Genomic DNA, 72,089 nt, shown 5'->3' with positions numbered 1-72,089 from the left:
CGAGTTGTTGGTTTTAATGATAAAACTATTTTTGCCAGTTTTGGTCAATATGAGGATTTATCGACCATGAGAAAATAATATCAACCTCTGCCTCCCCCTCAGTCGATATCACTTTTTCCCATGTCGACCTCTCTAAAAGGCAACAATTGTATAATATCGGTCCGATATTGTTTTGGGAAATTTGCTATCGACTGAATGTCGGACCAGTGTCATCAACATTATATCGGTTTGCCTATATTGGTCCGATATGCCAGTTTCAGCTGAAATACCTGAATTTGCAAAAATGAACCCTGTATATTTTATGTACAGTAGGAATATAAAACATTTATATACATACACTTTCTGAATCCAAATATTTCGTTATAAATGTATTTGTTATTTAATTAATTTGGTGTGGAAAATGAATGACATTGAATAATTTTAGTCTGCCACATTAAAGCGTGAAAGTATTTGAAACTACTGCGGTTACATGTCGCACATACGTATTTGATATATTTAGTTACAAGTGTAATGAATTTTCTAATATAAAAGTATTTTTTCACAATGGAATCGCGAGGAATGTTCAATTTCAGACTGAAAATGTTATGATATGCAAAATGAATTTACAGATATAGAAAAGAAACTGAAAAGGAACAAATCCCTTGATATACAAGTCGGAGATGCAACATGTGAATTCGGGGTAAATGATTTTATAATTGTAATACTCTATATAGTATTAAAGGAAATTTGAGTTCGCAAGGTTTTCACCAATCCTTTTTCGTTAACACATAGTCTTTGAAAAACTGTTTGATAAAATAACGACAGGAATCCTCCAGTTAGTAAATGAAATTCCTCGTAATGGACATTTAGTCATGTTTCTTCAAGGCATCTAATACGTCTGTCAGCATGAATAACCTACTTCCTTGTGTGAAAACAAGAATCCAATTTAAGAATAAAAACCTTTACCATTGCAGGTGCTGTCTATAGCTCGTGTGAAAACGGTTAACATGTAGAATTTGTTCAGAGTTGTTAAGATTACCAGCATAAGAAAACAATGTGAGTGATATCTGAATTCAGCGAAGGCACTGTACTTTACCTGTGAAGCATGATGTATACAATGTACTATAGATTTGATATGTTGAATACTTCAATCCTTTTCTGTTTCCGCTTATTCATATGAAATGATTCGATTTTAATAGGAAAGTGTGAATCATTTAGAAATGATACAAAAATAAGTTCAAAAGTCTTACACTTCAGGCAACACGCGGCAGCAGCACGGGAGTCTCATGCTGATTCTGATATAGAAACCTCTTATGAAACGCAGGAAGAAATCAATGAAAGCGAGCCTTCACTACAAGCGGTATATGTTACTTGTTATTGAATTGTTTCCATTAATTTGATAATTTGAATTTGCATTTAATTGTATTATAATCCGTATCAGTCATAAATGGTATTTTATTCTTCAAGAACCAGATAGTGGCCGAGTCAAATATGAAAGATTTCTAACCTTGCACTTGCACACCGGACTGGCGTTTCTGGTGGTTTTACCAACGCCGGCAAAACCCTATTGGCTCTCAATGCCAAATGAATCTCGTGTTGTTAATGACAGCTAACGATTCGTGCACTGATTATATAATATTTAAGTAAAATGCGCTAAAAATATACTGCGCCTTGTTTAAATACGCTACTATATAAAAGAGTGCTACAAATAATTGCTTTATTTATTCTATAATTTGTAGAATATGGTATGAAAGATATAAAATGCTGACACCACTGGTTGTAGATGCTCAGTGGAATATCGGGCTGTTGGATAACTATTTTTGCGGTAACCCGACAGAACCGGATATTCTCATCTGCATCTACAACTACTGACAGATTATCATATTCCAACCTGGTACCTATTATTAACAAGAGCTAAGTCTCTGTGTAACAGAAATATTGTCCTACCCGTGTATTATTATGGTATTTTCTAAGTGCAAAAGGGGCCATAATTCTTGCTAAAAGCAAGATGGAGTTATGTGTTTTGTTGTACAGGGTCAGCTGTTGATAGTAAACAAGTGTTGCAAATTTTAAAGCAATAGCTTTGATAGTTTAGGAGAATAGCTGACCTAAACACAAAACCAAGAAATATATCCAAAAGGGGACATAATTCTTGCAAAAAAGCAATGTAGAGTTACGGTACTTGCTGTGCAGAGTCAGCTTTTAATGGCAAATAACTGCTCCAAGTTTTAAAGAAATAACTTTGATCGTTAAGGAGAAAAGTTGACTCAAACGCAAAACTTAACCAAGGGATAAGAAATTTTCTAAGTCCAAAAGGGGCCATAATTCTTGCAAAAAGCAGGATGGAGTTATGTTTCTTGCTGTACAGAGTCAGCTATTGATAGTGAAAAAGTGTTGCCAGTTTTTAAGCAATAGTTTAAGAGCTGACCTAAACATAAAACTTAACCAGGCAACGCCGACGCCGATCAAGTGATAACAATAATTCATCTTTTTTTTTCAAAAATTCAGACGAGCTAAAAATGATGTGTAAAAGACAAAGGTCTCATTAGTCCATATGGCCCTTCTAGAAGATATGACACTTTAATAAACAAACTCTTTACCTTTACTTTTAGATTTATATTGAATTAAGTATGAACTCTTATCTAAAAAGTCCTAATGTCTATCCCTTTTGAATGTATATGCAGGTAGGGAGTTCTCGTAAACGAGGATTGAAAGAAAATGATAATGCAGTTGAGACTGCAAGGATCAAGAAGAAGAAAAAGAAACCTACCCCCTAACCAGGTAACATCATACTAGTATTCAATTTAGAAAAATCAAGAGAAAAGTTTAGATGGATAGGGGATAATTATACCTGTTAATTCAGTCACGTTTTATTTTAAACATGGTGAAGAACTAATGTATGATTTAATGTTAATGAGAACATTCGGTTTTGATACATTAAATGTAATTTAAGACAGCGTATAATGCTTTGTGTAATTTACTCTAATAAAATCTAATTTTCGTTCTAAGACAATGGTCTATTTCAAGATATTACAAGAACGTATTAACCTTTGCCCCGCTAAATTTCTAACAAAAAATGACTGGTCCATCATTCAATTTGGGAAGTGCCACTTATTATTCAAAAGGGGTGTTTTTCACTAATCTTGGTCTGCACTGGTCGCAAAGGCATAATAACTTGCCACCAACAGGCTAAATATTAATAAGTTAGTAGTAAACTCAGCTTAATATAATTGTCTAGATTCAATGAGATATTTCTTTTGACTCGAATCAAATTGTATTTAGTTTCAAAATAAGTAGCCATTCGAACAAACGATTAAATGTCTGTAACGTCAATAGTTACAAGAACTTTAAAAGGAAGTATAAACATAAAATTATAAAGTAGTCTAAAATATGTTAATCAGTCTTAAAAGTAAATGAGATCCTATAAATGTTCATTTAATAAACGTCTGAAAAGTGTGCTATTGTAGTTCTCTAAATTACTGATGGGTATATATACGCGTACTTAAATATACTGATCAACATATACTGACAAACCCTGAGAATCTTACAGGCAAAAAAGTTTTGTAAAAGCAATAATATGCCCTTAATTTATTGTCTAGAATAAATACAAAAGTGTAATACAATTTAACTAGATCTAAAGCCAGTGAACTTTAAAGAGAAGTAATTCTGATATTAACTAACAGTTTCGTTTCTTTGTCTATACAGTAAATTGGGTAATTATATATTTGTGATTTTCATATATAAAACGTTTGATTGATCATGTCATGACCTGAAATCTTTGACTTCTTAGTGCGACAGTGAACTTTAAGATAAAAATATTTGTATTTCACGCGACACCTAGTCTTTTTATGGTTAATGTTTGTATCACGTTATATGAAAATCTACCCAAGCTTGGCAATTTTTAAATGGACAAGAAAAATGACCTATAATCTTTTGCCTCCAAATGTGACAATGACTCCTAGCTTTGCGAACAACACATTGTTTTGTTATGATGTATGGATTTGCTGAACTGTTTGAAAATACATACCTGCATAGTAAAATTATTGACCGGACAATGATAAGACGGCGAGAACTGATACTCCTCGGAATTAGTTTTACCAACTACTACCAATAATAATGATTCAGAAAATAGTTAAAGGGCAATGAATGCCTGACAATACCTTAATTTTATATGACAGCCGTTCTCAAGCCTTTCATAACGCTGAAAAATTAAAATCGGACCACTATTGAAGAAGGCAGTTTGAAATTTTAGAAAATGGCTGATCATGGAGGCAGCTATTTAGTGTGTTATGACGTCATTTACACACTGCTGAATTATTCATTTAGCAAATGACCTTTTAAGTAAATTTATTTCATATGTTTCTTGCGTGTATCATGTAAATCAGGGTAATTTCTTCAATTATAGCTGGAAAAAGGTAGAGAAATTATTTACGTATCTAGAAATTTAACAAATCTGCCATTTTTGTTACCATGGAAACAAAATGGCCGCCATTTCGATAAAATATTTGAGTGCTCATTACTCTCTCATTTTTAAGCCGAATTTGAAAATTCTTTCAATTCTTTAAATGATTAAAGAAATCCTTGCAGACGAAATTAACATAAGAACAATATCGCCTTTCCCTTTAAATGCGCAGGTCGGACATAGATGGAATTGAAGATTATCTTAAATGCAATCTTATTATTATGATATATTTTTAGCAGGTAAGATATCGACCACGAAGAAGGATCATAAAATAAGTCTTAAAGAGAAAGACTTCCACAAGATATCACAGATGATTGTTAGTAACTGGCAGAAGCTCGGAATAGAATTGGGTCTCGACCAAAAAGAAATATCTCGCGTGGAAATGAATCACAGCAACAAGTGTGTGACCTTTAAGATATACCGAATGCTGATGAGATGGAAAGAGATCATACCCGGTAATGTTACACTTGGACATTAAATTGAAGCGGTATATCAGTGTTCAGAACTTGAAATAGATCAAGAACAATTCAGGAACTTCATCAGTAAGAAGAGATCGACACCAAAAAGTGTAAAATAGCTCGCATAGAGACGAACAAGCGTCTTACCTCTCTAATGCTTATTTTTATTTTCCTAGACAACGAGATAACACGGTTTTGTCTTTTGTAATTTTCAAGAATGCAAATACAATTTTGATATTTTGTAAGATAATTTTGTTTCTTTAATATTACATTTTGTACAATTCATTTTGTTAATTTAACAGAAGGTTTGTTCAGGAAATTTTCTTATTAATCCCCCGCCGTGGCGGAGGGATTATAGGAATGGTCTGCGTCCGTCCGTCCGTCCGTCCTTCCGTCCGTAACAAAATCGTGTCCGGTCCATATCTCCTAAACCCCTTGAAGGATTTTCATGATGAAACTTGGGTCAAATGGTCACCTCATCAAGACGATGTGCAGAACCCATGAGTCAGCCTTGTCGGTTCAAGGTCAAGGTCACAACTCAAGGTCAAAAGTTTGAGCCTGCCATTTTGTGTCCGCTCTATATCTCATAAACCCCTTGAAGGAATTTTATAAAACTTGGGTCAAATGATCACCTCATCAAGACGATGCGCAGAACCCATAAGTCAGCCATGCCGGCTCAAGGTCACGGTCACAACTAAGGGTCAAAGGTTTTGAGCCTTCCATTTTGTGTCCGCTCTATATCTTCTAAACTCCTTTAAGGATTTTCATGAAACTTGGGTCAAATGATCACCTCATCAAGACGATGTGCAGAACCCATGGTCAGCCTTGTCGGCTCAAGGTCAAGGTCACAACTGAAGGTCAAAGGTTTGAGCCTGCCATTTTGTGTCCGCTCTATATCTCCTAAACCCCTTGAAGGAATTTTATCAAACTTGGGTCAAATGATTACCTCATCAAGACGATGTGCAGAACCCATGAGCCAGTCATGCCGGTTCAAGGTCAAGATCACAACTTAGGGTCAAAGTTTTGAGCCTTCCATTTTGTGTCCGCTCTATATCTCCTAAACTCCTTGAAGGATTTTCATCAAACTTGGGTCAAACGATCACCTCATCAAGGCGATGGCAGAACTTATGAGTCAGCCAAGTCGGCTCAAGGTCAAGGTCACAACTGAAGGTCAAAGGTTTGAGCCTTCCATTTCGTGTCCGCTCTATATCTCCTAAACCCCTTGAAGGAATTTTATAAAACTTGGGTAAAATGATTACCTCATCAAAACGATGTGCAGAAATTATGAGTCAACCATGCCAGCTCAAGGTCAAGGTCACAACTAAGGGTCGAAGGTTTGAGCCTTCCATTTTGTGTCCACTCTGTATCTCCTAAACCCCTTGAAGGGTTTTCATCAAACTTGGGTCAAATGATCACCTCATCAAGAACTCATGAGTCAGCCATGTCAACTCAAGGTCAAGGTCACAACTGAAGGTCAAAGGTTTCAGCTCTGTATCTCCTAAACCCCTTGAAGGATTTTCATGACACTTGTGTCAAATGATCACCTCATCAAGACGTTGTGCAGAATTCATGAGTCAGCCATGTCAGTTCAAGGTTAAGGTCACAGCTAAAATCAAAGGTTTACCCTTTCACTATCCATAGCAGTGGCGGGGGATTTAGCTGTCTTTCAGACTGCCTTGTTTTAACAGGTCTTGGTAAGAAAATTTTGTAATTTTAACACGAGGTTTTGTACAGATATCTTAAGGTTTTAACAGGCAGTTGTGTACAGGTCATTTTGTTCTTCCTTTACTTCATTTTCCATGACATTTTTCCACAAAATATTCATGAGGTATTACAGTTTCATGGGTTTCCACGGAGGGATTGTCATAATATTTACAAATAGGTAATGCATAAATAATAACTGCAGTGACTTTTTGTGATACACTTGTGTCTGTCGTTAGTCGTCAACAATTGTACTGTTCACACTCCAAAGGGTACAATATTCGCTCAATCAGAATGTTTGTCTCAACAAAATCTTGAACGACTTTGTAACAAAACTAGGACAAAGACGTCTTACAGATTTTATTAAGTATGGAAAAAATGAAGTGTTGTAGGGCTGCCTTACTAGATTAAGTGTTGTTATATTTTCTGGTCCTTTCAGATGATGGAGTCCATGTTAATGTTAATTTACCAGATTTTCAAAAAAAGAAACCTGTAATTTAAATTTGGTACGTCGATGTTCGGGCGGGCAGGCAGAAGGCGTAAAATTAATAGTCTCCGCTCAATAACTTTAGATAGGGTTGAGATATGAAAATGAAACTTGGCCCATAGATTGCTTATAGTAAGACCAAGATTGGGATTTAAACTGGATTCAGTGGGAACAAAGGCAATGTCACTGTTACTAAAATAGAAGTAAAACAACAAATTCCATTCAATAACTTTAGTTTGGATGGAACTTGGTATAAAGGTAAGTAATAGGAAAACCAAGAGTTGGATTGTATATGGGATCAGTTGGATCAAGTCCAACGTAAGCATAACTTAATTAACCTGCTTACATATAAATTTTCATGATGGCGCAGTCGGCTGAAGCGTTGGTCTATTGTACTTTGTATTAACAATGTTGAATATTTCGGTAGCGATTCAAATTCCGACCCGGGCCTTACTTTTGTGAAATAAAAAAGCCATGTAGATGCCATATGGTCAAGGTCACAGTTACTAAAAATAGAAAAAAGTATTGTCACTTCGAGCAAAAAGGTAGCTTCTTGTTATAACTTTAGGCCATACCAAACTTTTTAATAAGTCCTCGGAAATTTTTCCAAAACATTGGGCGAGTGTTTAAAGCCTGTTTACTGACCATTTTGCTATTATTGCTATTTGGAAGGTATTTTTCTATACACTCCAGCGGGCGAATTTTATTTTTTTCCTCGAAAATTAAATCTTTCATGCACCGTTCCGATAGAAACGATTTCTATTTACTATACCTTTTAGATTGGACAATCCTGTCATCAAACTGGTGTTTGAAATACTGGCTTTAGATTGTATTTGGGGTCACTGTTTCTTAAAATAGAAAAAAATGTTGTCCGCTCAATATCTTTAGTTTCTGTATACCTATTTTAGCAGACTTGGTTTGTAGATAGCTTTTATCGAGACAAAGTTTGAGATTGAGTTTGGGGTTACATAGGTCAAGGTCATTGATACTAAAAATAGAAAATGATTTCCATTCATTTCCACTCAATATCTTTAGTTTGGATAGATCCATTGTCACCAGACTTGGTTTGCTTTTTGAGTCAAAGGTTGGATTGTATTTTCGGTTACTCCGATCAAAGTTACTATTACTAATATGGAAATAACCGTTTCCGAAAACATTGAAAAATTGGTTTCGCAGCATTGAGACGTTTCTTGTGAATGATCGAGTTTCACGTAAGCCGATGCTAGGGGAAATATTATAGTTGCAAGCAACCACATAGACAAACTGAAAACCAATACACAGAAAAGTAACAAAAGTTAATTTCAAAGGTTGAATTCTTCTTGTAAAGAATTTTACATTAAAGAAGTGCAAGATTCCTGCTAAACAGGAGTACTTCAGATCAGACTAGTGACCACAATGACCACAGATAATTAACCATGACCTTTTACTTAGAACCTACTTAGAGGTTAATTTATGGTGCTACTGAAATTTACAGGTTTTTTCTTTATTTTTTGATTTTCTGTTTTTGTTGTATTTAACGTCATAACGACACAAATATAGGTCATATGGCGACTTTCCAGCTTTGATGGTCGAGGAAGACCCAAGGTGCCCCATCATGCATTATTTTGTCACGGGCGGACACCTGAGTAGAACCACCGAACTTCCCCATTCCAGCTGGATGGCTTCCTCACATGAAGAACTCAAGGGGTTGACCACAAACTATTATAATTACAGGTGTGTTTCCAGTGTGTATGCAGTTAATTATCATAGTCTTTGTTATCAAACAAGTTATATGACTGTTTTGAAAACTACCCTCTAATTATATGCATGTGCCATGCACAGTCTCATGTTGAAAAGCTACTGAGTGTAAATGTATTTAAACAGCTCATGTTCACTGATAGATGAAATTCATTTTCCTGGTTAAAATAGTCGTTTTTCGACCAAGTTGCACCTAATTACGGACGACTTTCACTTTAAAAAAAACAAGCTTGAACGTAAGCATCATACACTCAACGTCAAAATGAATGATCAAATATAAAGTGATGGGTAATATCAGGATCGAATTGATTATTACTCTGCATATGCCTTTTCCAAGACGTCAAAAATCTGTAGGAAGTCATCTAGCCCGCCCGCTTAGCTCAATAGGGAGAGCGCAGATCCGCGAATCGCGGGGTTGTGATTTCAATCCACGTGACAGTTTGATAAAATGAAAAGACATTGTGTCTGAAATCATTCGTCCCCACCTTTGACTCATGTGGGGAAGTTGGCAGTTACTTGCAGAGAACAGGTTTTTACTGGTACAAAATCCAAGAACACTGTTTAGGTAAACTGCCCACTGTGATATAATTGAAATACTGTTGAAAATGGCGTCAAACCCAAAACAAACAAACAGTAATGATCTTGCTATTCCCTTTGAGTTATCCGCAAAGGAACTTGCACTGAATAGAATTTCAGCGACTTTTGTATCAATAAATCTGAAAACATACGGAATGCTATACACTTACACAAGACAAATCACTAAGATCAGATCGGTTAGACTCAAAATGTTATAGAACGTCATGTTAAAACAAACTGTTTTGTTGATTTGACTCATGCAACAGATGATGCAGACAAGACATTTTAAGAAATCCCTGGAGGAACTCTAAACATTAATAGCAAAATATATATTTTACACGATAGAGTTACCGTTCGTTATCTCGCGTGAAGTTGTTTGTGACGAGAACTTACTTGTTTACAAAAAATGGCCGATGAAAAACATAAAAAAGAACTGTTTTGACATTAGAACAGCGTGTTAAGGCACTTGAATTGCTCGATTGGGGAAAACCAGCGTATAAAGTTGCTGAAGAATTCGGAGTCGGTGCATAAATTGTTCCACAATGTTCCTGGTGAAACAAAAAGATGGCGGCATTTAACAGGAAACGACGAAGAAAACACGGATTAAAGATGCAGTCAATAAACGGATAAATGTCAATGAACCATTAACACACAAAAATATAAATATCATAAACCACAGTGTGTAAAAAAGTTCTTATGGAACATTTATATTTTACTGCTCCCATTTATTTTCTCGCCTGATCATGGGCTTAAATTTGTTTTATCAACATCATACGAATGATGCAAATTATTTGAAATTTATATTTTATCAATATGCAATTAAAGAAATAGTATTTAATCATTTTTCACTCCTACCTTAAAAGACGCCTATATATAAGTATCTGATATACATGTACTTTAACTGGAAAAATATATGAAACCAACGTCATCCAGTTAAGTGGGACTGTTTTAAGAGACTCCCTGTCATATGTGACCTTTTTTGCTGCTTCCTAAAGTCTGTCTCTTAAAACAGTCTCGACTGTTTTCCATTGATTTAGGTACTGTACCAAAGATATTTAAGAATGTGCAAATAAGATCTATGTTAAAGAAACCTAGGCTGGAATCAACAGCCACAAAACAACATGCTTGTATCACGTCTCCCACCCATTTTAAAGGTTTTGGAAACGGCAGTGGATATCCAGTAGGAGAATCATGAAGAAAAGAACAAACTCCTTGAGGGACTACAGTCTACATACAGAAAAAAATCATTCAACTAAATATGCGCTAATGAAAGACCAGATTGACCTAACGAAGTTCCAGAACGACATTATTCAGCCTGTTACAAGCTACTAAAACCATGATCACTGACAATCTGACGGTGTTGCACTGACTTGGGTCGGATGTCAATTATCTAAGGAATCGCTCTCAAATGGTGTGCATTGATGGGGAGTTGTCGACACCTATGTTGACGTAATATAGAATACCTACGGGTTACAAACTAAATCCCAAAAGTTAAATATATTTACCATTGGTCAAAAAAGGAGATGCTATGGAATGATTTCTTGTTACTACACCAACGCCTCTCAGTTGTTCTTTTCTTTTAAGCCTATAAAAGCTACAATTAGGTATTGTCCCATATTGTAACATGCTCAAACTCAATGCTGATAAAACAGAAATAATAATGTTGATATCAAAGCATAATTCCAGGTACAGTGTTAATATGTTCAGGAAGACCAGTGACTCTGCAATTATATATGTGAGGAATCGATGAATCTCAGGCAGTGTAAGTCTTTAACATGTTCAGCTCTGTATTCAGGGTTGTATATCCACAATTATACATAATAGGTCAGGCCAGACGGTAGCCTGGTTTCTCATGATACCGGTGTACTTAACGTGCGCAAAACGAACGAAACTAAAGAAAACAATTCACCTCAATTTTTTATTTCTTGAATTACATGAATTACTTTAGTCCGAATATTAAGTTGTATTCTCTACAGTATGCGTCAGAAAATGTTCGGATAATATCTTAATTACAATTTGTTTTCTCATTTGGATTCAGACTATTATTCTTATCGATCTTTTAGCATTTTTAACATTTTGCAAAGAATTTTAACAGATAAGCTGTCTGCGACTGCAACAAAGGGAAGTAACTCAATTTCTGTAATTATAAAGAATCTTAAAGGCAAAACGTTTTATAAAAACATTAATTTACCATCAATTTATTGTCTAGAATAAATACAAACATGTAATTCAAATGATCTGGTTCTAAAGCCAGTGAACTTTAAAGAGAAGTAATTCTGATCATAAAATCATTTTGGGAAGTAGCAGTTTCGTTTCTTTTTCTATATGTTTTATATATCATTTGTTATTTATATATATATAAGTTGTTTGATTGATAATGTCACCCACTAATCAAGAAGTCATTTATGACCTTATATCTTTGATTTCTAAGTATGACTGTGAACTTTAAGATAGAGATCTGGGTCTTTCACGCGACACATAGTCTTTTCATGGTTGATGTTTGTATCAAGTTATATGAAAATGTACCTAAGCTTGTCAAAGCTTTTAACTTGACAAGAAAAAATGACCTAAAATCTTTTGCCTCCAAGTGTGACAATGACTTCTAGCTTTGCGAACGACACATTGTATTGTTATGATGTATGGTTTTGTTTAACTGTTTGCATCCAGACGGGGACGGGCAGACGAGGCGAAACTGATAATCCCCGGAACTTGTTTTAATCAATTAATAATAATAATGATTCAAAAAATAGTTAAATGCACATTTCTGACATAGACGGAATTGAAGATAATCTTAATTACAATCTTATTATTATGTCCGATCTAGGATCATAACGATAACCCTGTCTATGCTAATGAATAGTATGTAGTGAAATGCAAGTCATCTGAAGTCAGGTACCCTCATATTGCCGCATTTCATAAAGCGGTCCGCAGAATTAACACCCTACTTTCGTTTTCAGGTAAACAACTAGAAAACATGCGAATATAAGCATAAAAAAATTGTCTTATCTTATTAAAAATACATTCCACGAGTGAAATAATGCCCACTTGGCTCCCGGTTTACGCGCAAATGCACGAAAAATGGAAATTAGGATTATCGACTTCGTAGACCTGAATAAGATAATTAGAGCGAAGGCAGTTTTTGCAGAGATAGTTACTGCAAGAAAAAGGAATCTGATGATTGAATAATTTGTAGCCCGACCCTTTTGCTCTTATTATGTATATATATATATATATATATAGTAGAGAGAATTTATACGAACTAAATCACCACCACAATATACCAGACCAATTACGGCAAAGCGCCTAGCAGTACAAACGAACACGCACATGCCACAGCAAGTCCACTAACCCAATAAGATTAGTTTCGATGCTGCTTTATATACGAGCCCGAATTGCACTACACATTCGTACTGGTTCAACATTTACATATATATATACTCAAATCTCTGTTTTCATGTTTCACAAATCAGTAGTGACATTTTAGTCTTTTTAACTGATTGGGACCAGAGAAGCTATATTTTTTCTCTACTGACCTAGTTTTGATGGCACGTGACCCACTTTCGAACTTGACCTAGATATCATCAAGATGAACATTCAGACCAACTTTCATACAGATCCCATGAAAAATATAGCCTCTAGAGAGGTCCCAAGGTTTTTCTATTATTTGACCTACTGACCTAGTTTTTGAAGGCACGTGACCCACTTTCAAACTTGACCTAGATATCATCAAGGTGAACATTCTGACCAATTTTCATGAAGATCTCATGAAATATGTGGCCTCTAGAGAGGTCCCAAGGTTTTTCTATTTTTAGACCTACTGACCTAGTTTTTGACGGCACGTGACCCAGTTTCGAACTTGACCTAGATATCATCAAGATGAACATTCAGACCAACTTTCATACAGATCCCATGAAAAATATGGCCTTTAGAGAGGTCACAAGGTTTTTCTATTATTTGACCTACTGACCTAGATTTGGCGGCACGTGACCCAGTTTCAAACTTGACCTAGGTATCATCAAGTTGAACGTTCTGACCAATTTTCATGAAGATCTTGTGAAATATATGGCCTCTAGAGAGGTCACAAGGTTTTTCTATTTTTAGACCTACTGACCTAGTTTTTGATGACACGTGATCCAGTTTCGAATCTGACCTAGATATCATCAAGGTAAACATTCTGACCAATTTTCATGAAGATCTTGTGAAATATATGGCCTCTAGAGAGGTCACAAGGTTTTTCTATTTTTAGACCTACTGACCTAGTTTTTGATGGCACGTGACCCAGTTTCGAACATAATCTAGATATCATCAAGATGAACATTCTGACCAATATTCATAAAGATCCCACAAAAAATGTGACCTCTAGAGATGTCACAAGGAAAAGTTTACGCACGGACGCACGGACGACGGACGACGGACGCTGCGTGATCACAAAAGCTCACCTTGTCACTATGTGACAGGTGAGCTAAAAACACAATAAAATATTTTTAAAGAGAAAAAAACTTAATCTAGAATTTTTGGGTGAAAATAACACACACTGTCAACATAAGAAACAACACGCGTATTTTAAATTTTTACCTTAAACTGGTAGCCTATTTCGTTCTTTAGTTCATTACAAAAGAACGCAAAGACAATATGTCACAGGCCAGCCACCATACATAGGTAAGACACCAAACAGACCATGCAATGTAGACATGCGCTGTCAGTAAGAAAAGCTTTTATGACTGCTTTGAAATATAAGTTTTACACTTGAGATGAAGTCCAAAGATTTTCATGGGATATTCTTCAAATATTGCGCTAAAATGGATAATTTTGCTTGCTTTAAGACGATAATGATACTTTGTACGTGTTGGATTTTACTAGCGATAATATCTATCGCTTTGACAGGTACTTTATTAAACATGTTTTATTTAAGCTTAAGAGAATAATGTTTCGTTTTGTTTTTACTTTTAAAGCCGGCTTTCATATATGTGCTTCATCACTTGCGGTTGTCCGCATCACAGCAATGTTCCGTGACTTCTTGTCAGTATTATTCATGCTAGTATTATTCATGCTCTAGCAACTCCGCAAGTAATTGACAACTTTACCACATGAATCAGAGGTGGAAAACAAACGACTCTTCATTCAGCTATCTAAGCTATTTTAATATTACACAGGGTATTCGTTACGGTATAGTTTGAAGTTTTATGTCTGTTCTTAAAGAAAAAACATAAATACAGGTAAAACTAACCGTAGATAATGATGCGTTCGTTTTTATGATATTATTATGAATTACAGTTTAGTTAACTAAATCCATACTAAAATGGTTCTTGGAGTTCTTCTTAATTATGTGAAAACAAAAATCGAGGTTACAGTCTCCCAAAAGGGCAGTAGTAACGGCCTGAGTTTTGATGATATCTGTAGATATTGTCTTTATTTTATTTTATTTTTTCATAGGAAAATAAGTGTCTACTGATTCTACTCCATCTACACGTTTAAATGTGTATGTAAATAAGTAAATAATTACTTATAACTGTAAGTAATGACGTTATTTTGAGAGTGTTCCTTAATATTCTTTGATTAACAAAAGAGTCATAAGGAGTCATAAAGAGTCAGGGTAGACTTCCATTGACCAGCTCATGTTTTTTTTTTTTTGCTTAGGTATTCTAAACTTTAGGTAAATATTACATGTAGATATCAAAATTAAAACCGATCTGTCGGTGTTTTGGTCTATGTATCCTAAACTTGACGTAAATATTAGATGTTAAATTTAAAAGCTCATTTACAATGTATCCTAAAGTTAAGGTGCATATAATATATCGAAATTGAAGACAGATACCATCAGTAGATGTATGCTTGGAATTTCTGTTGTAAAGTTTTTACATAGCTTCATCTTTGTTAAGCAATTAGCTGGATTATTTAAAACCGTTAAAAAAGTTTTGTTTCTAACCATATGAAACTAACGCAAACAAATTGTTACTAAATATAAGCATTGTAAAAATGAAGTATGAGATTGAGTTATTGAAGGTAATTATAAATAGGTAAATACTTTTTCTTGCAACCTGACTTATTTGAGTGTCTCATTTTAATGTTTCTACAATGAACACCCCAAACAACGTTTTACTGCATGTAATGTCAAGGCCTAAATCTTTATATTTTAGTGAAACTGAATCTTTAATCAAACGTCTGCTTTTTTTCGTTGTAATTAATACAACATTTTTGTTTCATGTTATCTATTTTAACTGACTTTACCTTAATGGTTGCATCATCAGCATAGTGATTAACTGATTAAATGGTGATTGATATTGTTTATGACATAATTAATGAATAAAAGAAAAGGTAGATGGCCTAGAGTAGATCATTGAAGGACACCCACATATAAGTTCTGTTTGTTTAATACATAGGCTTACTTGTCAACATTGATTGCCTGGCACCATAGCGCACTTTATTTGCTTCGTCTGCAGAACCATCTAGACCCAACACAACAGTCAATGATGAAAGTTAATGGTTGATGCAATCAGTTAAGATTGGTTCAATATTATCTTATAGCTTCTAAATTAATACTTATATCTCTGAGGAAACTGTACAATAACCCGCGGAGCATTAAAACTAATACCGGATGGAACATTTTTATTGATATGTTCATTCAAACTGGTGCTTTGAATTGGATGTTTCATTCCGGCTGCCACTGTAACAGAAGTCATTAGATATACAGTCAAACCTATGGTAAAACCAACCCCGACAAAAGACAATTAATAAACACTGCCAATACATGCCACTATCTTTTTTTCTTCACATCAGTAAAAATTGTGTAAATTTACCAGTTCAGTCAGTTACAAAGTTTTATAAATAAAAAGACAATCAGTTGTTTTCTTCCTCACATTTTTCGTACGAAAATAAATAACCTAGCGATAATCGTTTTATTACTGTTGGTTACTATTAAACAATGCATCAAAGGAACGCCATAACTTACATACTCAACTACACAGAGTAATGCTCAATAACAATGTCAAAATGTTTTCATATATAAATGACATATCTCATAACATTGTTGTATGTGACATATACATAATGATACATGATGATTCAGTGTCGTCACGTATGAATCGATCAAAATGGCAATAACAACACTGTTAATTAATCACAACAGATTGTATGTAGCAAATTATAGTGAAAACTGATTTAATTGACAAAAATAACTGCCGGTATCGTAATAATGAAAAATGTTATACTACTGGAAGTGCAGACTAGTTAGTGAATGTATACCAATCGTAGACAGAAACTCTAGCTATGAAAGGGCAAATGCATGTGGTCATAAATACCGAAAGGTTTATGTAAAGAGCACGGACTTGTTATAGCTAACGGACGTTTGGAGCCGCCGGGAGATTTTAAATATCATTATTTGAACAGGAACAATTGTTTATTGTCAATTATATAATCATCAGTTACCGCAATTGTGAGGCCATTTTTAGATATGAATGAATATTCTGTCCATTGTCCTACAACCTTTGATATTATGTCGTAATAATTTTTGCACACCGTTATATAATAAATGTGTTGTTCAAGGCACTAAATTTTATGGCCGCAAGATCAACTAATAAATGTATTAGAGACGAGCAGAGATGTATTTATAATAATGTAGATGACCTTACTCTAATACTGTGTTCGCTTGCAGAAACTATATATACATATACAAAAAGCATTTGGAAAATGTTAAAAGTTAACAAAATAAAAACGTAAAAATCATTGTTTGATGTTAGCTGTACCTATGCTAAAACAATTAATGCAAAGAGAAAATTCAAGTTAGACTGTACTTTAATAGAAAAGTTCATAAAAAGTCGAAAACATTTTGCTGATGTTAAAAGTAAAGCAAAGTCTAAATGTTGTTGTTTTTTTCAAAATGAAAAAGAAATTTCTATAATTTGTGCAGAAACTCCCCAATACAGTTTTAGGAGCAAAGTCACCACAAATTGGTGTAGCTCAGCTAAAGGATTTATAACTTTTACAAATAAGATGTTCAGTGATGCTGTTTATCCGCTATGGTGGACAAAGGGCATTATTGTGCCAGTTTATGAAAAGTCTGAGCCTAAGAATTATGAAGTAATTTATCTTACAAGTACAATGGCAAAAATATTTCCCCTTATATTGCGTGGCAGATTGAATAGCCGGTGTTAGAGTCAGTCTGTTTTCAGTGATGTCCAGTTTGGATTTCGTACTTACAATAGTTCTTCCGATCATATAGTGCATTATTCAGAAACTGTTGCCAAGTAATGAAACATTATGAAAATATGTTTGATACTGTAGACAGAGAAATTTTTTATAAACTACTTGAAATAAGAGTGAGTACTGAGATGGTTAAAATGTCAACATCTATTTATGAATATGTTTTGTTTGTTTGTTTGTTTTGGGTTTAACGCCGTTTTTCAACAGTATTTCAGTCATGTAACGGCGGGCAGTTAACCTAACAAATGTTCCTGGGTTCTGTACCAGTACAAACCTGTTCTCCGCAAGTAACTGCCAACTTCCCCACATGAATTATCAGAGGTGGAGGACTAATGATTTCAGACACAATGTCGTTTATCAAATAGTCACGGAGAACATACGCCCCGCCCGAGGATCGAACTCGCGACCCCGCGATCCGTAGACCAACGCTCTTACCTACTGAGCTAAGCGGGCGGGCTTTATGAATATGTATAAGCTTGTATGAAGGTGTTCTTAAACATTGTTCGAGGTGTCGCTAGGTTTGGAGCAGGGGGGACCGCTCTCTCCGGCACTTTTCGTTCTGTTCATATACGTTGTAACATCAAATCTTAATTTCAATTCCCTGACAGAAACTGATTTAAACCAGAAATGTATTTATCTGTTGTTGTTTGCAGACGACATGGTTATCTTTACTATGAACAAACAAAGCATTCAAGCTCCATTAGATATTCTGTTAAATTGGGGTTAAGATAAATATTAATAAAACAAAAAATATGTAATCTTATGAAAAGAAGAAAAGTAGAAAATTGTCAGTGGTTTATTCATAATCAACAGTTAGAGATAGAAGACTCATTTTTTACATGGGGTTGAAATTTAGCATTAATGAATCAATAACAGAATCAGTTAAATCTTTGTCTGACCAGTCCCTTAAGCTGAATGGCTGTTTTATTTTACTGCTCCGAGATATAGGATTTATATGATATCAAAACTATAGATAGGGTACACTTACAATTTCGCAAAAATAAAACCATTGGTATTAAAGCCCAGACACCTAATATGGATGTTCTTGGTGAGTAAGGAAGATATCTTTTGTCTATATTATGCATGATAAGATTGTTGAAGTACTAGCTAAAACCGATAATGAGATTTACAGATCGTGTTATTACTGTGCAGTAATATTATTGTATAGACATTTGTAAATATATCAATGAGTCATATGAATAAAGGGCAGAAACAGTATAAATAAGACCATTGCATGAATATGTTTTTCCATACATAGAAGTATGGTGGCTGATTTCTGCCATTTCGTGTTTTCGTGTTGGCAGGGCGAAAATACGACAACACGAAAACATGAAAACTAGACAAAAACCTAATTTGTCGAGTTTTCGTGTCGGCGGAGCGAAAACACGACACATTTTACGCGAAAACTCGACGTTTAAAGGGCGCCGACAGACAAATTTATTTGTCGAGTTTTCGTGTTGGCGGGTATAAATATGTCGTGTTTGCGCTCTTTATTTGTCGTGCTGTCGTGTTTTCGTAAATACCTTATTTGTCGAGTTTTCTTGTTTTTGTGTCGGCGGGGCGAATACACGAAAACTCGACAAGTAATGTATTTGTCGTGTTTCCGTGTTGGCAGGACGAAAATACGACAACACGAAAACTCGACAGATACCTAAAAATAAATACAAATACCTGTTTTCGTGTCGGCGGGGCGAAAACACGACAGCACGACAAATAAAGGGCGCCAACACGACATATTTATACCCGCCAACACGAAAATTCGACACATAAATTTGTCGTGTCAGTGTCCTCTTAGCATCGACTTTTCGCGTAAAATATGTCGTGTGTTCGCCCCGCCGACACGAAAATTCGAAAAATTAGGCTTTTTGTCGAGTTTTCATGTTGTCGTGTTTTCGCCCCGCCAACACGAAAACACGAAATGACAAAAATCAGCCACCATATAGAAGTGTAATGTTTACGATCAAAATATAGTTCCTGTTTTTTATTATTATTCCAGCGAAAAATCATATAGTCGTGTCGATTCAATTTTGATTTTTACCGTCAGAAAAAATAACTTTCAGCCAGAATGACTTTGACATTTTGATATCCAATTCTGTAAGAATTTTTCGAACGGCGCCATTTTGTTCATGTTTGTGTGAATGACGCAAGACTGAAGTTGCAGTCTCGCGGAAAAGGCAATCCCCCATATTATGACACCAATGATGTTTATACGAAAATCAACACGTTTTTCTTTCTATACAAATGATATAGTGGATGCAAATATATACGTCTCATCACCTGTCCGACATAATAATAGTCATCAAACAGATACGAATACACATCTTTTAACGCAATACTTGATAAATTGCAAATATCTTTATACTGGGTGATAACATGATTTTGACATTTGACAGACGTTTAGAATAAAACAAAATTATGAATCATATCATAACCATTTTATGACCACCGCCCATTTTGAAAGGCATAAATGTAGACATTCATTAACGAGTAAATTACGTAGCAAGAACATAAAATGATAACAAAAACAAAAACATATCATATTCTACAAAACGCAAGGATGTTAATAACAATGTGCAGGGGCATTAGAGAATATTTGTATAGAAAATGCTGTATCTGGCATGCTGGAGATAGAACTTGGGGGCGTATAAAGGCAGACTGTATTTTCAAATACGTTGACACATGCAGAATTGTTGTAAGCGGTGTCTTGTTCCAGCAGACCTCCTTTATTTCATAAAACATCCTACAAGTGCTTTTGCTATATCAGATTAAGATCCGTAGAACACGAGAGTCAGTCTTAAACGTTCAATAAATATGCTTGGTGTTATAGGTGTACCAACAGATATTAGTAGCATACTTCTGTTTGTTTGCATACAAGTTTTTGTTAACAGAAATAACACAGAATGGTTAATGGTTTGTTACTTAAACGGACTAACCTAAACATTTAAGGCGAATGATAAATTCTCTCAAAAATCCATAAAAAGTGAGTACTCTGAAAAAGTGATTAGTGGTACAAACTTATTGACAATATTTTTGCAAGATAATCTTATAGATAACCAAAAATAGTGTGCAGAAGGTAGAAAACCGTTGAAGTAATGCAAGAAATTTACATTCTTCTTGCATTTTTACCAATATCTAACATTCATTTTCACCCACTTTATCATTTTCAGTGTCATATATACATTCTATCCCAAACTTGGCGGAAATGAACATGTTGAAAAAATTTACCCAAACTGCGGGCGTGTAACTTTAAGCTGAGAATTATTAAAATTTCATGTTAAGACCCATCGTCGGCGATCGCTAATTGCTGGTTACCAAATATTCCGTATTTTAACTAATTATTTCCACAAGTTATATAAAACACAGAATATATCTAACACAGAACATATCTATCAAAATGACCACTGTTTGCCCATGACATGACCCAAGACGTGTTTTTTAAACTAAAAGTGTATCCATTTTACCAAATATTCCGTATTTTAACTAATAATTTCCACAAGATATATAAAACATAGAATATATCTATCAAAATGATCACTATTTGCCCATCATATGACCCAAGATGTGTTTTTTAAACTAAAAGTGTATCCATTTTGTGTCCTTTTACGTACATTCATACTGGCTTTAAAACTTCTGACTAAAAGTTGAAACATGCACAATTTGCTCGTGCGCACTACACGTTTTTCATACATGTGGACGGTCACACAGTACGTAATGACCTATAACGGATTTTTTCGATTCGTGTATAAAATATAGAAATACAAATGTAGTTGAAATTGTGTTTAAAGAAACTTTATCAATGAATATCTTGCTAAAAATGAAAATTATACAACTGTTTCAATATTAAACAAATACATGTATTTCATATTAAAAGGTGTTAAAAAGTATGAAATAAACTGAGTCAGTTTACACTGAAATGTAACATTTAAGTGCAAAAGTACGTACACATAAATCTACTATAGATATGATTTAACAGGACAATTTTAAGAAACCCGATTTTTTTTTTAAATCTGATAAACAACCTCAGAATTGTAAAATACCTCACCAGTAACAGCTGACTTTGAATTTTGTTTTCCTACCTCTAAATCTAACGTATTGTCTTGTTTTGAACAGCATGAATACAAGGATATTACTTTTCCGCCCTGTAGATGATGCTTTCATATAGCTGGCCAGTCAATTTAAGAGTTTTGAAATGTTGAACATGGAAGCCACCAAAAATTATTCACAACCCAGCTAGTCTTGGCCATTTCAGAAAAAAATCATTTAACATGACACCAAGGTACTTTTTTAACTATGTGCTGCTGATATAGGAGAGATCGCCCTGACGTCACGCATCAACACCTGTTTATCTGGTGGTGGGCAAAACAATTATTTTTACAACGTTTGTGTATGGGATCGGAATTTTTAATTTCTAATAACTTTTTCATTCATTTATGGATTTTAAAAATTCAAAAAGTTTTGAAATGCTTACGATTTTCATATTTTCTTATTCAAATATCTTTTGAAAATGAATAACCGTTTAAAATGACATAAGGTTTTGATAGTGGCCTAGCGATGCTCCAGACTTTTAGAAAAAACACTGTAAGTTAAGCGTTCATAATTAATCCATTTTATTTCGAAACAATAATTAAAAGTTATCAATAAATTGCGTGTTTTATATCCTTTCCATTGATCAAAAAATTATTGATATCATTGTATTTTAAAAAAGTTTAAGCCGTTAGAAAAACATGACTGTTAACAAAAAAACATGGACGCTCGGCGTCTGCCCACCCGATCTATGTCTTATCAGTTCTAAAAATAGAATATACAACGGATTTATATACAAATACGATCTCTCCTATTGGAGATGAACATAATAATTATACAACATTTCACCAAATATTATGAAAATCAAGAGGATTTCTTTTCTGCAGCTGGAAAAACATCATCTCCATACAGCAGAATACTAGTAATATCGTCAGTTATTTTATCCTAGACCTGATTCTTGAATAGCAGTGACTATTTCATTGATATATAGATTAAAAAGTATAGGCAACAAAGGGCAACATTGTTTAAGACCGTTGTTCACTTTAAACCATGAAGATTCAACACCATGTAACAAATACTACACTTTATACAGTGAAACAGCAGCAAGAAAATGTTTGCCTAGTAAAAAAAATAATTTATTATTTACTATAATATGGAATTTATCACGAAATCGTATGCCTTTCTGATTTCTATTATAATGGTTAACGTTTGTGAATATCAAGTTTTTTTTTTAAATTTTATAAACCCATTCTGATGATCATGAATTATTTCAATAGAGAGGCACCATTTGGTGTCTAATGCTATAGTACACTTTGCAGCTAGATTTAATACCCAATTTGACCTAGGATCCCTAGAGCTCACATTTAGGTTTCCGTGTCTCTCTGTTTTTAACATGGCCATACCAGTTCTATTCTTAGGAAACTTTGCAAGTTTCATGTAATTTTCAGTTGTTAAATCCGTCTTAAACAAAGGGAAAGCTGTCATTTATTTTATTTTTTCAATTCCATTTTCTGTATGTGAAGTTCCAATTTTCATAGCTACGTACATATACATGTATTATCTATATGACTCAACGTATGACACTGAGCAAACATTATGTAAGTTAAAGAATTGCTAAAAATTCATTGTTCACTCCAAATTTCACACATAGAGCTTTCTTTGTCCAACATTCCAACCTTTCTTGGTAGCACGGACCAATCCAATTTAAAAAGATTTAAATTGCTGTCTTAAAAAACAATTCATTGTTTAACTATTGATGGCTTTCCTCCCATTAACAGGTTGAGAATAAATGCGCAGCCCGACCGGGACTCGAACCGAACCCGGGGCCTCGGAATACCGTTCCGATGCTCTACCGACTGAGCTACCCGGCCGCCTACACACTTTCTCCCCCTTTTAATATTCAAGTCCTATACCGTGATATATTGGTACCAACTTGAGAGGGATCTCCTTAAAATATTAGATGTAGAAAAACATGACATAAAGCATTGAAGTTCATTTCTTGGTCTTTTAAATTACAAATATGTATTTTATAAACGTTTTGTTTATATTAATAAAAAAAGTTTGGAGATAATTTCATAAATGCGAACGGACAGAGTTACATCCTGTCTCAGGTAGACATTGCCAGATAACATTAATGCTTCGATCTATAACTTAACCTGCCTTGCTTTATCACAGCCAAGAAGAAGAAAAAAGAAAACTGCTGTTGACATACTATTACGTTGTTTTCACAACTCAGACAGATAGGACATATTCGTCTGTGTATAATTTACCTTTGCATCTCTGATGCAGTATTTACTGTACCTTTCTAAAACTTCTGTAATAAAATGACGTACTACAATATTGCCTGCTAGATTCATATTTGCCTTGTTTTTTTTTTTAAATTAAAATAGTTTTAAGGGACAAATAGAACATTAGATTATTTTTCATAAATTTAGATCGAAGAATATAAACAGGTTACATTACTTATATCATTCAACAATAAGATATATCTAAGTTTTTGGTTATTTGATTTAACTGATCTTCATTAATATCTCCTACCAAGATGATATCGTTAGAATTCCCAATGCCTTATCTAAACTAGTAGTAATCTGATTCCTTATTTCAACATATCTTGTAATTGAGAAAATTGATATAACAAATAAGTATCTTTTAATTCAGTAACTTGTCATAAACGTTTTAATAACTTGTTTTAACAAATTAGACAAAAATGCTATTGCGGTCCTAAAAAGCTTCCGAATGAAATTATAGTCATCTGATTAAGTATTTTCCATATTTTGAATTCAAAATGTACTACATGTTTTAAACTGCTTCTGCGTCGTCGCTCCATGTTGTCGAAGTTGTCTAAGTTTTATTTCAATCAACATGCAAGATTATAAATGAATTACTTACATATCAAACAGAATGTAAAATACATGCAAAATTTCACATAAACGTCATTCTTGTGTCACTTTGAAGTGTAATAAACTATACTGTTTTGCACTTGTTATAAGTGTCACGTTAATTGCGACTTGTACTTCTAATGGTGGTTGATTTGTGCCATTTCGTCTTTCCGCTCCACAACGACATTCAAGATGTTAAAATTGTGTGGACGTGGAGCAAATCATTCGTGATAGTTAGCAAGATCCCGATGTCGTGACGCTGAGCGAAAAAATTAAAATGACGCAGGCGCACAGCTAAATTTCGGTATAAAGTGAGGGCTATTAGCGTCTTTTTCGTTCGGCAAACCTACCATTTTAATTTCTATATCTCCAATTTCATTATTGCTTTGATCAAGCTTGTTTGCATTTTCAATGACGATCACTCCAGATTTAGCAAGAAATGTCTGAATGGATTGCAGTATTGTATTTTGGCTTTCAAAGTCAAGTTCTTTTCTGATTTCTCCTGTTCCATTACCTGATCATGCTAGTTAATTCAAAGGTCTCATTAGACATTTAATATCATTTCGGATCGAAGAAAACTTGTTTTATGCACACTTAGTAACATCCGCGTACATGAATTGGTTTTCATATCCTCGTTCGTCATATTCAATTAATTTGGTTAATCTGTTTGAGTTAGATGTGATTGGCTGTAAGATCTTAAGTCAGATTGTGTAAGTATTCGAATATTCTGTATACCGTATAATATGTTTTCCTTATATTGATCCGCGCGGAAACTGGCACACCAGTACAGAAAAGATATATTTCTATGGCACCAGTCCTAGGCAATGTATGGTTGTTGCAAATTATAAAAAAAACTTTAGAAAAGCAGAGCCAACATCTACGTGGGACTACTCTTTAGATATATGGTATCTGATTGATTGTGTCACTAAAAAGTTTAGTAAAATACATTGTTTTCCAGTTTTAGTCAAGAAGTTCAATGCATTCACAATCTTGATTTATTTTGTAGAGTGAAAAGAAAGTATACTATAGGTTCAACTATTACATACAAGAGTTAATCAAAACTAAATTCATTATCGTGCTGTAGGTACATAATTTAGTGTTTTCCTTGTATCTTTGTACTGCCAAATGCTTGAAACTATGTTTTAATTGCTACAAAATAATAACTTTTAATCAGCTTCTTTCAAAGGATCATGTACCACTGACTTTAGACGTCCGGAGCTGACACTGCGCGCAGCGCACGTCATTATGCTAAAACATTTGTATTCCATTAGAATGGAAGACCTAACAAATGGACTCACGTACATCGTGCGAATATATCATATGCCACACTTCGGGGCATTTAAATAGACCACAGCTTGAATAAACTTTACGAAGTACCACAAACGAATCTATCTTGTGAACACGTTTGGAATTATTTTATTACGTCAGTACGTCGCATTATTTTAACCTGTAACCCTTGTTGAGGTTTAGGACCCGGTCTAAACAAACTTTGAGACGATCTAAACTATTGAGCGTGGTCTCTTGACAAATCAAGATGACTTAATAACTTTAGAAAAAGATATTTATTTCATATTCCGGCCGGCCTGTGATTTAGGACTAGCTGGTGTATAAAGATTTTTTTTCTAGTAATGAAACCAATCTTACTACACGGTAATCCAGGAAGATTTCCATTGATACAATTTTAAAATTGGATCAGCGGGATAAAGGGATGAAGTTATTTTTCTATTTGTAGCTCTTGGAAGAAACATTTTGTCATTACTTGTACGAAATTATTTTAAAACGGACAAGCAGTTCCTAAGAAGAAGATTTTTTTAAAAAGTTTCCATTGTTTACATACATGAAAATGTAACCATGCTCTCTCTCTCTCTCTCTTTCTCTCTCTCTCTGGTGGCCATCTATTTCACTAAACGAATCTATCTGTCAGACCATTGTCACCTCCATACAGCACATACATATGGGGGAGGTTCAACAAATTTCGAAACTGAGGACGTTGCATTTTACTATTTAAACTGTCCATCAAAGGTTTTGTATGATACATGTCGTTTTATCCATTTGACATAAAAGGTGACCATACTGTCAGGATGTAGTAATTCATTTGCAAGTTACAGATGAAAGTGAAAGGTTACCACGTCCCCTAACGTCCATGATGTTTTTGACGAATCGGGATGATCTAAGTTAACTTAGATCAGGGTCTTCCAAGGAGTATTTATTTGAAATTCTTTCAAATTCAAACTAGAACTTAAAAGGAAAATATGCCGTTTGAAGAATTTCTATCTACAGCTCTGTCGGCCTTGTTTATGCCGAATAAGATTATTATATTATATAACAGTCTTGGTAGAGGGTCTTAGATTCATTGACAAGTGTGAGTTTTTCTCATCTTTTCATCTATATGTGCAAACTAATTTCTTAGATTTTCCGTATTTCGCTCTCAAACAATATTTATTTAATAACTCCAGTTCGTCAAAGGAGCGTTATCACATTGCCCACATGCGGTGGCCAATTGTTTCTGACAAGATATTTTTATTTTGGTTGCCATAACAACCACAGTGCTGCGTGGAATAGAAATCTTTGAACAGCTTTGGAGGAGGACTGCACATGAACATTTATGCCAGGTTTCAACCACTTCCACCAAATGGTATCAAAACAAATGCCACATTTAAACAAACGACGAGGCAGGACGAGGGACAGTGGGTGTTCACAATAGCACATTGTAATCAACATTTACTTTATTTCAGGTTTTTTTTCTTTTTTTTCAGGCAAATTCATCAATGAAGTACTACCAATAGACAGATATATCGGTTCAGTATCTACTAACTCTAAAGAAATCATATTGGGCTTAAACTCTACTGGCACAGGTAAACATAATTGATCTTAACTTTTACCCTGCTAAATTTCTAAAATGGACTTGTCCATCATTCAATCTGGACAGTACCACATATTATTCAAAGAAGTGTTTACTGAAAAATTACTAACTGAATAGCGAACAGTGCAGACGGTTTGCACTGGTCGCAAAAGCCACTTACTGTCGAATACAAGTTAGTGTCTTTTTATTAATACCATTTCTACGTCACAGTGGATTTGAAAAAAATAAGATTAAACAGTTTAAAGTATCAAATCTACTGTATCCCCTGTTCAGCCTAATATTTCTTTATTAAAACAGAGCGGACAGATGTATTAGCTGTTGCCTATATGCGTACAGGATCAACATTTCTTGGAAAGGTTCTAGGTTGGCGAAACGACGTGTTCTTCTGGTTCGAACCTTTGAGGAAATATGGGGCTTGGCAATATCTGCGGCAAAATGACCTTCTGTGTCACATTTTACGGCCCAACTGTGAAATACTGTAAGTTAGAATCAACAACATTATTTATTTAAAAAAAAAAGGAAAAAACAAAGAAAAAGGAAAGCCACATTCTAAAAACACAGCCTCCGCAAACCTTTACACATACGCGGACATACAAACGACCAATGCACACACCCAAAGCAAGTACACTATGATAAAACGAACAAGAGATCACAGAGTTTGGTCAAAATCCCCCCAGTAGTTTCTGAGGAGATGCGATAACGAGAAATTGTTAACGGACGGACGGACGGACGGACGGATGAAGAACGGATGACGGACCACGGACGCAGAGTGATTTGACTAGCCCACCATCTGATGATGGTAGGCTAATAAATACATCGGGGCACCGCCTAGGAACGGTCTGCGGCAAAACCATCATTGCGAGCTTAAACCAGTCCATGGTGCCCCTACCCTCACTCTAATCCCAACCATGTTCCAAATCACAGGACAGTGTAAATTAACGTTATCCCTGCTTGATGAATTCCTATCATAAGCAATGACAACAAAAGACTTGTTATGATAAAACACAAATGCTGTATATTTATATAAAAATAGCAATCCTTAAGAACCAAAAACGCACGTATCTAGTGCCTCTACAGAAGACAGAGCAAGAAGGGAAACACGCTTAAGGGCCCGACGAAATAGGCTAGAAGAGAGAAATCAAAATGGGAGAGTCCCCTACTTGTTCAGTCAGACACAATCAAATAGGAAAGCAAAGCTTCCAACTGTAACACAGCGCGATTTTGTAAATGGGGGCGACTATCAGGTAGGCAAATATCAGTACAGGGCTATTTATTCTCTTTGTCACTTCCCTAAAAATGATAAGCAAAATTGTTTCTTTTCTTTTCTTCTTTGCTGTATTTCTTGTTAAAATAAAAAAACACAAATATGCGGATATTTTCCATTATTCATATCATTTTTCTAGATCTAATGAAAACACAAAGGAAATAATGCTCGTTTTGTTAGATTTACTGTGACACTCGGAAACTATTTCGTACAATAGTGTAGCCCAACCCTATGCATTTATCCGTATTTTATCGATTTATTGATTTCTTAAATTATATACATGCTTTGTAAATGAAATGTATTGTCAGTTGGTCAATACGATATGAGTCGAAACTAAAATGCGCATGGTTTCCAGAACATTTCAATAACAGACAAATCACATATCTAAAGAGATATCTTGCTGAAGAAACTGAATACAAACATCAAAAATCTAAATAAAATTCTAAAACTCTACAAGCATCAATTGTAAAGTTACATTAACTATACAATACTGAGATTAAGTCTGTTCTTTAGAGGTAATGAAATGTGCAACACCGCTCAAGCCCCCTATCACCGGCTTAAGCGGTATTCCATAACCGTACACCATACCAGAGAATATAACAACACCAAGTCAAAGTGTGGCTAGACTTTTCAAGTAAACATAAAAAATAGATCTAGATAACGTTAATGCATATAGCTTAAACCACATTTTGATATGTAATTGTGTCTACTAGACTGAAAGTTAAAATGAGCACCAAATATCAGAATCAGATTTAGATATGGTTTCTGCTTAAAGCCTAGTCCCATATTTTGAGAAAAATACTTCAAAGTCTTAGAAAGAAAGGGTTTCTTTACATGAAAATTAAACAGCATATAAAACATGTATATTACTCTACAAAAAATGTTAATAATTTACATGCATATAATTCCAGACAATTGACTGCTTAAAGCGGCCACATTTCCGGACAGTTCAACGCCTTTGAAAACTGTTACATAACTTCGTGATGATGCATTTGCAATAATGTCCCTGTGCTGAAATTTCACATAACTAGGTGGAGAGTAGTTTTCAGCAATTGTTCATTTTTATTTCTTTACAAATGACTTTCATTTCAAAAGGGTGACAACTTTTTGAGAATATCTTAAGTATCCTGCCGTACAGGATAGTCGTACCGGATAGTATAACAGATACCAGTAATTGTCAGGTAGATTGTTTGTTTATCAAATATTTCAGTGTTTTGATGATATACTCCTAAACCTCAAACTACATTTCAACATCAAACAAGACGCAAACTCTAGTGTATATCAAATATATCAAAATGGTTTCTATTTCATTCAACATCAGGATATATCAGTTAGACGCAAGCTATTGAATATCAGATAGATCTTCATACACCTTAAATAACTTAATACAAGGTTTCTGCTCACAGCTTAAACCTCATTTCAACACAATTGAGAAAGAAAGTTAAAGTAAATATCAAAGATAGTTTCAGATAAGGTTTTGTTGGATGTTTTACATGTTTTACCATATAATGTTATCATTTAATTTAATCTACAGGAGTGAAAATTCAATTAGACATCCAAAGAAGGCTCAGAGATTTCTACTCGACATGTTTGACTGCCACTTACAGCCATATGACAACATGCCAACAGACATCAACTTTAATCCAAAATTATTACGTAAGTCAAAGCAAGTCGATGTCGTTTCTTCATGCATACGACTAGCACCCAACTCCTTCCATACATATTCTTTAACAACAAAATGCTTCCTGTAGACGTCTTCAACGGTCATTTTAAGGTTGAGGACTTCCGGTAGTCTGAATTATCTGCCCCTTAACTGCTACGCAGTGGTTAGTACACGATGGAAACCAGGCTAGGACTTCCAGTTGTACAACAAAAATATTTACGATACATACGTACGTAATTAAACCGCAACATGTAATGCATAATGTCTTTCATAAATAAACCTTTTTTTTGGCAGTGCAGTCATATTTTGACGAGTGCATATGAAATTTTATCAAAGTTAAAGGGCCTTGCTTAATCTTGTTCACTTGAAAGGTTTCAAATTTTTTTCAGTTGACAAAAATAATAAGGTAAAGAGTGGGATTCGAAGCGACCTTACCTGTAAAGGCTGTATTCTTGTCTATTAATGGCTCATAATGCCTTTGTTAACAGTATGGCTGCCACATTTTTCATTATTAATATAAAACTTATTGATTTCTTGGTAAATCCTATTTCTGAAGTTTTCTCTTATATTTGCCTGAAGTCTGAACACCGATTAACAAAGTGGAAAGTTTTCTTGAAACACTTGTTTTTGATTATCCCCCTTTATGGCTCTAACAGTAAAATTCGTATGCAGTATTAAATTAGTGCTTTTCTACCCTTATAATCATGCATAGCATCTATTTGGACAGATCTATTAGATCGTTTCAAAATGCTAAAACATTCGCTGACGTTGGCGAAGGGGGCCTTAAGTGTCTGTCATTTCATTCCGTTTTTAAATCATCATGCAAAATGTATTAATATGCTTTTATTTTGAAAACAGAGAAATATAAGTAAACCAAGGAATTCAATACAAATTGCAAAATTTAATGTTGTTTAATTTTTGCAAACGCTATTGTTTTTCAGCTCCTAGTTGGACTGAATATGCAAAATGTAAGAAAAGTATGAATGCATCATTTACCTGTAACAAGTTATTGGTTAATTCCTGTAAAACGGCAAAGCACCGCATTGCAAAGGTACTCCGCACAGATCTGGAAGGCACTATACCACTCCTCAAAAACAATCCGCGACTAAAAATAGTTCATTTGCTACGAGATCCCAGAGCGATTATGAATAGCCATTTACGCACTTGGTGGGTTAGAAAAGAGTTAAAAACTTACACACAAATCGAAGCTGACTCGATAGTTATTTGCTCAAGAATGAGAAGCGATATTCTAGCGGGAAAATCACTGATGAAATTATACCCAGACCGAGTGAGACTGCTTCAATATGAAGACTTCAACAACCTAGATGAAAATGTGCAAAAACTTTACAAGTTTCTAAATATGGAATTTACAAGTCAACAGGATAATATTTTACGTAGCTTGAAGAAGGATAGCCCAAGAGATAAACCTACGTCTAAGAAAAACGTGACGTATATTGCGTACGACGGCTTTCATCCGTTTGATTTCAGACAAAAAATGGGTTGGAACATTTCCGCGATAGTACAGAAATATTGTGGAGATGTTTTGAGAGATCTAGGTTTAAGACAATTTAAAACAGAGGCAGAGTATCTGAATTTATCCCAAAATGTTGTGATAGATAAGTTACCGTTCCAGTTAACGTAGTTAACGTAGCTAAGTGTTACAAATCTTGTTCTAATTATGGTTCGAATATACCATTTGTATGAGAATGGAATGCCAAACTTTGCAATACTGTATATTCAATGTGTATATTCAGTCGTTTATAAGTTAACTCTTGACACAAATATATGTTCGATAAGGGAGTAATATTTTTCCAGAAATAGTTTGCTCTAATAACATGTTCTCGTAAATATTATCTCGACAATGGAGCAGCCATATTGCTATTGCATGAACCAATAAATTTCTCTGTAAGAAACCTAAGTGGTATCCCATGATGCTAATTATACAAAATATATTTGTCTCTAAAATAAAAAAATATTGTTCAAACTTATGAAAAAAAATAATATGTTTGCTACATAAATGTATCTTTTATGATATTATTATTATTATTATTATTATTATACTAGATTTATATAGCGCCCTTTTCATGATCAATTTCATGTTTAAAGGCGCTTTACATAGTTCAAATGCAGCCACACAGGGCGCATAATTCATCCTCTACTAGTACAGACACAGAGCGATCTGACCAGAGGGACAGAGTGAGACAAAGCCCTCACGACAGAGAGATCAGAAATCAGATACAGGCTTATCCGGCTAACATAGCCTAGCTCAATGCGAATAGACAGCCTGGTTCTTTAACGTGCCCAGTGTATAGCACTGATACACGCAAGGATTGCCTGGGTCCCTGACTAGTACACCTCTAGTTGGGTGGGAAACACTGAAAAGCGTTTCTGAAAATTCCCGAGTAGCTGCCGGGGATCGAACCCCCGACCTCAGGATTGGAAGACCAGTGTGCAAACCACTGAGCTATCCGTCCACATATTGTTCACATTTAATGAATATATCCTTTTATCGAATAAACATTTTATTAAACATAAATATTTTTATAAGAGATATTTATCATATGAAATAAATATATATTTTATTTTGAAATTAAGAAACAAATATTTTTATGATTGACTTTATAAAAGACTGAATAAACATACTGAACATAAAACATCGCAATATTTGACATGTCATACTGAATACGTTTTAGTATTTGTTATAAGAATGTTTCATAACAGAATGATAGAATTGTGTCATTCCTTAGTTTTTCAAGCTGATAGTATCTCAACGCATCTATAGATATTGCCAATCCAGAGGATTTTGCTATTGATATATAAGAACATGGTCGCTATGAAGTATCATTTTTCCAGGTCGATAAATCCTAATAGCGACCTCAGTTAAAGGTGATTAGTGTATGTTCTTGACTTATGAACAAAGTGAAATAATGGTCAGGGAATTTAACAAAACTATATAGTCTGCAATTTTCACTGCTTCCGAGAGATCTACTTTCCAGATTTTATTCAATAGGCATTTAAGTGAATATAAATACTGTATACACGTTATGTTTTATGATTGTTGTAAGATATCAATAAGATAACATGTTCTCTAGGTACAAGTTTATCATGTTAAGAGATATAGTTTATTTATCATGGAGTTGGACAAGTATGGCCTTGAGTATTTAGCGGCTGGGGAGACACGCATTTTTTAACAAGAACCCGTCATCCAGCCCTAACTACTTAACCGATTTGGTAGAGAAACCGCTCAAAGTCTTGTTCAGAGTCTTAATACTGAAAGCTTTTTTTTTTCATTGCAACAGAGCAACAAACACTTGTTTTGTAGTGCACCGATATTATTACTAAGGCTTGTAATATCCTGTGTTGTTCTTACTTGCGTTGAACCGTACTTATATAATTCACCAAAATTGTTTACACCTGTGCACCTTTAAGGAGCTAGGAAAACCAATTCAAGCATTTTATATGTTACACAGCAGTCAGTTATTCGTAGAAATCCTTAGTTCTATAAGCATAATACATAACAAATTGAATGTAAATGCATATAAAAACATCAGTCTATTCTATTCAGAAAACGTAGACGGGTCATAATTTGCTATGTTTAACATGATATGGCCCATGAACGCAAATGTGCGTTTTAATGTAAAAGGTGACGTTTGAAAGAGCATTGGATAATCTAAACGTAATAAACTTTGTTTAGTCCCAAAAAGAGAAAAAAGAGAACGACCAGGACAGCCTTATGAGTATAGCGCTCTCATAATCATGGCCGAAAGTTGATGATTGCAATTTTGTAAATGATGGAAGAATTTGCCTTAACTGAAACCGTCACCCAGCCCTAACTATACTTGTTAATAACGTAGCCGGGTCATAATTTGCTTTGTTTAACATGATATGGCCCACGAACGCAAATGTGCATTTTCATGTAAAAGGTGTCGTTGGAAAGAGCATAGGATAAGCTAAACGTAGATACCTTTGATTCGTCGCTAAGCGAATGAAAACGACCAGGACCAGCATTGTATGTATAACGCTTTCACAATCATGGCGTAAATTAATGATTGTAATTTTGTAAGAATTTGTCTAAATTGAAACCGTCTTCCAGCCCTAACTACTTAACCGATTTGGCATCGAAACCCCTGAAAGTCTAGTTTAGAGCCTTTATACCCCAGTCACACATACGGCGCGGATAGCTACGTCTAGCCACGGATATAAACGTAGTAATCCGTATCGATCCGTACCTTAAAGTAGTAACCCATACCAATCCGTACGGCTCAGGGACGGATCTATACGGATTACTGCGTTTCTATCCGTAGCTATCTGTGCCGTATGTGTGACTGGGGTATTATACAGAAGCTTTATTTGCAAGAAAGCAACAAACACTTGCGTTGCAGTGCATTGATATTACTTAAATAAAAAAGTGGAAAACTACGAACACGACATAAACGAAAATGCTGCAGGTTCGGTTTGAAAGTCTCCCCGTACTTTGGCGTAAGAGATGTTGCACTTTCAACTATTTCTCATGAACAGTCTCAATCAATCCGAGTCTGTTATTATTTTGCTTGGTTGCATTCTATGCTTCCAAAGAATCTTCTTACAGATTTTATTAACTATCACAACAGCAATCTTTAAATGCCGTGTGGCGGCCGTAAAAAGTCTCCTCGTACTTAGATTCAGTGTTGTTTTTCTGGTCATTTCGGATAATGGAATCCACTCAATGTACATGGGTAATAGAGTTCCGCTTAAGCCGGTGTTATGTGGCGTGAGGGCTGTTGCACTTTCCACTACCTCACATGAACAGACTCAATCAAACCGTGTCTGCTATTATTTTTCTTGGATGCATTCTATGTCTTACAGATTTTATCAATAAGGCCTAATTCACAGAGGCAGACCACAGACAGGCCAAAGCTATCTATTAGGTTGTTGATTTGAACATTCAACCAAAATGTATTGACAGCATTGAGGGAAAAGTCATAATATGAAAGCAATTTTGAAAAATGTTAGAGGAGAGCAAAGACATTATATTACGAAGTCATGTATTTTAGCACTTCATCGTATGACATTTTTAGCTTTTTTCTACGAAAAAAAGAAACAAGTAAAATATTCATTTCAGGACATTAGATTTTGAGGAAAAAATTGAGAAATGAACAAATTGCACACTTAGTGAGAGCTGTCACGTATTCTCAGCAACTGACTGACCTATAATTTATGTATTTCAATTAATGTAATAAATTACCAATTGAATATAAATGCTTATGACAAGATTTGGCTTACCAAAAGGTTCCTTCTAGCGCACATTAAATATTCTTTTTAAAGGATCTTTAATAAAATAATTGTGAACTATGTTTTTTGCTAGTTTACGTGCATTCTTATCTATTTATTTTAATAATACTTAAAGTTATTTCACACAAACATTTATTTAACTTAAAATAATAAACAAACACCTTTAGATGAGCGATCCTACCTAAATATTATTAGCGGACAATTAATACCATCACTCTGTCAAAATTTAGGGAACCAATGTCGACACCTGTCCTAGTGGCACAGATCAGAATTTGGTCGTATGTTTGCCTAATTTTAATTAGCAATACAATGGAAGAAAAGTTCTGCCATATGCCAGTAATTGCATTGCATGAATGGATAATTACAGCTCCAGAACGACTAAACCAGAAGAAAAAGGGCTTTTATATAAGTCGGCACCAACAAACTGATGGATTTGAAAAAAGTGCGTACAAAAAGTTCACAACTTGACAATTACAAAACAATTAATCAAAAGGTATGAAATTACCAAGTTCGAAATATTTATCGCTCTGTAAAGTGAAGAAATGCATTATACAGTTCTAGATAAAAACAAGGGAAGTAATTGAAATGTTGTTATCCGTTGACGGTACGTATCGTGCAATAGCATTCACAGACAAGTAAAAAAATCTCGAATAACATAATTAGTACAGTATGTTTTGATGGTTATACTTAAAATGTTAAAATATTAAAGTTGGTATGAAATAAAATCGCAAAAAGAACCTCTGGAAGCAGCAAAGAATGAAATCGACAAGAATAATAGTAGAAGCTATTTTAGGCGGGAGTCTATTTTTAGATGATGAATATTCATTTAGTTAATCTCGATTCTACAATATGACATTAAGATTTAGGAGTTAGGTAGTTTAAACTAAATTATTGTTTTTGTAGGTCTGTTTATTACGTAGTTGTATTTCAGAAAAGATTGACTTAACAATGCGTAAAAACACATTGGCAAAGAGGCTATTTATAATGAATATGCATGAGTACAAAATGGCGGCGCCTACTGGAATTCGGATGCCTTTGATGATACCCTTGTATCCATTACTTGCTCAGTCAAATGCGACATGTTCACCATAAGTGTTCCTTCTCATGAGAAGGAACAATAAACTGATATCTCTTTAATTCAAAAATATTACCCTGGCAATATTATACGCTATATTTAACGTGATTCTGCTCATCGGTACAAATGTGCATTTTAATGTGTTAGGTGTCGTCGGAAAGAGCGTTGAATAAGCCAACAGGAAAGTCTTTGACTTGGACCTTTGTGAATAGACACTCCCAGATTGTTGTAATCGTCTTGTAAATGAATAATTGATAAAATATTTATTTCAGGACACTACATTTTGAGGCAAATATTGAACGAATTAACTGCACACTTAGTGTGTATTGTCAGCAAAAGATAAAGCTATGCCGTATGTAAGTATAATTTGTTAGCATGGAACGTTTGCGTACACAGTTGTGCTAAGGAAAGTGTCTCTGATACATGTACTAATTTTGCTACTTACATCTATATTTAAAAGATTGGCTACATGACCATTTCCGTTAGACTGGTTTCTGATATATGTTTTAGACAGTTCCGTCTTTAGGGAGCTTGAGGGGAAGACTCGATTCAAGCATTCATTTATTTGACACAATAATTATAACTCTTTAGTGTAAATCCTAATTTCACTTAATTTAACAAATCACCAGTTGAATATAAATGCTTATAAAAACATATATAAAATAGACCCAGTTAGCGATATATGTTCCCTCTCCACGATGTCAACGTCTCGGCATCTTATTTCGATTTCGGTATCCAGCAGAGTTTGAAAGGTACATTATTATTATTATTATTATTATTATTATACCAGATTTATATAGCGCTGTTTTCATGATAAACACGTTCAAAGACGCTTTACATATAGCAAACGAAGACACACAAGGCGCGAAATTCAATTCATCCTCTACTAGTGCAGACACAGAGCGATCTGACCAGAGGGACAGAGTGAGATAAAGCCCCCGGAACAGATAGAGAGAAGTCCTTTTTAGATACAGACTTGTCCGGCTAGCTTAGCCTGGCTCTTTGCGGATAGACAGTCTGGGTCTTTAACGTGCCCGGTGTATAGATACGATACACGCGAAGCCGTCTTCCCTGGGAAGAACCAGTACAGACCTTTAAGTTAGGTGGGAGACACTCAAGAGCATCTCAGAAATGCCCAGTGCCTGGACCGGGATTCGAACCCCGGACCTCTGGATTGACAGTCAAGCGTGTTACCATTAGCCCACCGACCCACTTGCATGTATTGCGAATTCGAATATATTCGGGAATCTTCGGTCTAACAAGTCAAATGACGACTGGTCAGCTGACTTTGTCAACCAATGAAACTCTGGCGAACAATAGGTAAACATGGAGAGTGCGGATCTTTTATAAATTCAAATACATAAACTTATCAGACGCTAGAAGAAGCTTACTCTTCGGGAAAATTACGGTCAGTGTTGGAGAAATTCAACATTTCAACAAGTATTAAATATTTCGGACTCCAGAGTCAACATTTGATTATAAACGGACATGCTCACTGTGATTTCAAATAAAGTAGGTCAGATCGAACGATTATAATTATAGAGAACAAAGCTTTGATAAAGCTTTTTTCACATTTATATAATTATATTAACGTTATCTGTAATTATGTTCTGGTATAAATGACGTTTAGTTTATTCATTTTAATATCAGCAAATATCTACGTATCATTCTAATAATAGAAAAATGGGGTTTCCAGTTAGGTAATTATCAAATATCAAGGTTATCTGTTTCTATGATTTTTCAAGGAGGGACACTATCAACACTATTGTTAAAAAACAGGAATTGATGTACTAATACTAAAGCAACATTTATAATAATCGTTGGATTAGTTTGCATGGGGTAAGAATACAGTTTGAAAATGGCGGATTTGTGTGCCGTCTGTAAAGAGTATTTACGAATTTAATAGTATAAAATAATTCGTCTGAAAATTTCACCGACTCATCACATAATGCAATTTGCATGCTTTTTAACACATCTTAGATAACTTCAAGTCATCAATTACTATGAGCGATGTAACAGATTTATTAAATCGTACTTTGCGACTAAGGTCTCAACAAAATAAAATACTTTGACTGCACTAATCGATTTTCTGTTATTGGATCCAGGGGCCGTTTGAAATACTAGTAGGTCATTCTAATAATAGAGAAAATGGGGTTTCCAGTTATGTCATTATCTTCTTATTATTCTATATACAGGGACTCTATCAACACTACAGATATCTTAATAATACCAATAACACATAAAAGAGATAACTGATGGATCCGTTCATGTTGGGTGATGGGGGTGGCTAGAGAAAACTCAACGGTTAGAAAATGGCGGAATTGTACATTTATGTCGACATTAGGTCAATGAATAAGTATTAGGGTGTCAGGTGCTGTCAAAATTACATTTATCATAAAATAGTTTGTGTGGGAATTTTCCTGCCCATTAAATTACCTATCGATATGGAGCTATGTAACATATGCTCTCGTTCAGATAAATTTAAATGCTTAACTGGTGCATAAAATTTATGCATTTCAGTACCCTTTAAAAATTATATTAATTTTTCTTCATTGTATTGCAAAATTTTCATCATCCCGTGAGTAGTACTAAAATCAGTAAAGTCAAAATGTACTATATGAATGTTTTAACGTTTTATAAAATTCGGACATACATAGGTATCTTAACACATGATATATGATTAATGTATTGAAGTTCCTATTTCATATCTGGTGTAAAACATCATTATTTCCAATCATTACAGGTTTTATAACCTTATAACGTTTTATAAAATTCGGACATACATAGGTATCTTAACACATGATATATGATTAATGTATTGAAGTTCCTATTTCATATCTGGTGTAAAACATCATTATTTCCAATCATTACAGGTTTTTGTAGAGTCGTCAGACCATTCTTTGATTATTAGTGCTTGAAACAGCAACAACCATGATTAGAAGAAAGCTAATAATGCTAATATAAGTTGATCAACTTAATAAACAACTAAATAAATAGGGACAGTACATTCCACTTAGAGATATACCATTTTTGCAATAATCAACCATAGGTCTATACATAAATTTATTGTTCTATTGTGATGATTTTCACTGCATAATTCAGACCGTTATTGGTCAGATAATTAAGAAGAAGTGTTGTAAAGTAAGCTACATCTATACAAATATGCCTTGCCCAAGTATTTAGCAGTTCTTCTGGTATGATCTATAAGCACGACATTCATTTTCTGCTCAGGAGTGTATTGAGCAAATGTATCGTCTCCCAAAATATTAGCAAAATATTGCAGTCTTTTAAATCATTATATTGCGTACATTCGACTAGACAATTTAGTTCGTTTTTTACAGCATTGTTCTCGCAAAAACGACAAAGTCTGTCATTGAGATCCTCTCCAATGAACCTACCAGTTTTAACGCGCAAAGGGTGTATACCTATATTGGTCACATAGCCAAGACGTAAATAATATGATCATAATTATGGTGTGAAGGACATGCCTTGTGAAAAAGATGGTCCAACAATGTATACCTATTGGAAAATGCTATTGATATGCCATTCATCTGTTCTCATTTAATGGTAAATCTAATCATATTTACTTGATGCTGTATTAAAAGATATGAATACTGCATATAACTTATTAAATTATTACTATTTATTCGCGTATTTCTTAAAATGCGCCTGCAATAATTTAAATGTAATATTTTGTTTACTTCTTTCAGAATAGATCTTACCTAAATTCTAAATGGCGGATCAAATAAAGTTTTGCATCGAAGGATATACTCTGAGAGGATTTTTTGTACACATGCGCAACTGGGTTCCAGTTAATGGCCAGAGACTACAGTGCAGATTGACGACTGGTGGTCCAATATCAGCCTTCCGAGAAAACCGAAGTGTTGGGAATGTTCCAAAAGAAGTGTCTAAAATGTGAAGGAAATGGTTGAAAGCAGTTGGACAGCTAGAGGCAGTAGTTAATAATAACCCTAAATTACACAGAAACAAAGGAGAAGAAGTACCAGTGAGTTACCTGTTCATCGGGGAGCGTAAACCCCTTTTGTTAAACACAAGAAATAAAATAGCGAGAGTTATTCAAACAATTTGTTTATTCCTATTTTGCAGTATTTCAGTTATTTTATTCAATCACGAAGACCTTATTAGTCCATGGGAGTTATGTTTCGAAGACTGAAAAGAGCAGGATTATCGTAGACGTTTGGGCCTATAATTGGTTGCTTTACTTTTAGCATTTCAGATTACATTTCGTTATCAATAACAACACAATAATTGTTTCAATATATTAGATTTGTTCTGGCATTATAAGGGCAACTTAAACATTTTCAACAAATTTGGTCTCCTTGATTAATTCTGTTGATATTCTAAAAGACTACAAAGCCTTTTATCTTGTACGAGTAAAAACAGGCATAATATTATTATCTCATCGTCGTTTGTTTGTATTTTAGTGTGTGTGGAAATGTTTATGTCTTTTTTTTTAATTTAGCTAGAAGCTACAAAGACGATATTACATGAGTGTCTTTTCATATTGAATATATTAAACAGTTTATCAATTTTATTTAACGAGTTTAATGAATTCAATGTGGAAAGTCATAAATGTAATATTCTTTCTATCACATGTAAGCTTTTCCAGCCGAAACATAAAAAACTCTACTTTCTTTAACTATTGTAAGCAAGTTAATTTGACCAACGTCTCCGATACTTTAAACGACGTCGAAGTCAAAGCTTTATTATACTAGTCTATCATTAAATTTATGTAAGGGCTTTATTTCACTCCCGCGACGTCAAACATTATGATAAAGACGGATAGTATTTGATATATTTCTTTTAGTCCCCTACTGGTTGAAAACTCTTTTCGGGGACTATGTCCCATAGCTCAAAGGTCAAATGTTAACATGGCATGGACAGAGTCTGTTTCGTGTCGGTGTATAACTGTGTCATCCGTCGAAGGATTACAAAGTTACTTTGCATAAATGTTTCCCCATAATCAGGCGACATGTCATGCGCAACATCCAGAACCCTAGCTTAAAAGGAAAGGTCTCACTTGGAGATCAACGGTCAATAGGGTATTTTTCCTGTCCGGTACATAACTTAGTCATGCACGATAGGATTTTGATTTTAGTTGGCACAAATATTCCCATGGATGAGACAACGTGTCATGCGCAAAGCCCGGACTCATAGTTTGAAGGTCAATGTCACACATGGAGATCAAAGGTAGACAGGGCTTATTTCATGTCCGGTCTGTTATTCAACAATCCATAGAGGGATTTTGAAATTACTTGGCACAAATGTAGCCTATAATAAGACAGCATGCCCTGCCCAACATCTAGACTCCTAGCTTAAAGGTCAATGATACACGTAGGTAAAGGTCAATATGTTTTTGTCTTGTCCAGGCTATAACTCGACAATCCGTTAAGGGAATCCATTCAATCTTTTGTGGCTGTATGACAGCGTGTACTATTTTAAACAAAAGCATAGTACTGTTAATTAACATAAACTTGTTGATTTTATATTAATATAAACTATATGTAGTAACTGTTCATATTTTCATATACGAACTGTTCTAATAGGCAGAAATATATTAACTGTAGGAAGTGACACGAATATGGCTGATGTTTTTAAAACGGTAAAGCTAAAATGACGAAAAAAAAAATCCTCCAACATACAGTACTCTATCTCACTGAATTCTATTTTCTCTTTTAGAAATTGACAAGAAAAGGAAACGGAAACATTCTGTGCAATTTCACCATTGTGATACAACAGACCGTGTAGCACAGGACATAACAAATACTTTGGTAAGTGGCACCGTTTTTATCTCATATTAGTGTGTCTGTGTGCACTTACTAGACATTTACGGATTACGTCTACGTGGATTGTGAACACCTAAGACGATCGATTTTTCAAGGGGACCGTCTCAACATGATAATTTTAATTTATGTTTGGTAGGAAAACATTCCTATAATGATGGTAAGGTCTGGCTTAATATGTCACTGCACAGGATATTATTTGGATTTGTCTGTCCGTCCGTCTGTTCGCCAGAGAAATGTTTTGTTATACATATCGCAAAAAGTATTTGATCTAGCGTCATAACTTTCCTGAAATGTTCTTCAATATTGTAAGTCGCGCATCTGAGACAAAGTTGAAAAGATGAGCTAGTCTGATCGCAATGTATCCGTATTCCATCGTCGTCGTCGTCCAACATGAAAAAATCTAAACTGGGTCAGTTTGGATAAAAATTTAGGTCAGCAGGTAAAACATTGTGAAAACTGTAGAAAATGTAATATCTTGCGTCTCCATTCCTTTGTTGTTATTATACGCCCGAATGGACGTATTTTGGGATACCACAGGTGTTCATCTGGCTGTCTGTCTGTCTGTCTGTCTGTCTGTTTGGCTGTCTGTCCGTTAACAATTTCGTGTCGACTCCGCTCCTTGATGGATTTTAAACAAACTTAAAACAAATGTTATCCACATCAAGAGGACGTGCAGAGCGCCTGTAACAGGTGGCTTGCTTTAAGGTCAAGGTCACACTTAGGGGTCAATGTAATATGACTGTTTCGTGTCCGCTCTGTAACTCTTGATCTGTATGAGGGATTTTAAAGAAACATTGCACAAATGTCCACAACATCCAGTCGACGTGCAGAGCGCATGTTTTGGATGGCTAGATACAAGGTCAAGGTCACACTAAGGGGTCAAAGGTCATATAACTTTGTTTCGAGTGCGATGTGTAACTGTTGAAATGCTTGACGGATTTTAAAGAAACTTGGCACAAATGTTCACCACATTGAGACGACGTGCAGAACGCATGGCTCGCTTCAAGGTCAAGGTCACACTTAGGGGTCAAATGTCACATGACTTTGTTTTGTGTTTATGTTTCTTTGCATTGCGGTGCTCTTGGTTTTATTTGGCATATCCATTTTATGTTCACTTGCAATAATTTTTTATTGAATTACTTCCCTTTTATGTTACTATAAATAGGTTATTTTGTAACATTTTTATTACTGGCCGTAGGGAAAAAACCGATACCACTTTTCCGTGGTACAACATGGATGGTACCTGCAAAGTTAAGGTGTATTTTGACTTATCTGTACCTGGTAATGATATTAGTGGACTTAAGAGTTTTTCGGGGAATTTCTTCCCTTTGTTGTCTTTTTCGTTTGGGCTTCAACAGTAAAGTTCTTTAAATTTTGCTCCCATCCCCTCATATAATCCTTCGGACGTATATTGCCCCGCTTGGCGGAGCACTTGTTATTTCTGTATTAGCCGCGTTAAAGAATTTGTATTCGTATAACTTTATTTTTTTCATTTGTCAGTAGTGGATGGACGAAGAGATAGACAGCTTTTTTACTAGATAAATGAACGGAAGATAGGAAAATAATCAAAATAAAAAAAATCTTCCCATTTATACTGTATTATGGCATAAACATGACTGAAATGAAATTCATTTCTTGTTGACAGTTTTCAGTTTATACAATCAATCCGATATGTTTTCTTCTACACACAAGATATGCACAGACATGTACGGTTCTTGAAAGTCATTGTCGTGAGTACCTCCATATAGAGCTTAAACTGAGCAACATCATATTGCGATAAAATCTATTGCCTCTTCAATGCTCAGAAGTTTTTTCTATGATTTAACATAGTAGTATAGGTATTGACATCAGATAACCAAGTTTAAGTTGAACCAGACTATATAAAAAGACAATCTTTCTGTACAGTTTTTAAGTAGATCACGTAGAAACTAGGCATTCAGACTGTTGAAAAGGTCTTTCTATGATATGACCTATCGACTGACTTTTGTATCCCAAATAACTGTATTTTAAATTTTTATACATTTAAAAAGAAAAATGTTCTGTCTTTGGACTAAATTTCATAAAGAAAATGTGGCATCTAGAGTAAGTATAAAGTTTTCAAAAAAGGTAGATAATTAAAAAATGGGACGACCTAGATTATGGTTCCTTGTCCCTACACTCCTTCTCACTAACTTCTATAAGTTTGTAAAGTATGAAATCTATCTTGCATAGTATTCGAGTTATGCCCCAAAGAAGGTTTAAAAATGAAGATTATTAAAAATGGAACCAACTACAGTTATGGTTCCTTGTCACTGCACTTCCTTTCAATGAGGTGTAACATTGTATAAAGTTACGACTTGGTATCTTCAATACTTATTTAGTTTATCATCCGGTCAAGAAGTGTGAAAAGGGAGATAATAGGTAATTCAAAGGTGTACCCACATAGAGTTTTAATTTCTTGTCAAATCAGTGTTATGGGGATTGATTTTCCTTGTGTTGACTTCGATAGTAAATAACTATTTTAAGTTTCAAGACAAAGGCTTTAATAGTAACTGAGATATTTGAAATTATCAAACATTTTAACAAAATAATCTAAGTTAAAAAAGGGCATAATTCTGTCAAAATCCAAATCAGAGTTATGGGGACTGCTTTCCTTGCTGTAGATTTTGATAGTAAATAACTATTTTAAGTTTCAAGTCAACAGTTTTGATAGTAACAGAGATATTTGACTTTATCAAAAACTTTAACCAAAAATTCTAATTAAAAAATGGGCATAATTCTATCAAAATTCGCTCAGAGTTATGCGGATAGTTTCTTCTGGTGAAGCCTTTGATGGTAAATAACTATTTTAAGTTTCAAGTCAATAGCTTCGATAGTAACAGAGATATTTGCCTTTTTCAAAAACTTTAACCAAAAATTCTAAGTTAAAATAGGACATAATTCAAACAAAATTCATATCAGAGTTATGGGGATTGTTTCTACGCGTGAAGACTTAAATAGTAAATTAGTATTTTAAGATTCAAGTCAATAGCTTTGATAGTAACAAAGATATTTGACTTGATCAAAAAAATTAACAGAAAATTCTTAATAAAAAAGGGGCATAATTCTGTAAAAATTCAATCAGAGTTATGGGGATTGTTCTTCCTTGTGTAGACTTTGATAGTAAATAACTATTTTAAGTTTCAAGTCAAAAGCTTCGATAGTAACAGAGATATTTGATTTTATCACAAACTTTAACCAAAAATTCTTAGTTAAAAGGGGCATAATTCTATCAAAATTCAATCAGAGTTATGGGGATTATTTCTCCTGGTGTAGACTTCGATAGTAAATAACTATTTTAAGTTTCAAGACAATAGCTTTGATAGTAACAGAGATATTTGTCTTTATCAAAAACTATAACAAAAAATGATAAATTAAAAAGGGGCAATATTCTGTAAAAATTCAATCAGAGTTATGGGGATTGTTCTTCCTTGTGGAGACTTTGATAGTAAATAAGTATTTTAACTTTCAAGTCAGTAGCTTTGACAGTAACAGAGATATTTTACTTTATCAAAAAGTTTAACCCAACGGAGACGCCGACGCCGACGCCGGAGCGAATGCAATAGCTCTACTTTTTCTTCGAAAGGTCGAGCTAAAAACAGGCACATCCAAATATATATCACCTATCGCATAGTGATGATATAATTACTCAAACCCTATTGCCGTTATAAACTCTTTTTCATATCGCACATAATATAATTAAACTATGTTGAGACGGTCCCCTTGAAAAATCTATCGCCTTAGGTGTCCACAGTCCACGTAGACTTAATCCGTAAATGTCTACTATCTAGTACTATGATGGAACGACACATTTCAAACATGATTAACGTTCCTTGCGTTTTTAATTCTGACTTTGCAATACTTTGTAATGTAACTTCTGTACATAGTACCTTACCTTTGATATAATACTGATTTCTCATTTATCGAAGGTTTATTGTGGGGATGAAAGAAGCACACACCGAATGGAATTTTAGGTGTCTGGCATGTGTTTAAGAGGTTTCCACGTGTACAAGGAAGTGTGGGTACCCGAAATTGGAAGCCGGCATGTTTGCTTCGAAAGCGAACATGGAGCTGTTGCAGCAAAATTTGGAGATAATGAAGTATGCGGACATATACCCACGGATACACAAAACCTCTGGAAGAAATTTCTGAAAGACGGGGTTGGGGAGGGGGGGCAAATTGCAGCAGTTATAGCAGGTTTTCCTAAACGGCACAGGAGTAAAGGCGAGGAGGTTCCTGTGACATATGTGTTCATAGGAGACTGGATAGCCGTTCTTAAAATTTAAGAAGAAGCATCATAATGGGTATGTTTTGTTATACAAGCTGATAAATAATTTGATTTGGGGATGAAAGAGTGGTGGCCTTTGAAGCTAAATTAACTGAAATTATTAAGCTGTTTGAGAAGTGATTCATTTAATATTAAAGATCCCTACATGAATATAAGTCTTTATATAGGAACGTTCTAAATAAAACAAGTGTCAATGAAAAAAAAACAACTTTGAAATATCAAATACTACCTAATAGAATATTACAGGGACGATAAAAAGGAGTGAGAGCAGACATTGGGTCCCTGCATGGCGACAGTAAGAATTATCATATGGGACTTGTGAAATTTAGATAGTATGAAATTCGATCGATTATTGGTCATACTAGAGGAAAATCATAGTAGGACGACTTAATATGGCCTGTGTCTCCATTATACTATTGACAGGCATTATACTAAAAAAAGGCACGTGTAGATTTCCCGGAACCACAAACACAACCATAGAGCCATGAATCGCAAAGTAAGCCTCAAAGAGCGGAAACTGTAACGGAAAACTATAGCAGATGGGTTGCTTCAAAAATCCAAGAACAAGTACATGTACATTTTGATTATATGCAAAGTACAAAAAGGGTAAGGGGTAGATAAATGGGTGAGAATGCTGGGGAAAATGAAAGACACAAGGCCCTGACTCACCAGCATTTTTATACGCCCGTTTCGAAAACAAAAAACAGACTTATTACAGTGTGTACATACCACGTGGTTTGTGACGTCATTTTCGGGTATTACGGCAAGAAAATTTATAAAAAATCCGTCGATTCAGAACTTAAAAACACCGTAAGTTTTTCATTGTTTCACCGATTTGAATAATTCTTTTACGAGGCTCAAGCCAAGATAGTGGGCTATAAACACAAGACAAAGTTTTCCTGAAATTCTAAGCAGTTTTTACAAAGGTCGACTCCAACCCTGAAATTCGGCAAATTCTTGGAAGGTATTACGGCAAGAAAAAACCGTGTTTTACAATATAATGCAGGATTGCTTTCCTTTACATTGTTATGGCTTTCACCGCTGTTTATTTCGGTTCTAAGAAGGCCAGCGAATCACTTGACTGAAAATAAAATGGTAGGTTTCTCTGTGAAAACATATTTCTTCGGAAAATGCTAATACGGCAAGAATGATATGACGGCAAGCAGATTCATGAATACTCCTATTGTCCCTAACAGCAGTTAAGACTTACTCACTTCCGTGAACAGGTTAGTAAATACGGCATACCTACATAGTGCATGGTATGCTAAACTAGGCGGAAACAAAAGTATAAACAGTAAAGTCCTGTTTCATTTTTTAAGTTTTGACAAAACATTTTTCCGTATGCCCGAGATTTATTAAAAAGAATAATTCAGTCATCTGTTTCAAAATTATTATAACGTTTTCATGCACTTTCGGTATATAGGAAGAATGGGGGCTTTGTTGTACAAGCAGTTGTACTATGTGAGCGATAAAGGACTGTCATAGCCGTCTCAAGATTATTTTTTAAAGTATCTCTGTTTAACACAACTTGAAAATACTTTTTACGAGTAATTTTGACAAGTAAAGTGATCGCATAGGCATAGTTTTACATTCTATTTTACGAACATGATTCTGAAACGATGTTTTGAACGATTGTAATTTTGTTCATAAAAGATATTTATCGTTTGTCAAAAATAATTTGATACTATGACAACTTACGTATAGGGGTCTGAAGAATGCATGTAATACTGTACAATATTAATTTTGATATTAGATTATGCAGAATCTTAAGAAAATTCAAATATATGATGTTACGTTTACCGAACAGGGTGAACCTTCTTTTCTTTTCTTTTCATACTTTTACTTTTATGCCCCCTTTTAGGACATAAAGTTTCAGCACTTTCTGGATTCATCATTATATGATTGGATATATAATTCTTAAGTTTTATGTTAAGCACAAGTTATCTTCTGTAATGATTCTGCGATCCTTACCATAACTAGGGCCATAACTTAGTAAACAACTGTTTCATGACATGACCAATGTTACACCGACCCTTGATTCAGTCTGTGACAACTATGTTTTATTCTCCAACAGATTGGTATGCCTCAGGAGCAGATCAATATCGCACTGATGTGTGCTCTTTGGCTAATCACTAACGCTTTATTCAAAGGTCATGCAATAATTTTTTCTCTCACGTTCGGTGTGGTCTTTATGAGATACAAAGAATCATTGGTGATCCAGTTGTGTCCCCTTAATGAGAAGACACATGTTTTTAGGCAGAGCTTATTTTTCAAAATAAAACTGTGCTATCAAGTGATAAAGTGTTGAAAACTAGACAATAAAGGAATAACATTTAGAGGTACACATTTTGTATATCAAAACCTAGAATAAATTTGGAGAAGATGAACTTTTTTATGAAATAATGTAGAACAAAAGACTTGAAATCATAAAGGATAGCTGTGTGTATTCATGCAAGACTTTAACATTTGTTGTACACACTAAAGGTGCTTAACCAAAATATTATTGAAAATCTAAAATAACGAAGGAGACTCTGAGAGGAAAAGAACCAGAAGTGAATTAAGTAGTACAGGTAGTGAGCAGGATTCAGCTATTGGAAAACCATCAGCAAAAAAATCAAAAGAAGAAAAGGCAAAAAACATAACTGAAGAAAAACATGCTGCCCAAAAAGAAACTACAGAAGCACAACTACAAGATATAGCATCTTATATTGTTGAAATAAACAAAAACTTGCCAATGTTATGACAAAGGATGATGACAGCATTAAATCAATGATAAAAGAAATTGTAAAACAAATGAAAGATGAGCTATTAAATTCTGTTAACCATAGAATTGAAGTGCTGGAGTCCAATTTGTTTGAAAAAGAAAAAAAAATGGATGAACTAAAAGAAAGTGTAAATTTATTGGAAATGCGCCTTAAAAAGCAAAAAGAATATAGTGGAAATTTGATAAGAGAAATAAAGGAAAGTGAAATTAGTTTTGAAGAATATAAAAACAATGTAGAACAGTACAGCAGAGCAAATAATATACGTATTAGTGAGCTAACAGAAGAGAAAACACAAACAAGAATAGATAACTTTGATGATCAAGAATCAGAGCACAGCTCCGTTGCTGATGAAACAAATCCGGAAGAAGATGTAACCAATAAAAGCAATGACGATCAAAATGATTTTTATTTCGAAACGCCAGAGGAGACTACCAAGCTAGTCACTGAAACCTTTAACAGGAATCTTCCAGGGTTAAACCTAGTTAAACAGGATATTGATATGTGTCACCGCCTGGGAAAGAAGGGTAAAAAACCACGACAAATAATAGTAAAATTTGCCTCCCGTCTAGTGAATGAAAAAATCATGAGAAGAAAAAAATCACTAAGGAAACCCATTTATGTTATGGATGACTTAACAGCAGTGAACCATAATGTTTTTATGAGTGTTAAGCGTAAGCAGCAACAATTTGTGGATTATGGCTGGACAAGGAATGGTCAAATATACTATAAAAATAAAGTGGGAAATATACATAGAGTGCACTTCCGTGAATATGATACTTGGTTAAATTTTAAGTGGCCAGCAACAGACATGAGAAATTAAAAAAAAACACTGGTAAACCACCTTTAATATATCTTCAACCAGTGACCAGTGGATTTTGTTTTACAAATGACCAAGCATGAACGTCCTATATAATTTGACTACTGATATGATAAGAATTCATGCTTTTTGCATGACAAATTAACTATATATATTGCTGGGTGAATTTGCTAGATATTTCCTAAATATGTTACTTTTTCTTGTAATTACATACTGTAAATGTTTTTGAGAAAAACATGGTTTAGCCTAACTAAAAATAAATTAAAATGTATGATAGAAAAGATTGCATATGTGCAAATATTGAAACTGATTTTTGTCTATAGATCTTAGTCTAGCTATTGTGGAGAAACTTTTGATAGAAATAAAATGCTATTTCACTTTAAATGCAGAATTAAAATACTTACATACTTTTGATTAAAATATCTTATTTAATCTGATGCTACACTCTGTTTTTTAATATAAAGTTAAACAATTATTTTAAGGATTTGATTATAGAATTGAATTTGATAGAATTGTATTTTGTAATGCAGAATGATAATTCAATACATTTTTTTTCAAGAGTATAGTGTATTACTAAAGCAACTGTGCTGTTCAAATTTACATGTAGAGTTAAGCAACTGGTCCGTGTTATACTCTGTTTTGAATATAAAGTTAAACTATTTAACTGATTCGTTTATAGGAAAGAATTTGATAGAAATGTATCTTGCAATATATAAAACAACATATTTTTTAAGTATATCGAATTATTATAGCAACTGTGATTGTTCTATTTTCAGGTAGAATGGAGAGCACTTTTTATCATTTAGTTGCATATAGAGTTAAACTTTGCAATATACAATCTTTTTTTCAAGGGTATATCGTATTATTATAGCAACTGTGACTTCTATTTTCATGTAGAATGGAGAGCACTTTTTATCATTCAGTTGCATGTAGAGTTGAACACCTAATTTTATTGCTGATTGAAATTATGTATGACAGTGTGATTTTATATTGGCTTAGAGTTAGACACATATTAACTGTTATAGAAAAGGATAATTATGAATTCTCCACTTTAAAAGAATAATTTGATAGAAAGTACTTTTCAAATGCCGAGCTATGACAAATTTTTGGATATAGTTAACATTGAAAATAAAACTTGAATTTAATGTAACTTATATTAAATAAAAGCACTTTTTTGTCTTTAAGTTATAAGATCTAGTAAAACCTTTTATTTTGACTCCCTTTGTTGGTATCTTTTCATGTGTACCTAACTGCAGTTTGAAAAAATTCATGGTCCTTTTTAGCAGTTGAAATGAAAAGTAGTAATTTTTATTATTAAACTAACACAGCTTATTCTTTATGTATGAAAGTCATCATGAAATACTATATTACAAACTTAAGGTTTCAATGTTTGATTGTATCATCTTACACATACAAATCCAAGAATCTATATGTCTTACACAATCTGTTCACTTAATGCCAAAGGTCTTGCAGATAAGAAGAAAAGAAAAGAGGTTTTCTGTTGGTTAAAAGAAAAGAAATTTACAGTTGCTATACTGCAGAAAACATTTAACTGAAGATAAAATTGATCAGTTTAGAAAAGATTGGCAGGGTGAAATGTTTCTAAGTGGCATTAACTCAAACAGTCAAGGTGTAGCCATATTAATAAATCCAGATGGTCCTTACCAAGTTGCAGTTACAGAATCTACAAATATAGTCAAAGGGCGACTGTTAGCACTTGATATTAAAATAAATGAGGAAGAATATACTCTTATTAACATATATGGCCCAAATAAAGATGATTTATTTAATTTTTCAAAATTAGAAACATACCTAGAACTAAATAATGATAAAAAAATCATAATCGGCGGAGATTTTAATACAGTTTTAGATAATAATCTTGATAAAAGAAATGGACTTTCAAATATCCACACAAGATGCAGAACTAAGTTAATGAGTATACTAAAAAATTTTCATTTAATTGACATTTGGAGAATATCAAACCCGCAAAAACTTCAATATACATGGAGTCCAAATAGTAAACCACCCATATTTTGCAGACTTGATTATTTCTTGGTAACTGATACCTTTCGGAGCATAATTAAATGTAGTAAAATACAACAAGGACATAAAAGTGACCACTCATTAATTTCATTGACTATAAATCCTATAGTTAAAAAAAATGGCCCTGGTTATTTTAAAATAAATAATAGTTTAATACTGGATGAAGTTTACTCTACAAATATAATAAACTGTATAAAAACACAGAGAATTTCAACAAGGATGCACGTCCTGAGATATTGTGGGAGCTTATTAAAAGCAGCATAAGAAATGTAACCATCAAATATGCAACAAGTAAGAAAAAGAAAGAAAGGGAGCAAGAAGAAAAACTACAGAATGAAATTCATATCCTAGAAACTTTAATCTTTAATTCACCAAATGTACTCCAATACTCACAAGAACTAAATGAAAAGAAAAACGAATTGCAAACACTTTATGACAAAAAAATAAATGGTATTATGCTAAGATCAAAAGCTGTACAAGTAGAAATGAATGAAAAAAATACAAAATACTTTGCAAATTTAGAAAAAAGACATGCTGAAAGGAAAAATATTCAAAAGCTCCAAATAAACAACAAAACAATCACAGATGCAACAGAAATTTTAAAAGAAACAACATTTTTTTTATAAAAGACTATATGATACGAAGACACAAGAAAATTCAAACATAGACTTTCTAGATTCTTCCATGACTAAATTAAGCAAAGAAGACTATGATAAATGCGAGGGATTATTAACTGAATATGAATGTAACATTGCATTGTCTGAAATGAAAAATGATAAGAGCCCAGGCTCTGATGGATTAACAGCCGAATTTTATAAACATTATTGGGAGCATTTGAAAGTATTTTATATCAATGCAATTAATAACTGTTATCATAAAGTTGAACTTTCAGATCTTCAAAAACAAAGCATTATTAATCTTCTTCCAAAACCAGATAAAGATCCTACAAATCTGTCAAACTGGAGGCCCATAAGTCTATTAAATGTAGACTATAAAATTGCAACAAAGGCTATAGCCAATAGGTTAAAGAAAATACTTGCAAAACTAATAAACCCAAATCAAACTGGTTTTATGAAAGGACGATACATTGGAGAAAATGTTAGGCTAATTTATGAAGTTATCGATTACATTGAAAACAACAATTTGAAAGGGTTATTATTATTTTCTGATTATGAAAAGGCTTTCGATACATTAAATCACAATTTTATGATAACATGACTAAAGCATTTTGATTTTGGAGATAGCCTAGTCAGATGGATTGAAACCTTCTACAAAAATATTACAGCAGTCATAATTAATAATGGATCTTTATCTGAAGAAATATGTATTAAGAGAGGTGTACGACAAGGATGTCCTCTTTCTACTTCATTATTTATTCTCTGTATGGAAATATTATCAAATAAAATCTCTAATGACGATAGTATTAAAGGAATCACTGTAAATGGTACAGAAATAAAACAAACTCTTTTCGCTGATGATGCAACTTATGTTAACAATGGTGAAAAAGAATCTTTTGAAAATCTTGTTTCTGTAATTACAGAATTTGGAAAAAATATCAGGATTGCAGTTAAATTTAAAGAAATCGGTAGTATTAAGACTAGGAACTTTAAAAGAAAGTAAAATAAAATTTTGTGTAGATAAACAGCTCTTATGGACCTCAGAAAGTGCAAAAACTCTTGGATTTACATTTACTGCAAATCACTTAAAACATTTAGAATTGAATTTAATGCCAAAAATTGATCAATTTAAAAATTGTCTCAAACAGTGGCAGCATAGAAAATTGACGCTATTAGGCAATGTTACTGTTTTAAAAACCTTCGCATTACCAAAACTCATATACCCGCTAACAGTCTTGCCCAACCCATCAGAAATAATTCTAAATGATATAAATAAAAGCATTTATAATTTTCTTTGGGACGGAAAACCATACAAAATTAAACGAAAATTACTTCTGAAATCTTACGAAAATGGAGGGATTAAATTGACAGATATTTATGCCTTTTTAAATTCACTGAAAGCTTGCTGGGTTAAAAGAATCATTGATGAAAACAACCAAGGTTTATGGAAACTCTTCTACAATCAGTATTTGGAAAAACATGGTGGAAAATTTATTTTTGATTGCAATTTAGCAACGAAAGATATAAAAACGATATGTGCCAAAAATCTGTTCCTAAAATACATTCTTACATCTTGGTACAATATCCAGAATATGAACTATGAAAACAGCATTCCCATAAACTGTCATATTATATGGAACAATTCAAATATAAGAAGTAGTAATGAAACAATATTTTTAAAAGAATGGTATGATAAAGGGATCAAATATGTTGAACAATTATATGACTTTAGGTCAAACAATTTCTTTTCTTTTGAAAAGGCAAGGCAAATGTACAATTTTCCTACACATAGTTTCTTGAATTATCATAAGATTATTCATGCCATATCTGCTTTCAAGACATTAAAGTTAAGAGAAGAAATAATAACACAAAATAGAGATGAAACTCTAATGGAAAAGGTTAAAAAAATGAAATATCCAAATAAAATATTATATAATATACAAATAAAAAATATGAAAGAAGAAACGATCACTCCACTAAGAAAATGGGAAAGACTTATTGATAAAGAAAATAAAAAAAAATGGAAAAAAATATTTTCAACTCCTTTTGTGTCAACAATTGATACTAAACTGAGAAATTTTCAATACAAATTCCTAATGAGATTAATTCCAACAAACACATACCTTTATAAATGTCAACTAACATCATCAAGACTATGTGATTTTTGCAATATGCATGATGAAACATTAGAACACTTTTTCTGGGAATGCTCAGTTGCACAAAATATGTGGAATAAACTGAGTGATTACTTAAAAACAAAAAGCATCAATATAAAATTCAATCTCCGGGAAATTTGTTTTGGTATACAAGAACAAGGTTTAACAAATGTCGCTATAAATTTTATAATAATTCTGTGCAAGTTTTACCTTCTGCAAATGAAAAATTGTAAAACAGTTCCAAAAATAGAAATCTTTATTAAGATCTTAGAAAACAGAATCTTACTGGAAAAGGAAATAGCTTTTAGAAAGGAAAAACTAGACCTCTTCAAACAAAAATGGCAAAGATTCCTTTGACATCTTCATTACTTTTTTTACTCAATTGTTTAATCTTTTAAACATCTACAACAGTGTAAAAGATGATACAATCATACTCCCCCCCCTTTTTTTTTGTCTTTTGTTATCCTTTTAAGTAGCCCTTTTCATGATTATTTTATTTCTCAACTCTTCTATTAAGTGGGATAGCAACAAAAAATATCATTATTTTTCTTTACATTTTATATTATTAAATACATGATATTTAAACCTAAATTGGAATACTAGACTATGTTAACCATAATATTGTCAAGTTTGTGTATATATATATATGAACTGTATGTTTAGGTATCATGTATAAAAATAAACAGGGTGACCCGCAAGAGGCCTCAAATGAAAAAAAAAGAATCATTGGTTTACGCGTTGAAAGTGTCCAAATATTTAAGAAAATATTTTGACACATTACGTTTGGTACATGTATATTGCTTTTATTTTTTAAAGGTGCATCTGCATTTTACACTCTAGTTTGACATACTAGAAGTCACATGCATATTTTTGTTATTTATAAGTATATGGTTTACATTGATTAAACTGTGATTAATGGACGATACGACAAATGCAAAGTCGAGATGGTAATCCTTTGCACTTACAATAATTTTATATCATAATTATGTGCTAGTTTGCCTATCGTCAGTACAAATTTTGTTTGAATAAAAGATAATTTTGAAATATAAATTTATCAAAAAATGGTGCTGCACAGTATTCATTTATGAACGTTGATTACTAAGTTTCAATGTGTATAATATGTCGTTGTGTTACTTGCGTATATGGAAACTACAAAGCTGGCTTGGTGACCTTTTGTTGATTTTGCATTTGTTGTGTTACCATTGCTTTCTTGGGTCTGAAAAATGAATTGTTCAATTTTACCTAAATTTTACTGTTACGATTTTACATTTCAAAACGTTTCAAAAATTTTTAAAATTTGTAACTGCTTATACTGTCATAATTTAATGTGTAAGGCGTTCATTTTATTATAATAAATAACTTTATTGAAAATTTCAATTTCTGTATGTATCCTGTAAGTATGTAACAAACTTTACATTTGAACTCGCTTGTTGTTTTCTTTGTCTGAACACTGACGTCTTAGATTGTTTCCCAGGTTTAAGTTTAGTCTTTGTTCTCGTCATTACGCTGAAAAAGTAAAAATACGTCGTCCGAGTATTTGTCTTTGCTAACATCAGGTTGTTTTGTTTTGAATCAAAGTTTAGTAGATCTATCACCATAATCTTTAAATTTCAAAGACTTATTTCGAAATACACTTTCGATACATTATCAATTACTTTTATTGATAGGCATTGTTCAGAGGCCCAGCTTTCACTAATGCTTGATAAGTAAACACATAATGTATATATGTAGGATATATTTTCAATTTTAAACACTTTCTGTAGACTTTTTGGCAGTATGACTCTTTTAAGATGGTTGTAAGCATTCGCGGATACAAAAGTATAGACACATAGGGACTCATATGTACGATACATCTTGAGACTATAAATAAAGTAGAAATTATGAAACTTCTCTTGAAAGCTCTAATTAGATAACAAGTAATGAAACAGAAAAAAAGATTAATAGATCTATTAAACGATTTTTAAGTAACATTGAAAAAACCCGTTCTTTTTATATCACATCATATCGAAATTAATCTCAATAGAAGCTAAAGAAATCTATACATGAGGAAACGAGTCTCAAACTCAAAAATCCGCCAAACTGTTCGTACAGGAACAATAGGCATATTCATGAATCTGCTTGCCTTCATATCATTTTTGCCGTATTAGCATTTTCCGAAGAAATATGTTTTCACAGAAAAACCTACCATTTTATTTTCAGTCAAGTAAAGTGGTCCGCAGGCCTTCTTGGAACAGAAATAAATAGCGGTGAATGGCACAACAATGTAAAAGAAAGCAATCCTGCATTATTTTATAAAACACGGGGTTTTCTTGCCGTATTACCTTCCAAGAATTTGCCGAATTTCAGGGTTGGAACCGACCTTTGTAAAAACTGCTTAGAATTCCAGGAAAACTTTGTCTTATGTTTATAGCCCACTATCTTGACTTGAGCCTCGTGAAAGTATTATTCAAATCGGCGAAAAAAAGAAAAACTTACGGTGTTTTTAAGTTCTGAATCGGCGGATTTGTTTATAAATTTTCTTGCCGTAATACCCGAAAACGACGTCACGAACCACGTGGTATGTACACACTGTATTATGTGATGGCGCGTTCGTGCGTCTGTCTGTCCGTCAGTCATAATTCGTGTCCGGAGCATAACTTTATAACCATTAAAGGTATTAGCTTTAAACTTGGCATATAGGTAGATGTCGATGAGACGATGTACAGAGCACTTGAACCAGCTCTGCAGGTCAAAAAATCAAGGTCACAAATTGAGCTAAACGGTCAAAACTGTCCATCATATTTGATGTCCGGAGCATAAAAAAACTAAATAGCCATGCCAGATATTGACTTCAAACTTGACATGTAGGTACATGGTGATGAGACTATGTACAGAGCACATAAACCGGGTCTGTAGGCCAAAGGTCAATCTCATTACACCCCTCCCCCCACCAAACACACACAAAAAGCATTTATTTTCTTGCCTTTTAGTATTATTCACCACCGCTGCACACACACACCCTGCTCCACCGACCCCATCCCTTCAAAAAAAAATCTTCAGATTTTGCTTTTCTTTAAATTTTGCTTCCGTCCTCCTCTGATACAACCCATCAGACGTATATTGCCTTTTGTTTACTTATTGTCCATTGTAAGTAATTCTTACAGTATGTAGGTCACTGGCTTTTGAACAAAAAATTAATACAGTGTAATTTTCTTTAAAATAACATACATCATTAAAACTGAAAAAGTAGACACTCCATAGGTCGCCTGACAAGACAAGAATGAAAATGTTGCAGGCTCTGTTTGATTGTAGTAACGGTTATGGGGATCATTTTTGCTTTCAAGGTAGAGCGATAGTGTGTATACCGATTTTTCTTACAGATATAGAAAAAAAGATGAAAACAAAGAAATATTTGTGTGTACAAAATGGGGATGTGACGTCTGAAAAAGCGGTAAAATTTACACATCTTACATTTTATCACAAAAATAAACGTGAGTTTGCAAAATATTTAACCAATTATTTTACATTATCACAGACTTCAGTTACTAAGTAATATTAGAAGAAATCAACAAAAGACACTTTTGACGTCATTTTGCCTGTTACTTAGAGAAAAAATTGCTTTAATGTATTTACTAGTGCCTTATTTTGGTGTCATAGAGATGTATTTTATCGAATGAACCATATGCAAACTTCAGGAACACAAAACAGCTTTTTCTCCGAATCTTTTAAGCAAAGGATAACTTGTCCATGGCTTAAATACATCGGTGATGAAAATTTCACATTAGAAATGACACAATTATATCTTTTAAAGGTACTGTAAGAAATATCATAAGCCCATTTTGTTACAGTTCAGCCAACGGAGACCGTTTCGACATTACAGCAGTCAAATGTCAATTCCGATGTGGAGTCCTGTGATCGGATGCTGGAAAAGAACGTTGAATTGTCACCAAATTCGGTAATCATTCTTATTACTTTGTTTTCATTGTGTTTCATGACAAGGTCTACCTCTAAGCTTAAATGTGTCTTATAAAATTCGATTTGATGTGTCTTGGAAAAGATATGTTTCAAAAACTAGATGATTTAGTTAAATATACGGCTAACAAACTGAATGTGTACTGGTTTTTAGCTCACCTGTCACGAAGTGACAAGGTGAGCTATTGTGATCGCTTGATGTCCGTCGTGCGTAGTGCGTCGTGCGTAGTCCGTCGTCCGTCGTGCGTAGTGCGTAGTGCGTCGTGCGTCAACAATTTCTAAAAAAATCTTCTTCTTCAAAACCACTGGGCAGAATTACACCAAACTTCACAAGAATGATTCTTGAGTGGCCCCCTTTCATAATTATTCAAAGAATTGAATTCCATGTAAAACTCTAGTTGCCATGGCAACCGAAAGGAAAAACTTTAAAAATCTTCTTGTCCAAAACCACAGGGCCTAGGGCTTTGATATCTGGTATGTAGCATCATCTAGTGATCCTCTACCAAAATTGTTCAAATTATATCCCTAGGGTCAAATATGGACCCGCCCCCGGGGGTCACATGGTTTATGAAGACATATAGGGAAAACTTTGAAAATCTTCTTGTACAAAACCACATGGCCTAGGGCTTTGATATTAAGTATGTAGCATCATCTAGTGGTCCTCTACCAAGATTGTTTAAATTATACCCCTAGGGTCAAATATGGTCCCGCGCCCGGGGATCACGTGGTTTATATAGACTTATATATAGGGAAAACTTTGAAAATCTTCTTGTATACAACCACATGGCCTAGGGCTTTGATATTTGGTATGTAGCATCATCTAATAGTCTTCTACCAAGATTGTTCAAATTATCCCCCTAGGGTTAAATGTGGCCCCGCCCCGGTGTCCCAAGTTTTACATAGACGTATATAGGAAAAAAAGTTTAAAAATCTTCTTGTCTGAAACCACAACAGTTAGACCTTTGATATTTGGTTTGTAGCATTGTCTTATGGTCCTCAACCAAAATTGTTCAAATTGTTCCCCTTGGGTGAAAAGACGCCCTGCCCTGGGGGTCCCAAGTTTTATATAGACTTATATAGGTAAAAGCTTTAAAAATCTTCTTGTCTGAAACCATACGACCTAGGCTTTTGATGTTTGGTATGATGCATTGTCTAGTAGTCCTCTACCAAAATTTTTCAAATTATGCCCCTTGGGTTAAAAGAGGCCCCGCCCTGGGGTCACTTAGTTATTATCTGAGTTATATAGGAAAAATACTTAAAAATCATCTGATCCTATTTCCAAGACTGTTTAATTATAATTACCTGATGATCCCAAGTAATGTTGTTACGACTCAGGGGTGTTGCAGAGATGGGTAGGCTATGCGTACTGTAGAACTCTTGGTAAACTTTACTCAAGTAGCCGAAAGGGCAAATAGGGTATAGCCAGGTTGATTCAGTGTACCGTAAAACTAACTAAACCAGAGAGACTAATAAGACTCAGGTTAACAGTTAATGAAATTTATTAATGTTGATATATCATACTCCAGAAAATACAGGTGAAGTCATTACATTAAACAAGCACATCTAACTGATAACAAATGTAGTCACAAATTCTTCTTGATAATAAATGTATTCATATATTGATGGTTAAATTCTGCCAGTATAAGTGCAAACTTGTCAAATAAGATTAAGACTGTTCCGGCTTTCCATAGTTTACAGGTAGCGAAGCGAGTTTCAATGAACTTTAAAAATGTTTTACAAATCAATACTGAGCACTTTTACAGGTACAAAATGCAAGATTTAATATACATCTCTTTTAGATTAATCTATTTATGACTGATCTGGCGTTCCATAACTTGTAAATATTAATGCAGATTCAAAGACACTGTTCAGCAACAGAAATTCCTTCTATAAAAAATATAGTCTCTTATATTCTCAGTACTTTAGACAAATTCATTAATTGCCTTTACTTTAAATAAGGCATGAATATGTAAATACATCTGTGTAGATAAAACTTTTAGAAATGTTACTAAATGAGGTATCAAAAGGGCTTTTATAGACCAATGGCTTTTAATTAATATAAATTCTGATTGCAGAGCAACTTTCTTACATCTATGTTCAGCATAGTGTTCATTTTAATGAAAATCTATTGAAACAAGCCAAACGTGGCTTTAGGTCTGAAGGCTTGAGCTGAAGTGATTGCAGATGGCCAAAATCGGGCCCTTTTATAGTTTTCCAGAGAAAGTGACCCAAAAAGTCACCAAAACAGTCAAAATGGGTTACTTTGGGTAAATTGACCAAATGGTTAGTGACCGACGGGTCACAGTGACCGAACGGTCACAGTGACCTAAAACGTTAAATTCTATGCTGAATACTGCCGTATCATAAAAATGGCGATTTTATGAAATGTTTACATGAAAATAACATCAAAATATGCACCACTGGGTTAACTCTAACATGTTCAAGTGATTTTAACATCTTTGTAGATGACAACGATAATTTATGTTGCTTAGTAACGGTAAATAGTCCAACAATGCAATGCGAATAAGGATGCATATCCTGTCAGGAAATGTGACAAATTCAGAGAGTTATCATGTAAATATTGTGATTTATGCAAAATTCAGACTGTACAAAAGGATGACACTTATCTTTAACAAACAATTAAGTACTGTAGATTAATTGTGCAAAGTCTATAATGATTCACATGTAGGAAAATGTTACAAAATCTGGATTAAATGTGCACCAGCCGAAACGGATGTCTCTCGGTAAATGTAAACAGAGTTCGGATAAGATTAAAACGAACATGGAGGTGTATAATACGAGTTTGGTCTGTCATATTATGTAGATCAACACATATGTGTACAATTCTGTGTTTCGTTACTGTCAGCTTGCGAGGGAATGTCTCTAAAACAGTTCAAATCACAGCCAAGATCGATGACTTCATGTTTTATAAAACATGAAAATGGTAAGTCCCCATTGTTCGAGTCGATACAATATGATGTCACTTGACTGTGACCTTGACCTACTGACCTACTTTCTTGTTTTTTAAGATACAGCCTTAAAATTTTGATGACATAAACAGTTTTGCACACAAATCGTAAAACTGAATTTCATTTACCATGAGTGTGACCTACTGACTTTCTTAATATTTTATCATCAGTTTGACATTTGAAACATGTAGCTCATATTACTCAGGTGAGCGATCCAGGGTCATCATGACCCTCTTGTTTTATATAATATTTAAACATGGTCCGGATCTGTATTTTTATCAATGATTGCTACTGTGGCATCAATGCAGGATCGTTTTAGGTCACTGTATTGAATCAGAAAATATGCCATGTAAAGACAAGAAATCCTGGATAGTTTTTGTGGTAGTAATTTTGTATCGAAGGGTAAACTTCTCTGGATCTTTTATATCGTCACAGTAGGAGGGACTTTGACATTTCCCACGATTTTGTTTATATCTGGGTTTATTTGTAGTTAATGAGATCTAACAAAAGAGGACTAGAAGACGAAGACAATACAAACAAGACAAAGAAATCAAAACTTTCTTCGAAACCAGGTAATTTTCCTTCAGCGAACAGCATCAAATAAATAAATGCACGATATACTTGTAATGGCGTACATTTTTATGTAAATACATATTCGATTTTTTTGGTATACTTGTTAAATAATATTAAACGTTAGCTTCTATTCGGCCTAAAAAATCTTTGTTTCCGGTAACATGCTCATAAAAATTAGGGTGTGTAGGTCGGAATTTTGTTTTTAATTCTTCTTTATTAAGTGAGACTTTTCGGACATTATTTTTGTGTCAAAAATAAATATAAATAAAGGGGTTTTGCCTTTAGAGCATCAGTAAATTGATTTCTAACATCATTGACCATGTTTAAAGCATAAAAAGTGCAATTTTGCAACTTTTTGTTATTTTTTATTATTATTATTATTTCACAGTTATAAAGAACTCTTTTCATGCACATGTACACGTTCAAAAGTGCTTTACAGAATAAATTGCAACCAATACAAACAAGTACGCATACAAAATAATGCATTCCACATTAACAAAAATCATGAATGTAAAACATATAGATAAAACAAGATACACCTACATACATGTTTAAAAGTATTTAAGTGACCCTAGGATAAAATACTGTTCTACGCTGTTTTATGAAGAAGGAAAATAAAAAAAAACATCAATGTATCGATCAGTTAACGAAATATTGTACAAAGATGTGGGTTTTTAGCAGGCTTTTGAAAGCAGCTAGCGTCTGAGCTTCCCTGATCTTGACGGGAATGGAGTTCCAAAGCTTTGGAGCAGTGAACAAAAAACTGCGATTGCAATACATCATGGTTTTAGTTTTTGGCATAACCAGTGACAGCGTGTCTTGTGATCTTAGGTTTCTGACCGGTTTATACACTTCTATCATATCCCTAATATAGGCAGGGGGCTGATTGTGTAAAGCCTTAAAGGTGTGTGTCGGAACTGTACTGCATCCTGTATTTCACTGGCAACAAATGGAGCTCCTTCAGAACCGGTGTTATATGATTGCGACGGGGCGTCTAAGTGATGGCGCGAGCTGCCATGTTCTGGACATGTTGCAACTTGTTAAGTGTGCTGTTTGGAAAAATTTGAAAAACAAAATTCTCCAAGGCCATAAAAACATTTAGGGTCGGGCCAAAAAATTAGGGTAGGTCGGGATACCGGAAACAAACAATTTTTACGCCTAAGCATGAAGTTGTTAAGTCATCTTTTCAGCGAAAGCATCTTTGGACATTAGTTAAAACACAGTTATAAAAATATTTTCGTTATAGCAATGAGTTTGCTACAGTCTTCGACTATGTGGCTACGACTAAGGTATTGTAACGTCCCTGAATTTCAGACATATTTCAGATATAAATGAAAATGTGGTGCTAAAGTAAGTGGTCCTATTTTAAAGATTACCTCGTTCAGCCAGTATTAAAGACGTTGGGTAAATAATTTCTCAGATATATTTTAAGCAGATGAGAACCCGATTGGAATAAAGGAATACAGTATTAAACTCACAAAAAAAAAAACTGGCCAGTCCTCGGGAGTGCGTTGGGACAAGTTCTCAAATAGATAATGGAATGGACAGCAACTATGGCACAGTCGTCAAGATAGAATGTTGATGCAATGGTCTGTCTCTAACCCTTGTCAGGCTACACTTGGACATTTAATGAAAGCGAAAGATAATTGTCCATCGGTTGAAATTGATAGACCAAAATTCAACCTGTTGAGACGGGAAATTATCAATAGATCGTCACACAATGATAGTTATTAGTGTGTATATAAATACATATGTGATTGTTTAAAGAACTTGTTTTCAAATGAAGAAGCATAAAAGAATGATTTTGTTGAGGAACAGCTGAATAGTAGTGATGTTGGTTTAGTATGTTGATCTACTTAATTAATTTCACGATCAAAGAAGTTATTACTACTATTTCTTCCCTTAAAAGTGGCAAAAGTGTTGGAATACATCAACTTATTCTTGAAATATTTATTAAATGTAAAACCATTTTAGTACCTTTGTTATGTAAACTGTTCAATCATATTGTAATACAGGCGCGTATCCCGAATCTTCGTGCAAGGGTGTCATTGTACCTGTGCCCAAAAAGTGTGATCCAAATGATGTGAATAATTATAGGGGAATCACTATCACTAGTATATTTACAATTATGTTTTGTTAGACATGCGATTGCGCAAATAGGCCGAAAGTAATGAAATGTTGAACGATATTTTCAATTTGGTTTCAGAAAAGACAAAAGTACTATTGATTGCATATTTGTTTTAAGTTCGATTATCAGTAAAATAATAAAACATGCAAAGAAAAGGGTGTATGCATCCTTTATAGATTTCAGATAGTGCTTTGATTTATTGTATAGAAATGGAATGTGGCTTAAATTAATAGAGTCAGGTGTGATTTTAAAAGTAATTAGAAGTTTGATTAGTATGTATAGTAGTGTGAAATCTTGTGTTAGAGCAAATAGCTCCTTGTCACTCTCACCGTTATTGATTTTTTTCGTACATTACGTGAACGAAAACTTGCAGACTGATTATATTGATAAACATACATTAGAAGACATACAGTTATTTTTACAGCATGATTATTGTACAAAATGGGGTATTGTTGTGAATGTGGATAAAACGATTGCTATGGTTTATAAATAGAAATAGAAATGGAAATTTTGAAGGACATTATAACAATATATTACTTAAAGTTGTTAAGACGTTCACTTATCTTGGTGTAACATTAACGTGTCCAATCAAGCATTAAAGGCACTTTATGAATTCTTTATTTGATGTAATTGCTTTGAATGTCAAAGAAAAGAAAATATTTGAGAGGACGATTTTACCGATCCTTACATATGGACCAGAGGTATGGGGTGTTCATAAAGCACCTGACATTGAAATAGTTCATTTAAAAATTTTGAAACAAGTTCTTGGTGTACGTCAAAAGACTACAACATCTGCAGTTTTGGGAGGATTTTGGAAGATTCCCATTATCAGTAATATGAAAAGTCCGTAGTAAGTGTAGGGAAAAATGGCGAAAATATTCAACGTATTTCATGGCCGTTTAGCCGAAATAAAATAAAACGGAACGGTCAAAGTTCTTGATTTTTAAATATATTCTTCTTTAATCATTTCTGAACAGGAAAATAAAATAAAAATAGGGGGTCTTCACGGCAGATTTTTTGTAAATCTACTTTTTATTTGTTTTGGTATTGTAAATATTGTGACGTTGATACGTCATTTGTGGTGTTAACGTCACACAAACGTTTTGTTCATTATGTCCTTTAAAGATACATTTTTGTATATACAGGATGATGAAAGTACACAAAAATGAAATATTTTTACTAAATAGATTCACATTTTTTACAGTTTTAAGTAATTTACAATCTAAGTATATCATCTAGAAATATACTTCAATGTCAGTTCAACAATTTCCTTAAAGACGCTAATTATTTTGTTTATATTATTATGTAAAATGTCATTTAAAAATGATGACCACGGACACCCTTGCCGTTTCTGTCAGAGTATTAAAATTTCAGCCTGTCTCAAATTCTATTAGACTACCTGTCTGCAAGAATAAAGTCTACATTCACATGGATTTCTGAATACTGGCGTCGTAATTAGCATTGCGTGCAACCAATACGTATGTGCTAAATTGTTTTACCCATTTTTGAAACAGTTTTAGAGCTAACTTAATGCATGAAGACTTCACTGTAATCGATTAATGGCACATTTTTAAGCCGTGGATCTCCAACGCAACGATCACAGTAATTCATTAAGGAATATATCCAGTCGGTGTTTGCTTGTAAACTTCACTATATTCATTTTAATTATGATACATTTGTGATCCATGATATGCAAAACTGTGAAAATAAAATCAACAGAAGAACCTGACAATGCGCTTCAAAACGCATAAATGTAAAATCCCCATTTGATGCTTGCATATCGTAACTTCTGTTCACTTTGCGCTCAATGTCACTGACATTCTTTATACGATGTTGCTCATTGCAGTCTGTCATAGCTGGTGCGGTCTTCTGCGCATGTCCTGAACTGATTATCAATCGGAGCGCACGGCAAAAATACGCAATTTATTTTACGACAGCATGCATTTAGTGTATAATATGTATAATATACTGACAAAAGGTTAGGGTTAGTATTAGAATGGTCACAAAGTATATACATTAAAGATAATTTTCATTCAAATTGCTTGAATCCGGTATATACCGGGGTCTATAATTTATACAGGCGTTCCAGGTCTGCAGTGAGTTGCAGTCCTAAAATATCCGAATTTATTCGCATCTGCGTCAAAATGCACTTTTACACTAAATAACAGTCAAATATTTTGTTTTCAGCATTCTGGCGAAAACATTCAAAGTACATGCAAATGGTGGTTTTATTTATTTCTTAGTTTTATCCGTCTTTTAAAATTTTTGAAACACCAAAATAAATGCACGAGATGAAATCATAGTGGTTACTTTTTTGATATTACATTCAGCACTGGAATACCATACTTCGATTTTGGAATAAAACCTTCGTCAAATAAGAATGATCCCAATTTGCCGCCAAAATTCTATAATCGAAACTTTTTGTATGTACAACAGTGAACCATGTAAAAATGCGTTTCCTTGAAAACATCTGACAGAAACAGCGGGTCTGAACAATAAACGCATGCCTCTAAACCTTTCGCAAGAGCAGCCTCAGTTAAACCACCCTTCTTCTATATTTCCATCCTAAAATATCGTCTGCGTCGACTGTATCTGTTTTATATTATTTCTGAATGTTTTGAAGCGAAATGAGTAAGAGTTTTATTTTTGTTCTGTCATTTTGAAGCAAGTTTTCCCTCAATACGGTTTGCATTGTGCATTCACGTTGACGTTATCAATTTAATGCACAAAGCGGCACCAAAATGAGCTTTATTCAAGTAACGGTTTCAAGTTCACAGACTGAAGTACATTTTTACCGTAAGAGGCATTATCTCATTTATCAATCATCTGCTTAAGATTCCATGATTTTATTTATTGAAAATATTTTTTCTATATAGGTTTAAAAAGCATTAAATATAATACACAATTAGAATTATAATGAAAATCAAAACCTCTAAATAAAGTTACATATCATAACAAAAAAGAAACATACTGATGTTTTAGCCACCCTTCAAAATGTTCTTTTTCGTTAAAAATGTATTTCATTTTTGTCTGGAGAACAGTTTCAACACATTTCGTATACTGTATCTTCGTTGTTAGCTAGTCACTTGAAATATTGAAATACAATAAGGAATGTCGTTCAGTTTCGCACTTAAACATTTCATACAAAAGGTAAAATGAGCCGCGTCATGAGAAAACCAACATAATGGTTTTGCATCCGCGCAGTCTGGTCAGGATCCATGCTGTTCGCTAACAGTTTCTCTAATTGCAATAAGCTTTGAAAGCGGACAGCATGGAGTCTTGACAAGACTGCGCGGATGCGCAGACTCGTCTGGTTCCATGCTGGTCGCAAAGCCACTGTGACGGTTTTCACATGGCGCGGCTAAATGTAAATTTTCAAATCACTCTTTTTTCCATTTTCTTGTCGGGGAATAATTAAAGAAACCTATGTTTGAAAATAAAGAATTTTGACAGCTCCGTTTTAATTCATAGCGGATAAACTGATAAGATTTTTTCTACACCCCCACCCCGTCCCCCAACACTTTACTAACCCTTAAATACGGAGCCAGATACGCGTTTTATGCAAGATTAAACATTTTCATAAAAATTCAACCACTTCTACCATATTCAGTAGTTATAGTACATGTTTTAGCGCGACATATTCACATTTTGTGCCAAACTTGGCGAACATGAACATGTTAAAAAAATTCACCGAAACTGTGGGCAAGTAGCTTTAACTGACTCTGATATATATTACTAGATAATATACTTTGACTGCAAAATACGCAACAATCATGTGAATATATTCAAATAAAAATAATTCTAAAGATTTTTGTGAACTCTGAAGGTCCTGTTTATATCAATGAAAGACATAATGAAATCAGCGTTTGCACGACGTTAACGCCGTCATTGTGTATCAACGTCACAAAATTTACATTACCAAAACAAATAAAAAGTAAATTTGCAAAAAATCTGCCGTGAATACCCCCTATTTTTATTTTATTTTCTTGTTCAGAAATGAATAAAGAAGAATATATTTAAAAATCAAGAACTTTGACCGTTCCGTTTTATTTTATTTCGGCTAAACGGCCATGAAATACGTTGAATATTTTCGCTATTTTTCCCCACCCCTACTACGGATACCTCTTTATCTAAGCATTTTCTAAATGAAATAATTTACAAAACGCAACATGTAAACAATAACATTGAATTTAGCTATATTTCTGAGTTTGAAAAAATGTAATAACATTAATTTTAATGAGATTATTACAGTAATATGGCGATTTCCCTTGAAAAAATACATATGCCGCCAGGTGGCGCTCTTCAAAGGAAATATGGACTCGGAACGATTTTCTTTTTTCTCCAAATGAAAGACAGGAGATGTTAGTACATACAGACCTAATATCAGTCTCATACTTCGAAATTTTCGTAGGAACCCCGCGAAACACCTTAAACGGTATGGCGATGACAATAATCATCAATTGCATATAGATATTTATCCCTTAGAGAGTGAGACGTGTATATTTTCTGGCGTTGTCCATACTTCCGTTCGTCTGTATGTGTTCGTCCGTCCATCCAGAGTAGTATTTTTGCTATGATCTGACATAATTAAAGAGCCGACTTTGTAACTTAAGCTTAAAATTCAAGCCGCATATTATTGTTATTTTTTCATGTTTAACAGAGAAAGACCATTTAAGAAATTTGGAAAATACGTTGTTTGAAAAAAAATCTGATAAATGATTTTAAGAAAATTTGGAAATGGAAATTAATTATAACTGAGAAACAGCATCTTTATCATTTAATGAATATGTAAGTATTATCAAATAGTGCAGAGTCAATGAAGATTCTATATCCCTCTATCAGCTGCAAAATGTCCATGTTTGCTTTAAATTGTAGCAGGATACATAGTCAAGCGTGATACGAGAACATGTTTCGAGTCTTAGTATGTTGCATAAGTGCAACTGTTTTACGTATGTAGTCAAAGACATGGCCGGGTTCGAATAATGAATGATATTTTGTATATTTAAGGTGCAGCTGATTCATCTTGTTCTGAACCAAGATATTTGGACATGAAATATCAAATTTTAAGAAAACTATTCCTTATTATAAAATAAGCACTTATTTATGTCACATACTTGTATGTTTTTAAAATCAAATGTCTTTGAAATAATCTTCAAAATATTTATTTTCTATTTCATTACCCTTCACTGATATTTTCTATAAGCTCCAGCAATATGAAATACTTACAATGAACCGGAATGACGTAAGTGGCAGGTTCTAGTCATTGAGAATGCCTGGAATAATGAGAAAAGGTAATACATTTTAGTAAAGTAAAACAGTGTAACTTATTCAGTGAAAATACCGGATTATTGTCCTCTTTCCGTGTGCATTTTGTTCTTCTTGAAAACTATCCCAGGTGCAGTCAACGGCTTTACCTAGCACTCTAGGGTAAGTATTGTCAAGGGTACACATCGATCAGTTTAAAACATACAACTCCTGTTTTTCAAACAAGGATAATTTTGCCACTGCACGTGAAATTGCACGATTCAGAATGTTCTTTTCTTCGAATTCTTTCTCGTAAATAATAATGTTTATCGAACAAGGCGTCTTTTAAGAGGATCATCTCGGATTTCAAGCAAAATATTTCAATATGTATATGTATTTCTTTGGCATTAAACAGTACGCCATAGGCCAAATATGTGTTGATACAACAATATCTTGTCCCTGGGGTGAAAAATGACGGTAACCCTGTTTGTTTAATTACAACTTTACGCTATATCCGGTGTACGTTTCCCCACCGTGAGATGTGTACATGCTAATAACCGTAACACGCCCGTTGATTTTCAGACCATTTTGATGACTATACATGGCAGATTTCTGGGTAGCTATCGCGATACTTGAAAATATTATTTTGATAAAATGAAGTTCTCTGAAAAGATTATCTCAGCAGTCGAAAGTTTCCAAGAATTATATCATTGCGATAATTTATTATTTTGCGTAAGTGCCGACAGCTGCCATTTATAAGCTAATACTATCTTGATACTTTCATAATTACATTGATATTTTTCTGAAAAGTCTATCCCAATAGCGTAAATAAAAGTCATATCCAGAAAACACAATTTATTGCGATAGTGTTCAGGAAAATGATTATATACAATTATTGGAAAATGTATAATAGTATCGTAATACCTAACTATCTCGTGGCAGTTTCTAGCATAAACGCGAAATTTTGCTCTAAAATTTTTCAGGAAATGAAGAAGCATCTAGAAAAAATCATTTTCAGAAAAAAATGCATAAAGGGGGGAGTCCAAGTTAGGTGTCTGCGCAAAATGTTTTTTGATTTTATCTATACTTTGTGGTAATATACCTACATGTATTAAGTTTCATTAACAAGTGTTACTGTTACCAGTTTTGACTTACTTTTATAGATATTCACATTTAAATTGGGTGTGGTAATCTGACAAGTGACCAGCCAGGAACACAATTTCTGTTATTTTTTTTAAAAATGGTTCTAACTTTTTACCTGAAACTTTCATGATAAAATAACTAAGCAATGGACATTCACACAACATGTTGCATTTTAAATTATACTGAATACCTTTTCTTAGCACAGAGCCACAAAGTGGTCTAATCAAATTTACTGATTTTCAATGGACGAACTTCACCCAAAAGCTAAAACATTTTTCATTAGTTGTGATATTAAGGTGTTATTTTCAGCAGATATTGTAAACTAAATAAACATAAAAATGACAGTATATCAGTATACTCTGAGTAATATTGGAAGAGTGGTACACTCTAAAACTGGGTAAAAGTGGGTGGGGTAAATAAATATTCAAAGCAACACTACAAAAATTGTGCAGTTGTTACGAAATGGCCTCAGATTGTCTATTACTATCTTAATTGTGCCCCCCATGAGTGGTGGGGGCATATAGATTTACTCTTGTCCGTGCGTCCGTCCGTGCATCCGTCCGTCCGTCTGTGCGTCCGTCCGAAGTTCGTGACGCGCCTAGCTCAAAAAGTATTTGATATAAATTGATGAGACCTTGCAAGAGTCTTTATCATGATATGAACTTGCACACCTTCTATTTTTCGTCTGGCCCTGCCCCCTAATTTTAGAGTTACTGCCCCTGAAATAGTAAAAAAGCACATTTTCACCTTGTGACACACCTAGCTCAAAAAGTATTTGATATAAATTGATGAAATCTTGCATGAGTCTTTATAATGATATGAACTTGCACACCTCCTATTTTCCTATTTTTCGTCTGGCTCCGCCCCTATTTCTAGAGTTATGGCCCCTGAAATAGTAAAAATGCACATTTTCACCTTGTGACACGCCTAGCT

General features: G+C 33.9%; 1 protein-coding gene across 1 annotated transcript; it reads left to right on the top strand.

Annotated features, from left to right (window-relative positions):
- Positions 1-14,088: 14,088 nt before the first annotated feature.
- Positions 14,089-32,397, top strand: LOC123530135 (carbohydrate sulfotransferase 4-like). Its single transcript, XM_045310855.2, has 5 exons — positions 14,089-14,284; positions 27,258-27,356; positions 27,662-27,842; positions 30,163-30,284; positions 31,233-32,397. Exons 1-5 carry the CDS (start codon positions 14,152-14,154, stop codon positions 31,931-31,933), a joined length of 1,236 nt encoding a protein of 411 aa, XP_045166790.2. The 5' UTR covers positions 14,089-14,151; the 3' UTR covers positions 31,934-32,397.
- The last annotated feature ends 39,692 nt before the right edge of the window (positions 32,398-72,089 follow it).

This window comes from Mercenaria mercenaria, chromosome 13 (genome assembly GCF_021730395.1).
Source record: "Mercenaria mercenaria strain notata chromosome 13, MADL_Memer_1, whole genome shotgun sequence".
NCBI lineage: Eukaryota > Metazoa > Mollusca > Bivalvia > Venerida > Veneridae > Mercenaria > Mercenaria mercenaria.
This window is presented reverse-complemented; position numbering and strand designations above follow the sequence as displayed.

Coding starts and splice junctions, on each gene's coding strand:
- LOC123530135 (XM_045310855.2), top strand. CDS start 14,152: ATGAAGTCCAAAGATTTTCATGGGATATTCTTCAAATATTGCGCTAAA. Junction 14,285..27,257: donor AATATCTATCGCTTTGACAG/GTACTTTATTAA, acceptor CTTTTTTTTCAG/GCAAATTCATCAATGAAGTA. Junction 30,285..31,232: donor CTTTAATCCAAAATTATTAC/GTAAGTCAAAGC, acceptor ATTGTTTTTCAG/CTCCTAGTTGGACTGAATAT.